This window comes from Panthera tigris, chromosome A2, assembly GCF_018350195.1.
Source record: "Panthera tigris isolate Pti1 chromosome A2, P.tigris_Pti1_mat1.1, whole genome shotgun sequence".
Classification (NCBI taxonomy): domain Eukaryota; kingdom Metazoa; phylum Chordata; class Mammalia; order Carnivora; family Felidae; genus Panthera; species Panthera tigris.
This window is the reverse complement of record NC_056661.1, coordinates 143,587,545-143,657,677: the sequence shown is the minus strand read 5'-3', so window position 1 is coordinate 143,657,677 and position 70,133 is coordinate 143,587,545. Positions and strand designations below refer to the sequence as shown.

Here is a 70,133-nt window from a genome sequence, read left to right as displayed (position 1 = left end):
GAGCCTGGCCCCATCTCACTAGGCTCCCGCCTCTGCTTGGGGGATGCCCACGGGAGAAAGCTCATGGTCTGGGAGTGGGAATGATTACTAAAACTAACTCTTCTCTGACTTTCAGGGCCTTCATCACTAAAGAACCTGCCCACATCAATAACAATGGCTGATAGACGATGTCTAACCTCTCATTCAATCCTCACACCCTTTGATGAAAGAATATTTTTCATTCCATTGTATAGATGGTGAAACTGAGGCTCAGAACAGCTAACTGATGTGCCCAAGTTTAGACCACGTTAAGTAGGAACTGGAACTCAGGTGTTCTGACCCTATTTCCATCCAGATCTCCTCCCTGTATCCTAGTTAACCTTGCTGAGACAGTAAGAAGGGTGGATGTGTCCTGTACATCCAGTATTTGGTTTTTTTTTTTTTCAATTGTAACACTCCATAATCCCATCTGACTTTCATACCCCTCGCCTTTTTGCGGGGGAAACCCCCTAAGTCTATAGTGACAATATAAAAGTAAATAAAAGGAAGCCAAGATCCTCAAAGACCAGGCTGAGACAGAGACCAGGGCTCTATCACTGCACCAAGCACAGTGTCTGGTATATCCAGATACGAAAGACATGTTTTTTAATGAATGAATTCTACATAGTTTATACACTATACATCATGTATACACATAGCTTATATACTGTCCTTTCTTTTTATCTAAAATCCAGCTGCAAAACAGTACGGTCATCCCACCCCTTCTGCAGCCTTTCTTTACCTGCTGAGGGTGACCACTGGGGCACAATCAGGTGAGCTCCAGGTGGAAAACTGACCCTGGGGCCAGGTGACGTTGGCCATCAGGAGGATGTTGGGGAGTGGCAAGGAGGGCACTGAGGAGGTCACCCCGAGGATCACAGTGGTAGAACCTTCATAGACATCCATCCAGCTCCCGGGCTTAGTGACCTGGAAATCAGCCCAGGTACATGGGTCAGGGAGAAAGAGGAAGGCAAGGGTGGGAGAATACAGGTGCTGGAAAGCAGCACTTTAACTTGGGGACATGCTCGGAGCAAGTGTGCGGCACACTGGCCTGGGCAATGACCAGCATCCATCCTTTTTGTGGGTCTCTCCAAATAGACCAGCTCATTGGCGACAGGAAACTGTGTTGCCCTCCTTTGCATCCTCTGCATTATCCAACGTTAAAGGGATGCGTTAGTAAGAAAAAGCTGAGAGGCATTGACATTTTATTCCCCCATCCTCGGGTAGAAGCAGCCAGCACAGGTTTCCAATGATCTGGAAGGGAGATTGTGTAAAGAAGGTTCCAGAAGGGGAGGAGAGTGAGGAAAGAGCTAGTGAATGGGGCAGACCCAGGCAGCCCAGCTTGAGGGATGATTGGGGAGCTTCCCGCAAGATGAGGGAGGGCCCGTTGCTAGATCTCGTGAGAACCTGTTCTCTTGCAGCATCAGAGGCAGCCCAGGGAGACTGGATGCTTTGCACTGGGCACAGTATTTCAGCTAAGACACGCCCACCTCACTGTCCAGGGCGGGCAGAGAAGCCTCCAAGGAACCACAAGGACCAAGGTAAGGTAAGGAACATTTGGGGAGTGACCGACCAGAGAGCCTTCTCCCAATGTTCTAGACTTTGTAGGACCATTGACACCATTTCACAGCCATGGTGGAGCTGGGGACAAGGGGAGAGCCCCAGGAATAACTGAAATTTCAGTTCCCATACACCTGAATAGATGGTGCTCCTAAGAAAAGTCCATTTTCGTTTTGAAGGAAAAAACAAAAACAAACATTTCTTGGAGCCCACATTGCGGAATGACATTCACATGTACAACGAAACACAGGGGCGGCACACACTGAGAGTAAGTGCTAAGTAAAGGTTTGTGAGTGATGTTTCTTACAGGTGATGGCAGAGAGGTGATACTGAGGAGGGGGGAGAAAGGGAGCCACCTAATTGTGTGGGGTGATTCCTTTCGGGTCAATTTTTCACTCTGCCACGGGGCAGCTCCAGCAGGCAGGCTTTGCCCTCCCCGGAACGGTCCGAGTTTCCTGCTGCATGAATCACTAAGTGTCCACCCAGAGAATCTACACAGTTTTAATAGCAGGTCAAAGAGAACAGAGTAAGAGAATAAGCCTCCTGCCCAAACCTCACACCCAAATAGAAATGACTGGAATTCGCTATCCCGAGTCTGGATCTGCCACGTCCCTGCTCTTCCTCCGCTGAGACTGTGTTAGGAAGGAGCACGCCCGCGGGCTGCCAGCTGATTGCCCCACTCTGCAGCCCCCTGGGAGCAGTGCAGGAACCGGGGAGCGCTCGGAGCGGCGAACCGGCTCTTTGAAATCTGGGGGGCTCCGTCAGGGAGTAGCTTGCTGCTCTGTGAACGCGTCTTCTGATTGAGCTCAAATGGTCTCCACTCTCTCCTGTGAGTCCTCACTGCTTTGTGACCCCCATCACATGGATTCCTGAGCACAGACCCTCCCTATGGGTTCTAGCCTCCCACTTTCACCCAGGTAACTGAAGTCCCTTGGCCTGCAGTGTCCTCCCTCTTCTCCTCCACTTACCAAAGTCTTAGGGATACCTCCAAGAAGGGCTTCACCTCCTCCTCTGGGGAGCCTTCTTCAACTGCCAAACTCCAAAAAGTGCTCTGAACTCCCCGGACACTAGCACCCTTCTCTCTGCTCATGCTTTAGGGATGAGCTGGTCCAAACCACCTGCCAGAGCTTTCTGAGCAGTGACCATGTTATAACATGCCCTTTAAATTGACAAATTCATGAGCTCCTTGGCCAGGGATATCATCTGATCTCTCTTTGCATCTCCTGCCCCGCACACAGCACACAGACCCTGAGAAGCTGGTCATGCGGCACCTGCAAAGGAGCACAGGTATGCAGATCCCAGCTAGAACTCTAGAGGGAGGTAGGTGGGCAGGCCCTCAGTAAGATGTCACACACACTTTTTTTTTTTTAAGGTAAACTCTACCCCCAACATGAGGCTTGAACTCATGACCCCAAGACAAAGGGTCATATGCTCTACCCACTGAGCCAGTCAGGTGCCCCAAGATGTCCTATGACTATCCCATACTCCCAGTGGCCTCATGCTTCCCAGACCAGAAATGCTAACTTCCAATGGCCATAGCACCGCCTTTTAGGGGATGTAGAATCTGGGCAAGGCCGATTCTAGGGGCTTGGCTCTCAAACAAGGCTATTTCTAAACCATCCCATGGAGAGGAGGTTGGATTTCAGAGCAGGGATTCTAAAAACAACCTTCATTCCCTCTAACCAACCATTCCTTCCCTAGTGGCCCACGGACCCTGCCTGGAGGGTGAGCCCTGAGGTCCCCTTTTGCAGTTTGTAGTTCTATTTCCTGAAAGCATATGACCTTCAAGGAGCCCCATCATGCTGTAGGCACAAACTGAGCTGAACTTGGGATCCAGACCACACCCTCTGGTTGTCCCTAGCCATAGCAGCCTCCTTCTCCTCCCCAGGGCTTTCGGAGGCCTTTTTGGACCAGCACTTTTGGACCAATCCTTAGGAACAAGTTCTGGAAAGCGAAAGAAAGTGGGTTCTGAGCTGCACACAGGTACCTGGATAAAGTTGCTTTCAAATACCACCGAGTCGGAGAACAAGTTGAATTCTGGAGAATGAATCAGTTGACAAAGAAGGCCATCTTCCACCCCCAGATCCACTCCAGGGCCTGGTTCCCTGACCTCAGGTGGGAGGCCCCTAATTTTACTCATTGGTTCTTGGGAAGAATGGGCTGGAGAACATCTCTGGGGCTCCACTCAGACCCAGCCCAATTCCAAGGTGTTGGTGTGACCACTGCTCCCCCCAACCTCCACAGCTCCCCCTCCCCTCCTGACTTACAAGCTGTCCACCAGGCCAGGGAGGGCCTGTCGGCTCACAATGGCAGGCATGACATCAAGGAATGTGATGGGTAACAACAGGAAAGGAAAAAAAGAAGAGGCAAGGGAGGATTGGGGATAAGCAGAGCTTCTCTCTCCCCTTTCCTACGCACTACAAATTAGCAGTAATAGTAGTCTATTCCATTGTTCACTCAGTTTCTCTGCATACATGAGGAAAATGCACTACGGTTATGGCAAGACAGTGGTGAGCTGGCCAGAACAGCAAGGCAGTTTCTCCAGAGACCCACAGCCTTCAATCCTCTCCCCAGGTGGCGAAGCCCCTCACAAAAACTTTATCGGTGTGAATTCCCTGAAGTCAGGCTCTCCCCGGGCCAGAGGAGCTCGGGGTGAAGACGAGTAATTCGCGCCAATCTTCCCTACCTCGTTTCATGGGAGAAAAATGAGAACTTTTTGGAAACACCGGGCTGCTAACAAGGCAAAGAGGCTTATTTCTTTGGGAGCAGTGGGCAGATGAGGAAGTGCAGCACAGTGGCGTGCTGGAGCCAGCCCAAAAGAGACCCGTGAAAACAATTCGATTTTCAGGCATTTTACGAGCCATTGTTAAACATAGCCAATAGTAAAAATTTAACTACGGAAACTTACACTTCAACAAATTATACAAAAGCAAAGGTAATGACCCAAACTCACCACTTCTTAATTGTTTTACTATATTTTACTACTCTCTATACCCTTGAGGTTATTTACGTGGATTGTATCTACAGGGTAGAAACACTGTGTGATGCTGCACTACCTCGTCCTATCTTCTCGGGGTGTGTTGGTCACTTCATGTTGGTCACTATCTTGAAACCAGCCATGTTGGGGGTTATTTACACCATGGAAACCAATTAAGCCTCGATTTATTGTTTTGTTGGCTGTCTAAAGGGATAAAGGGGTGCCTGGAATCCTCAGTCGGCTAAGCGTCTGACTTTGGCTCAGGTCATGATCGCACGGCTCGCGAGTTCAAGCCCCGCGTCAGGCTCTGCGCTGACAGCTCAGAGCCTGGAGCCTGCTTCGGATCCTGTGTCTCCCTCTCTCTCTGCCCCTCCCCTGCTCACATTCTGTCTTCTGTCTCTCTCTCTCTCTCAAAAATACACATTAAAAAAAAAAATAAAGGGATAGAAAAAATGTTGATGTAAATTGCGTGTGGCTGTTGCTGTCATATTGTAGGCACACAAAAAATCTGAGGAGTCTCAGTAGCTTTCAGTATTTGAAAGCTATTATCTGATTTAGCAAAGAAGTTGCTGAAGTCACTGATGAACGTGTAAAGTTCCAACATACAACTAGGTTAATTCACTTTCATCTTACTCGTTAATAGAAGTGGAAAAATCAGCCAACATTCAGGTTGGAACTGTACTTGTCAGTTGCGTTGGTTGGCTAGGAATACAAGAGTTTGACAAAAATCAGTGAAAGATTTCTGTGAGAATCAATTGGCTATATGAAACGTACAAGAGCACTGTGTATTTTATTGTTAGTTGTAAATTGGGTGCTATACGCACTTTACGTCAGTAAAACTGTAGAGAAAACATACATACTTATATGTATGCATATATGTACATATAGATATATACATACATACATATTATATAATTATAATGATATGATTATAATATATAATATGACTAATTATAATGTATATTAAATTGTAGTTATAATGCATATAACACTATACATATCGTATATGTATATATATGTAATAATAACATGTGTATGCATGTATGCTTATTATTTTACATATTGTATATATCCCCAATCAGACCTGGTGTGAAACATTTACTAGTGTACCATTTAGTGGCACCAACTCCTCCCCTCCCCTCGCAATCTCCCATCTTTGGTACCAGGAGAAGGTACCAGGAGAAGAAACTTCCACTTAAAGACTTCTTCAGGATGCATGAAGTTGAGGAGGAGTGAGTTATTAGGTATCCTCTCAGACTAGGACTGGATAGCTATCAGACATTCTCACTTTGGTGTTTGTGCAGGAGCGAGCCAAGGAGGTAAGTCGGTTCTCTCATGTCTTTTAAACCCTCAAGACACACAGGCACAATCCTCCTGTGACTAGAGTTAAATTTCCTGGTGCTTCTCTTAACATAGGGTGGGAGGCCTGCTTCTCATTGGTATTTTTCCAAACCTGTTACCTCAGAGGCAGAAGTTTGTATCGTAGTGGCTTATTTCTTCTTAAGACTTGCTCATCGTGGGGCACCTGGGTGGCTCAGTCGGTTGAGTGTCTGACTTCGGCTCAGGTCATGACCTCACAGCTCGTGAGTTCGAGCCCCGCGTCGGGCTCTGTGCTGACAGCTCAGAGCCTGGAGCCTGCTTCAGATTCTGTGTCTCCCTCTCTCTCTGCTCCTCCCCTGCTCACACGCTGTCTCTCTCTCTCCAAAATAAATAAAGATAAAAAAAAAAAAAAAGACTTGCTCATTGGAAGCGAAAACTAACTCTTACAATTTTTTATTGATGTAAAGATTAGAATAGTAGAAATTCAAATATTCAAACAACCTTCAAGGTCATTATTTTGGCTTTTTTTGCATTATTTTACTCTCTGTTCTTGACATTTTTTCTCCTTTCCTTATAAAAGGTAAATGTCCATCAATAGAGCACCAGTTAAATTATGATACTTCTATATTAATGTTTTGCAGCCATTAAGATAAGGCAACTTTACATATACTGATATGGAATGATTACTGAGACCTATACAGTTAGAAAAAGATGAAAAACAGTATATATAAAATGCTATCACTTGGGTAAAAGGATTTAAAAAAAGGATATGCTTGAACATGCCCAGATCATTTCTGGGAGGATAAAAATGTAGGGCATTGGTAATGGTGGTGAAAAAAGGACTTATTTTTCACACTTTATTTTTTGTACCGTTTGAACTATTTACCATAAGCAAGTGTTTCCTTATTAAGTAAATTTTAAAAAGTGGTAAAGAAATTTCTTGCACATGGCTCTACAAATATTTGCTGAGAAGCAACTATGTACATAGTATGCTACATACGGGAAGAATCATTATTAGCTCTAAAAGTAGTCTGACCAGAGTTGTGGACATGTGGTCAGGGCTGTATTGAACATAACTGTTTACTTCCTGAGATAAAGACATATATTTGAATAAATACGGGCTGGAAGACTTCAAATATATAAAAACCTATAAACCTACATCTACACAAAGAGTAAGCAACCACTAGAAATTCGAAATACATGAGTCAACATTTTAATATATATACACATATAATTTTTGAAGTTCTTTAAACAAAAATTGAATATTTAAAAATGGTAACAATGCAGGGGCATCTGGGTGCCCCTGCACCCAGCATCCAACTCTTGATTTTGACTCAGGTCATGATCTCACAATCATGAGCTGGAGACCCATGTCCGGCTCCATGCTGAGTGTGGGGCCTGCTTAGGATTCCCTCTCTCTCTCTGCCCACGCCCCACTCTCTCACTTGCTCTTTCAAAATAAGTAAACATTTAAAAATGTTTAAGTGATAACAATGTAGTATGAAACATTAGGTTTAGAACATACATAGAACTAAAATATAAGACAAAAAGGAACAGAGGATGAGAGGGGGAAATAAAGGTGTAGTATTGCAGGGCTTTGGTATTATACCTGAAGTGATAAAATACTATTTGAATTTTTTTTTCTTACATTTATCTATTTTTGAGAGACAGAGTGACGCAAAGCGTGAGCGGGGGAGGGGCAGAGAGTTAAGGAGACACAGAATCAGAATCAGGCTCTGGGCTCTGAGCAAGAGGTCAGCACAGAGCCTGATGCGGGGCTCGAACCCACAAACTGTGAGATCGTGACCTGAGCCGGAGTTGGACACTTAACTGCCTGAGCCACCCAGATGCCCCCGATAAAATACTATTTGAAGTCAGACTATAATAAGTTAAAGATGTTTGTTGTAAATCCTAGAATAGAGGAACCATTAAAAAAAATTAAACAGAGATCTATAGCTAATAAATCAATAGTGAAAATAAAATAGAACACTAAATAATTCACAATCCAAAAAAAAAGTAAGGAAAAATGGAACAAAGAACAGATGGGAAATAGAAAATAACAAGATAGAAGATTTAAACCCAACCTTATGGATAATTACACTAAATTTAAATGGCCTAAACATTCCAATTGAAAATCAGATATTACCAGTCTGTATAAAAAGGAGGGCACAACTAAATGCTATCTGCAAGAAATCCACACTATATAAAGACACATAAGTTATAAGGATAGAGTAAGATAAAACTTTGCAGCCACTAATCGTTAAGTTAGCTAAGGTGGCTATATTAATATCATATAAGGAAGACTTCATGACAAGGAATAATACACCTTGATAAAGAGGGACATTTAAAGAAGATAAGGGGGTCAATTTAGTAAGACATAACAATCCTAAAAGTATATGTATCCAATAGCAGAGTTTAAAAAAACATGAAACTAAAACAAATAGGAAATCAATAAGGATACAGAAGACTTAAATAACTATCAACCAACTTTAAAAAATTGTTTTAATGTTTATTTTTGAGAGAGAGACAGAGAGAGACAGAGAGCATGAGTGGGGGAGGGGCAGAGAGAAAGGGACACAGAATCCAAAGCAGGCTTCAGGCTCTGAGCTGTCAGCACAGAGCCCGATGCAGGGCTCGGACCCACAAACCGTGAGACCTGAGCCAAAGTCGGACACTTAACCGACTGAGCCACCCAGGCGCCCCACTATCAACGAACTTTATGTAATTTTGTAAAAAAATTGTTTTGTATTTTTTAATACTTTTGATAAAAAATATTTTGTACACTTTCTGTAAAACACAGCTCACTCAATAGCAGAATCGACATTCTTTTCAAGTGCACATTGAACATTCACCAAGATACACCATATATTGAGCCATAAAATAAGTCTCAATAAATTTTGACTAATTAAAATTATAAAGGTATGTTCTGTTAACATAATCAATGAAATTGGAATCAATGAAATCAATGAAAGAAAAAATATTTGGAAAATGTCAAGGTATTTGGAAATTAAACAACCTACTTCTAAAGCTAAATTTAAAAAAAAAATTTTAATGTTTATTTATTTTTGAAGGAGAGACAAAGCATGAGTAGGGGAGAGGCAGGGAGAGAGGGAGACACAGAATTCCAAATGGGCTCCAGGCTATGAGCTGTCAGCACAGAGGCCAACGCAGGGCTGAAACTCACGAACCGTGAGATCATGACCTGAGCCGAAGTCAGACGCTTAACCAACTGAGCCACCCAGGTCCCCCCCTGCCTTTTTTTTTTTAATTTTTAAAGTTACATTTTTTAAAAAGAGCAGTTGGGGTGCCTGGGTGGCTCAGTCGGTTAAGCGTCCGACTTCGGCTCAGGTCATAATCTCAGAGTTTGTGGGTTTGAGTCCCACATTGGACTCTGTGCTGACTGCTCAGAGCCTGGAACCTGCTTCGGATTCTGTGTCTCCCTCTCTCTCTGCCCCTCCCCCACTCACACTATGTCTCTCTAAAATATAAACAAACATTAAAAAATAATTAAAAAAATAAAAGAGCAGTTAAATTTCTAAAAATTGAAAAACGTATAGTTTGTGAGATCTAGAAAAAAAAAGAAAATACGTAAATTGCCAATCTGAAAAAAAAGGAGGGAACATCACTATAGATCTTGTGTATTTTAAAAGTATAATATGGAAATAGTTTTAACAACTTAATGCCAGTAAATTTGGCAACTTAAATGTTCTATACTAATGTCATCACACAGATATTACTAAAACTTAGGAAAAAAATGACTTAAAAAGAGATTTAGGAAAAATCAAATAAATATACATTCATAAAAGAAACTGAATTTGTAATTATCTTGCCACAAATAAAACTCTAAGCTCATATGTCTTCACTGGATGAGTCTATCAAACTTTTAAGGAAGAAAGAATATTAATCTTATATAAACTCAGGAAATGGAGTAGGAAACAGTTCCCAACTCATTTTATGAACCCAGCATTACCAAAATCAGATAAAGACAATGCAAGAAAAGAAAGTAACAGACCACAAACCAGCATTACTCATGAAGAGAGATACAAAATTCTTTATCAACAACAGAAGGAAAGATATACTATGTTTATGGACTGGAAGATTCAATATTAAGATGTCAATTTATCCCAAATTGATCTATAGGCTGGGGGCACCTAGGTGGCTCAGTTGAGCATCCAGCTCTTGATTTCCAGCTCAAGTCATGATCTCACAGTTTATGGGATCGAGCCCAGTATCAAGCTCCATGCTGATAGCACAGAGCCTGCTTGGGATTCTCTCTCTCCCTCTCCGCCCCTCTCTCAAAATAAATAAAAACTTAAAAAAAAAAAAAGAAAAGATCTGTAGGCTCAATAAAATCCCAATTAAAATTCCAGAAGGCTGTTACAATAGAAACTGTAGAAGATTGTAGGCATTTAAAAATTAAAATTGTGAACAAATAACACATTCATGAGGTACAAACATCATAAACTTTCAAATGGGAGAGTGAAGAGCTCCTTCCCACCCTCATCATTGGCTTAGTTCCCATCACACTTGCCCCAAAATGAAGCCACTGTTGTTATTTTTTCTATTCTTTTAGAGTTTACACATACTTATACCAGTATAATACATTTAACTTTTTCTATCCCTTCTTACATAAATATGAGTACACTATTCTAATAAGTCTTATGAACATATTTTCCAATTTAGAATTCCTCAGATTAAATAAAACTACCTACTTTTATCAATTATTTGTTTCTCCATTTCATAATGTTAAGCAACAGGGAAAAAAAGAGTCCAAATTACATTCATACTATTACAATATAGAAATGTCCAATGTGTATGAACAAGGTCTAGAAGGAAACACAATAATAAAAAGTTAATGTTTAAGTGATGAATTATGAGTTATTAAGTTGATATAGGTTTGCCATACAAAGCAAGTCAAGTCTGAGGCATTACTGACAGTCTATGGGCAAAGCAGCATGTAAACACTGCAAGTTACAGTCATTTCATAATTTTGATTTGTAACAATAGGTTTTCTTAGAGAAAAAAAAAAATCTCACATGTGCCCACACAAGAATTACCTTGGGGGTGAAAAAGCACATTGTTGACATATTTTGCTACACTGCATTTTGGAGAGTTCTTAAAAAAAAAAAAAAATCATGCTGTAGAAAAAAGAGCTGCATGCTAGGAAATTACCACCCATTAATTCAATGCTATTGTCTAACTTACTTAGCTTCCATTTCCTCTGCAGTCAAATGAAAAGATCTATGCTGTCCAATGTAGTGGCCACTAGCCATGTGTGACGACTGAGCACCTGAAATGTGGCTAATCCAAATGAAATATGTTCTAAGTGTAAAATACCAATATAAATACACAGTACCAAAATAAAATGCAAAATATGTATCTCATAGATCACTTTTTAAGTTGATTACATGTTGAAATAATGTTTTCTAATATATTGGGTTAAATGTGTTTACAATATCTTTTCCTGGGGCGCCTGGGTGGCTCAATTGGTTGAGCGTCCAACTCTTGATTTCAGCTCAGATCGGATCCTCTGGGATCGAGCCCCGTGTTGGGCTCCGCGCTGAGCATGGAGCCTGATTAAGATTCTCTCTAAAATAAAAAAATATTGTAACAAATGATATATATATATCTTTTCCTGTTTCTTTTTAATGTAACCACTAAACAAATTTTAATTACCTATGTGGCTTGCATTACATTTTTATTGGACAATATTAGACTAGATCATATCTTCCACCCCTTAATATTCTGATATCTATCATAAGCTGTAGAGGCACAGCCCTTCACATCCAGAAAGCATTCCACAGCATGGATTTAGTGTTTCCTTCTTCCTTAGACTCCACTAGATGGCACTAGTGCTAAGACTTCAACCTAATAACTGGGATTTAAAATCTGTGCTTACCAGTTTTCTAAACATGCTCTGTGTGCTTAAGCTCATCTCCATGTCCTTTGCTCATGGTTCCCTCTCGTGGGAAACTCTGAACTTGGGTACCTATTCATTTTTAAAAATTCAGATCCTCTAAGAAGCTTTCCCTTAATATCTGCCTCCTGCCAGTAAACAACTTTATGTACTCAAATCCTGTACGCGTATTTCTATCACAGAATCTTGAGAGGTTATGGGTTTGTTTACGTGTTCCCCCGCCCCCCGCGGTCTTATGCATGCTATCTGAAGTAGGTAGTAATGAAATCTTAGTCAATGCATGGTACCCAGTAGGTGCCAAAGGCAATGTATCAGTCAGGATGGGCCAAGTTATGCTGCAGTAGCTTAACACAACAGAGGTTTCTTTCTCATTTATACTACATGTTCACCAGAGATGAACCAGAGATAAAGGGCTCTGCTCCATGACTTCCTCACTCCAGGACCTACATTAATGGAACAGCTGCATTTGGAGCATTGATAGTCACTGTAGTGGAGGGAAAAAGAAGGTTAAAGGTTTTGGAGGTTTTTGAACCAGTGCTTAAGTGTTCCAGTTTAGAATTAACACACATCACTTCTACTCACAACTCATTGGCAAGAACTAATTCATGGCCCTGTCCGACCACAAAGGTGTCAGGGAGTACACTTCTATCATGTGCTTGAAAGGCAAGGGCAGAAATACTTGGAGAACATTAATGAGTACCACTACTGAACCTTCTAGTGAATAATCATTCAGCTCACTATCCCTCCTGCAGGTGGAATCCATTCACCATACCTCCCCGAAGGAGACAATCCAATAATTCCCTTCAGCCACAACATCAAGGCCAAACTGAAGAATCTCCAGGTGATGCACAATGGTTTCTATACCAGTTTTGGATGTGGCTTGAGATGGAGATCTATAAACTAAAAAGACAAGCCATGTGCTTCCACACATCTAATAAATATTGGTGGAGGGGCGCCGGGGTGGCTCAGTCGGTTGAACATCCGACTTCGGCTCAGGTCATGATCTCACAGTTTGTGGGTTCGAGCCCCGCATCAGGCTCTGTGCTGACAGCTTGCTCAGAGCCTGCAGCCTGCTTCAGATTCTGTGTCTCCTTCTCTCTCTCTGCCCCTCCCCTGCTCATGCTCTGTCTCTCTCTCTCAAAAATAAATGTCAAAAAAAAAAAATTAGTAAATATTGGTGGAATGGGGACAAGATGAATGCACTGAGGGGAAAGGGGGAGAATGGGAAACACAGCAGCCTCATGATTATGACGTGCCACTGAGCAGATGCAGTGAAGTCCCCTTACCCCGAGGAAGGGAATATTCCTTGATTAGGCCCCAATTCTGCTTCCTAGGAGTACTGCCTTGGGCAAATGTACTCTCTTTTAAGCTACTGAGAATTTAGGGTTGTTGCTGCCGCATAACCTAATCTAATGTGTCCTTGACTGATAAGGAGACAGGAATGTGTGTGTTGCGGGGGGCAGTGGCGGGGGGGGGGGGGATGTTGCATGTTAAAAAAAGAAAAAGCCTTAGTATGTGTGACATTAACTTACTTGGAGGGCAGCAAAGAGATCTTATTGAAAGAAAGAGGACAACTCATGTTATACAGTAGAAGAGTATCTGGTAAAACTGTTGTCTACAGTAACTTAGAAGACACACATTATTTAATCTATCTAGTAAGAGAAAGTCAGAGAACAGAATTTTAGCAGCCTGAATTGGATACTGTTGGTCACCATCAACAAAGTACAGAATTAGCTCAGACAAGACCTGAACTGGCCAGTTTGCAAGCAGCACAAGGGACGTAGAGAGACTACAGAAATCAACCGGCTTGCAGGGTTCACAGAAGCAACTGTTTCTCATCCCTAACAGGTTAACAGATAAAGCTGAGAAATGTTTGGAATGACAGACGCCATTTTGAACTCATGTTTTTCAGGTAGAATAACCGATTGGCCATCTTACCCATCTAATTGCCTTGACCAGGTTTACCTATACCTGTCCCAGTTTTAGCTCTGATAAGTACTACACCCCAGAAAACCCCTCTGCCAAGCAAGTGGGGACAGCAGGTGACCCTACTCGTAGGAAAGACTGTAACAGCGGTATGACCATCATATCTGTTGTTAAAACCTAAAACCTCCAAGTAGATCCAACTGTCTTAGAGCAAAGACCTCAAAGGTTGTGGCACCCTATAAACCATTGCAGTTAAACTGCTTGGGGAAGAGACTTAAAATGCAACTCTCCCACTTAAAATTTGAAACATACCAAATGAGTCGGAGAGATGTGAGAATAAGAAAATATATCAAATTTAAGAAATATGTCTAGGAAAACTACTGGCACATGAAAGTGCCTGAAATCAGAGATAAAAAACCAACTATAGTTTTGATTGTACTATGCTGCTGAAACACAAGTTCACATAACCCCAGCCATCCACAAAGGATCAGGGAGCCCAATCGTGCTATGTGCCCAGAAGGTGGGAAGCTGGAAATACTTGGTAAATAGCACCAGTGACCACCACCGTGCAATAAATAGAAGTGATGTCCAGGGGCACCCAGGTGGCTCAGTCGGTTGAGTGTCCGGCTTCGGCTCAGGTCATGATCTCACGGTTCATGAGTTCGAGCCCCACAGTGGGCTCTGTGCTGACAGCTCAGAGCCCGGAGCCTGCTTCAGATTCTGTCTCCCTCTCTCTCTGCCCCATCCCCACTCATGCTCTGTCTCTCTCTGTCTTAAAAAGAAGTAAAACATTTAAAAAATAATTTGAAAAATAATAATAAAAAAAGAAGTGATGCCCAAACCACTAGAAGCTAGTGTTTCTGTTACAGTTTCAGCTAGTGGCACTTAGGCTTCAGAACAACCCAGGAAGCAAAAGTAGTTCAGCAGAGAAGACCATATTCCAGTCTTACCCTTGGGCAAAAGTAAATCAAACTCACCTTACATAAAATAACACAAACCAAGAGACTGTGAATGGATCTATATTACGAGGGACAGAGGAGTGAATGCACCTGAACATGGACGAGTGGTGGATACAAGTAGAAAAAAAATAGCCCTCCATTTCTGTCTAAAAGCCACGCTGCAGAGATCTGGGAGTAAACAGAAACAACTGTTGTGAGATGTGGGCATTTTGCCAAATGACTTGGAGAACAGAGTTGAGCCCTCCTTACTTCAGCAGTGCAGAAGGAAAAAACCAAGGCCTACTGGACTGACAGTCTCCTTCTCCCAGAGACAGAAGGCGAGGGTGCTAGAATAATCATTTTTCTTTAGAAATGGAGAGTCAAGAGAATACTGGAATATTCTTGGCCCAGGATCAGAAGACTTGTTGATATGAGGCAGACACAACTGCCCTGGCCTCCAAATCCAGGTGTATTTACCTGATGTTTTAAACAAAGTGTTTTAAGTACTTTTCTGCTTCTAAGTTTTTAAGATGTCAAACCCCAGATCTAGGAATTAAGACCCTTCCCTACCACTAATTTCAAGGGCAGAGGTCAACAGGACACAAAGTAGAAATATATACTCAACTTTTATTTCATTAGAAATCCATTTAAGCCACATGGTGGCCATAATGCCATGTCCTGAGCAGGCTTTGTCATCCCAGTGTCCCCTTCAGACTGATATTCACAAGTTCACTGTATGTTGGAGAAAGGGCATTTAACATGTGAAACAATGAGAATTGGACACTATTTCATCATTCCCCCTCCCATACACCAACCCATACATCACTCCCACACAGACAAGCTCTCACCGAAGAGAGGCTGAACATCAAACTGACTGACTATAAGACGCGCAAGTCCGAAGGAACTCTTGGCAGATGTTGAGGAAGCAGGGACGAAAACGACACCATCTCCCAACGGCTGAACATGAAGCACAAGGCCCTAGCTAAGAGATGTCAGAGAACTATTGTCAAGGACACCAGAGGGTACAGCAGACCCCGGGAAGAGTGACATCATTCCATCAGTCATGGGCAACCCGTTCACATGGGACAGGCTCTTTTTCCAGAACAGGAGCATCCAGACGGAGAGGCCCTTCAAGGGCCTGGTAACAGTTCTGATAATACTGATGTTCGGAGCCTGCCTGCGCAGTTCCTGCCCGGACCCTGCCTGGTGTTCCAAGGTTATAGCCGGTGGAGTGAGGTCTTATCGCACCCCTCTGGATGGATGGTCTGGAAGGCCCTAGGGGGCTCTGTGCTGGCTGGTTGACTTCTGGTGGTCCAGGAGCTCCCAGGTAACGGGCTCTCCAGTAAGCCTCCCAGGGACTCCATCAGTCTAACGAAAATGGAGAGCAGGGTCAACACCACACCTAAGAGATAGAGGTTCAACAGAGGCTTCATGGCTGAAAGGACCCCACACTCCTCTGTAGAGCAGTAAAGCTTTCTTCCACTTCTGGAAGGCCTCTGGATGCTGAGGAAAGAGAGGTGTGGTTAACCTATAGCCTTCTGGGATATGCATGCATCTGGCCCTGACTTCTGTCTTCCTAGGGAGCTAAGACAGGGAGATAGGGACCAGCGCATGTTCTTCCGCAACAGAATCTCCCAGCATATTTACACTATAAACTCCATGGCCCCAGAGCTAGACTTACTTCTTGGGCTAACTCAAAAGCACTCCTCAAAACTTTTACATCTTCTAGGGCACCTGGGTGGCTCAGGGGTAAGCTTCTCCCCCCCCACCCTTGATTTAGGTTCAGGTCATGATCCCACGGTTTGTGGGTTCCAGCCCAACATCGGGCTCCGACAGCACAGACCCTGCTTGGGATTCTCTCCCTGTCTCTCTGCCCCTCCCCCACATGTATGGGTGCCCTCTCTCTTTAAAGTTTAAATAAACTTTAAAAAAAAAAACAAACAACTTTCACTTCTTCTAAAGCAAAACCTTTTTACTCCTCCCGCCTGGTGCAATGCACAATCCCTGTGCCACAGCTCAGGGCACAGAGGGACCAAAAATCTTCCAGAACCGAGTCTGTTTCTGAGGGAGGAGTTGTAAGAACATGCCCTTGAGAAAGCAACCTGTCTAGAGGTCTCCCTCACATCTCAGTCAGGTTCCTGTTAATCATAAATTTTTTGATAAGTAAAAATAATTCTAAGACAGTCAAATCTATCTAGTTCACTTAACTACGCCCTGAATAGTATAGTGTGTTAGGCGCTCTGCAAGGTACTACGGCCACACGGGGTCCGGCAGACATGAACCCTGTCCTCATCGGGCGGACAATCTAAGCAAGAAGACAGGCAGTTACCACCCACCCACCGCGCCAAGTGCTGTGACAAGAAGGGTTCTTCGGGAGGGCAGGACTGGGACACCTAATCCAGCACTAGCGAGCATGGGGAGGGCGTCATGTAACACAGGGTCATCCCAGAAAACACAGCTGGAGCGGCTGACTCCCGGACCCGAGTGGAGGAGGAGCAAGGAGCACCCGCTCCAGGCAGCGCGGCCCCAGGCCAGGAACCCGAGGCGGCCCGAGGGGCACGCAGCCCGGGGAATAGGGGCGGGAAGGCGGGGAAGCCCACAGGGTCGCTCACCTCCAGGAGGAAGGGCCAGGAGCCGTCCACTCGCGGTAACAGCGGGTCGTGCAGGAGTCGAGAAAGTCAGCCCCGGGACAGAGCTGAATCGCAACCAAGAAGATTCTCGGAGCACAAAAGCGCAGCCCTCCGCAGGCAACGCCGGGAGGCCGCCCACACCGCCCGCTTATAGCCAAGTCCCAGCCCCGGAGCCCGCGCATGCGCACTGGGGCCGCACGCACTCGCCCGGACGCACGTCCGCGGCCCCGCCCCCAAGCGGGGCGGTCCGAGGTCGGGGTCTCGGAGCAGGGCTCTCAGTCCGACCTGTTTTGGAAAGAACGCAACTTGGGGTTCTGAGTCACTGAGATCGGCAGTAAGGCCAGCGTGTGTGTTAACTCGGACTGCTTTTTCTTGCTGCAGGAAACTTTGGAAGGAATCGGCACATTTACCCCCCTACTAAGTGGATTGGAAGACACACCTGAGGTGCCCCAATCCAAGGGACCCTCAGGTCCGATGAAGACCGGTCTGCGGAGGAGGGCTTCTTCACCAGACATTCCAACAAAGCACAGATTGTCAGAAGGCATCAGACCCCCACCCCCTGCCCCCAGTGTTTAAATTCCAGGGACTGAAGAGCTGACTTTCACTTTCTAGAAGTGTCAGCATTCCGGGCACCACCCCCGCTCTCCAGTCCAAGGCCTGAGGTTTAATTTACCACTGATATCATTGGAATGGTGAGGCGTTTTCGCATCGTATTAAGTTCTGCTTTCTACGAAAGTTTGTCATGTGTCAGAAAATGTGAAACACTCAGCTGGCCCTGGTGCCTGTTCTGACGTCACAAAGACGTCACTTTGTACTCACTGGGCCTCAGTTTTCTCACCTAAAATGTGGACACAAGATGATTTTATTTTATTATTTTTTTAACGTTTACTTATTATTGAGAGAGCATGAACATGGGAGGGGCAGAGAGAGGGGGAGCCACAATCCGAAGCAGGCTCCAGGCTCCGAGCTGTCAGCACAGAGCCCGAAGCGGGGCTTGAACCCAGGAACTGTGAGATCATGAACTGTGAGATCATGAACTGTGAGATCATGACCTGACCCCAAGTAGGACGCTTAACCGACTGAGCCACCGGGCGCCCCTACAAGATGATTTTTAAAGACACTTTCAGATTGAACCAAAGAGCTAGGAGGTGACAGTTCAGTCTCATACTCAGATTTGGGGGCTGGGAAGCTTTGCTAATCCCACCCCCACCCCGCCACCCCCGCAAAACCAGAGAAATGTAACCGTTCTACTGTGAGAGCACCCAAAGGCGGGTCTCGGAAAATAGAGAGTCCTGGGAAGACACCAGGAGTCAGCGGGCCCCTGGGAAGGAACCTTCAGGCAAGAAGGCTGCCAGGGGTTTCCTTGCTTTCCTCCTGGGGAGGAGGAGGAGGGCAGTGGGCCAAAGCGCCGGGGCAGGTGAGTCCAGGCTGGTCCACGGAGCTGTAGGACTGGTGGTTCCACGTGCCAGGATCATGTGCCGAGGCTGGATGGGGGAGAACCCGGGAGCTCTGCCGTGCTCTGCCTTTTAGTGAAAAAGCAGGAAGGGAGGAGCCAAATCCCAGCTGCGACCTTTCCCCTACTTTCTGGGTTCACAGTCTTCTTTTTCCAGGAGGAGTGGGTGGAGAAAGGAGAAAGTGGGGGATGAAGACGTGCTGGCAGGCAGGCAGGCAGGCACTTAGAAACTAAATTTTCTGTTTAGCCGGCAAGAATTTTTGGTTTTTCCTTAGAGTTTTGTCTGCTTTTGTGCTGGACCCAGTGACTCTTGCTCTGTTGTTAGGAGACGCTAGAGCGCCAAAATCACACTGCCAGATGTCCCAAAAGCCATCACTTGCTAGTTGGGGGCTTTGGGCAAATCCTTTAATCTTGTTGTGCTTCAGTTTCCTCACATGTTATGTGGAATGATAATAGCCCTTACCTGGAAAGTCAATGAATTCATCCTTGTATAGCACAAAGAACGGTGCCCGGCACATAGAAAGCATTCCATGGCGGGCACCTGGGTGGCTCAGTCCCTTAAGTGCTGGACTCTTGGTTTCAGCTCAGCTCATGACCTCGGAGTTTGTGAGTTGGAGCCCCACCTGGGGGGTTCCATGCTGACAGTGTAGAACCTGCTTGGGATTCTATGTCTCCCTCGCTCTCGCTGCCCCTCCCCTGCTCACACTCTCTCTCTTTCTCTCAAAATAAATAAATAAATAAACTTAAAAAAAAAATTAGAAAACATTCCATGAGTGTTAACATCATCTGTATCATTGACCACAAAAGTCCCAAAGAGGGACTTTGTTCATAGTAGCCTACGTTTGGTGCTCGAACCCCGAAGTTCCACAATAACCCTTTGGGGTCTGCATATTGTGAGCCTTAAATTTTTATTTTCACACAGCTGGAAGGAAGAGATGGGCACCTCTCGAACAATTCCCTCTCCCCCATATTCACTGTCATTGCTTGAATGTCATGCCAGCTGAAGATAACCAGGGTTTGAGTGAATGTAGGTAGCCCTTTGCTTCCCAACTATCAGCTACAAATATTATTGGCTGTCATCTTTGGGTAGGTACTGGGATGTCTAAGTCAGGATTCTTGTCCTGTTTCCAACACTGGCCAAATTAATCAATCTATTTGAGCCTTGGTTTCCTAATCTGTAAATTAGGGAAAATCATAAATAAATAGGAGATGCTCAGTAAGTAGTGACTATTGTTTTATTAAGCCATTTAGAAGCAGGTTCTTTTTTCTTTTTAAAGAAACATGTTTATTTTAAGTGTTTATTTATTTTGAGAGAGGGGTAGGGACAGAGAGAGAGAGAGAGAGAGAGAGAGAGAATGAGCAGGGGAGGGGCAGAGAGAGAGGGAGAGAGAATCTCAAGCAGTCTCCATGCTCAGCATGAGCCGGACTTGAGGCTGGATTCCATGAACAGTGGGATCATGACCTGAGCCCAAATCAGGCATCAGATGCTTAACCGAGGGAGCCACCCAGGGATCCTGCAGCAAATTCTTTTTTTAAAAGTTATCTCTGTGCCCAACATGGGGCTTAAATTTACAACCCTGAGGTCAAGAGTCATTTGCTCCACTGACTGAGCCAGCCCCTAGAGGCAAATTCTTATCCTAAGCAAGCTGTCATCTAGTTGGATAGATAAGACCTAAAATATCTAACTACCAGCCCCAGGTACTGTAGGAGTATTGGTTAGAAATTAGTCACACTGGAGCGTGAATCCTGCTCCACAATTTGTTAGTTGTTGCCCTCGGGCTCTGCTGGCCTCAGTTTCTTCATTTATATAATGGAAGCAATAATAGTTCTAACCTAATAAGACTGTTACGAAGATTAAACTAAAGAATGGGTGTAAAATACTTAGCATAGACTAAGGGCAAAATAAATGGTGGTTATTAATCTAATTAGCTCCCAAAGCACACTATCATGAATGTACTGCGGTTCTTGGGAGCCCAGAAATAGAGGAAGAGAGAGAACTGGGTGGTAGGCAAATATGAAGTAAGAGCATAACTAGGGTGGAGATGCCTTGCTTGGGGATCTGGAATTGTAACATTCACCATGAGTAAATGGAAGCCTGGAAACGAAGTAAGCATTTTTTATTGGAGAAATACAGGAAAAGATGACTATCTTACCCAGCATCTTTGGCCCCACTGTTCCACCAAAGGAGGGTAGATAGGGTCCCAAGAGAGTTTGTCTTCTCTTTGCGTTCTACCTCCTCATTGGGGACTGCTTATCAGGAAAAGCTCCTTATGTGGAGGTTCCTCGGAAAATTAAAAACAGAGCTGCCCTATGACCCAGCAATAGCACTGCTAGGAATTTACCCAAAGGATACATGAGTGCTGATGCATAGGGCACATGTACCCCAATGTTTATAGCAGCACTCTCAACAATAGCCAAATTATGGAAAGAGCCTAAATGTCCATCAACTGGTGAATGGATAAAGAAGATGTGGTTTATATATACAATGGAATAATACTACTTGGCAATGAGAAAGAATGAAATCTTGCCATTTGCAGCAACATGGATGGAACTGGAGGGTATTACGCTAAGTGAAATTAGTCAGAGAACGATACCATATGTTTTCACTTATATGTGGATCTTGAGAAACCTAACAGAAGACCATGGGGGAGGGGAAGGGGGAAAAAGTTACAGAGAGGGAGGGAGGCAAAGCATAAGAGGCTCTTAAATACAGAGAACAAACTGAGGGTTGATGGGGAGTGGGGGAGAGGGGAAAGTGGGTCATGGGCATTGAGGGGGCACTTGTTGGGGTGAGCACTGGGTGTTGTATGGAAGCCAATTTGACAATAAATTATATTTAAAAAAAAAAGAAAAGAAAAGCTCCTTATGAACCCTATCTTTATCTCACACCCCTTATGGAGTCATAGTCAGCCCACGTGGGAGTACTGTGTGACGAATACACTACCTTCGCAAATTTAATCTTATGATCCTGGGTCCGGTTAAAGAACATGTCTTGCATTGCTGGTGAGTACAAATGGGTACCCTGTATGGAAATCAATTCGGTAATGGCTGTAAAAACGAAAGAATGTGTACGCCCCTTAACCTAGAACTTCACTTGTCATTGCAGGCAAACTCCTGCATGTGGAGAATGGCGTATTCAGAGGCAATCGTTGCAGCACTGTTTACCATACAGAAGATTGGGAAGAAGCACAGCAGCCTATCAGGAGAAACTGGTTAAGTAAATGACCGGGATTGCACTTTCATACAGGGGGTCACCGTAAAGTCAGCAAAAAGAATAAGCAGTTTTGTACATACGGACGTGATCTCCACAATACATTAAGTGGAAGAAGCCAAGTATATAGTGTGTGTGTAGTATGCTACAGTTTATGTTAAAACAGACCCGCAAGACAGGATGTACAAAATGAGATACCACCTCCTACCTACTAGGATGGCCATATATATATATATATATATATATATATATATATATATAACGTTTATTTAGTTTTGAGAGAGAGCACACAAGGGAGGGGCAGAGGGAGAGGGAGACAGAGGATCCAAAGCAGGGTCCGTGCTGACAGCAGAGAGCCCGATGTGGGGCTTGAACTCACAAACCGTGAGATCATGACCTGAGCCGAAGTTGGGCGCTTAACCAACTGAGCCAGCCAGGTGCCCCTATATATCCATTTTTAAAAAATTATTATTATTTTTTTAACGTTTATTTACTTTTGAGACAGAGAGAGACAGAGCATGAACGGGGGAGGGTCAGAGAGAGGGAGACACAGAATCGGAAACAGGCTCCAGGCTCTGAGCTGTCAGCACAGAGCCCGACGCGGGGCTCGAACTCACGAGCCGTGAGATCATGACCTGAGCCGAAGTCGGACGCTTAACTGACTGAGCCAGCCAGGCGCCCCCCTATATATCCATTTTTAAAGAAAATAAAATAAGCATGGGTGAGGATATGGAACCCTTACGCATTGCTGTTGGGAATGTAAAGTGGTCAGCTGTTGTGGAAAACAGTTTGGCAGTTCCTGAAAAAGTTAAACATAGAGTTACCATTAACTTATACGCAAATGTTCATAGCAGCATTACACCTAATAGTCAAATAGGTGGAAACAACCCAACTGTACATCAGCTGATGAACAGGTCAGCAAAATGTGATACAATAGAATACTATTTAGCCGTAAAAAAAGGAAGTTCTAATACATGCTTACACTATGGGTGAGCCTTGAAAACATTATGCTGAGTGAAAGAAGCCGGACACAAAAGGACACGTATGATTCCATTGACATGAAATGTCCAGAATGGGGAAATCTCTAAAGACAGAAAGTAGGTTAGTGGTTGCCAGGGGCTGGAGGGAGAAGGGGATAAAGAATGACAGCTAATGGGTACAGGGTTTCTTCTTGGGATGATGAAACTGTTCTAAAATTAGACAGTGGAGCTGGTTGCACAACTCTGTAAATACACTCTACACCACTGAATTTCACACTTTAACGGGGTGAATTTGGGCATGTGAATTGGATCTTAATACAGCTGTTACTCTTTAAAAAGGAAGGCAAATTGAAGACATCTTCAAATGACAAACAAAAACCAGAATGAACCACCCTAGACCCTTATTAAGGAAACTTGCAAGCATGTACCTGAAAAGAAAACTGAACCTAGGGGAAAAAATTGTGAGATTCAAGAAGAAAGAGTGAGTAAACACTGGGAAAATGAAATAAAACCGAACAAATTATGACTACTCAAAACTACCTTTCCAGACCAGAAGAAGGTAGGACACACGGCCACAGAGTGCAGCATGTGAGATCGGAGAGGTCCTTGCCCAGGACAGACGGCAGCAGAACCACGGACGAAACCGCGAAGAAACCCGTCAGGGTTAGTGGATACAGCTGCCATCTGTGTGAACCCGCTGGCTGGACCATCACAACGGGAACAGCCAAGATACGAAGGCTGGGGAAGTGCATGGAAAGTGTTTCTACTGCTTTGCAACTTTTAAGTCCAAAGTCAATTCAAAACAAAACAAAACAAAAAAAAACTTTTAAAGGTTAAGAAAAACAAGCACAAAACTGTTTTCGATAATACCACTTTTTTTTAAATGGTAAACATTTAAGCTGGGAACGTTCTGCTTATTTTTTTCTTCATAGTACTCAATACCATCAAACGTGTTTTATATTTATGTACGGATCAACTATCTGTCCTCACTAGCAGGTAGCTCCCTGAGGACAAGGATTTGGGCTGTTTTGTCAATTACTATGCTAAACCCAGAGCGCTGCCTGGCATGTCGTAGGTGCTCCGCAAATATTTGTTGAGTGAATAAGGAACAGCTGCTCACTGATTGGTTTCATTTATTTGTATCTGTTGTGCAACATTTTAATAATGAGCATTACCGGGTGATACAGCTACGAGATATCCCCCCCCAGACTATTCTCGGGTGCACATGAGTTACTTTTACAATTGGAGAAAAAACACATTTTGTAAAATTAATTGCTTGTGCAACATTGTGACAACAGCAGATATGCAACGACAGCCAAGGGAGTTTGGATGGGGAAATTGGGTCAAGAGCAGTGGCAGCTGTGGAGGTGGGGTGTTTGGGCGGGCTGGGGCAGTGCAGGGCACCAGAGGAAGGTGGAGCCATGGAAGGTAGAGCCAGTCCCCAAAGATGGGCCAAGAGCACCCAAGGCAAACAGAGGCTTCTTCGCCCCCTACCTGGGCCAGGGGCCTCAATTCTGAGTGTGGTTCTGATGCTGACTACTCACTGACCTGGGACAAGTTACTCTCCCTGTGAAATGCAGGGAGGAGGCAAATGAACTGTCTTCTAAGCGTTTCTGCCTCAGGGGTGTGTGGTTCCAGAAGCTGCGGCATGGGTGGGAGTGGGTCTGGAAGACACTGGAGACCTCTGTCCACAAGCCCCATTTGGGAATTGCTCGATGAACAATGCAGAGTAGAAAAGAATAGTTTTCAAAACTATATGGACCATATACTTTAACTATACATATATACACACACATAAATATGTACATATTATATATGTATATATACACATATATATGTATATACATACATATATACACATATATATGTACACATATTATATATGTATATATATTATACATGCACATTATATATGTATATATATTATACATGTATACATATATATTATATATGTATATATACACATATATATGTATATACATATATACACATATATATGTATATATATATGGGAGAGACTGACAGGGTGCATTCTGAAATATTAACATTGACATTATTTTTCATTAGGCGGGCCCTTTAATTCATTAATCACAATAAGCTCAGTGCCAGGGACCTATAGACTTTTCAAGGACTCTTAAAAATATTTGAGATATGGAAAAGAGAAGAAGTTGCTTCAAGATTTTTTATTTTATTTATTTATTTTTAATATATATATTTTACGTTTATTTTTTATTATTGAGAGAGCAAGACAGAGCATGAGCATGGGAGGGGCAGAAAGAGGAGAAGACACAGAATGTGAACGAGGCTACAGGCTCTGAGCTGTCAGCACAGAGCCTGACGTGGGGCTCGAACCCACCAACTGGGAGATCATGACCTGAGCCGAAGTCGGATGCCCAACCGACTGAGCCACCCAGGCGCCCCTTCAAGATTTTTTAAAAGGCAAAATTAAAATGAATAAACACTTAATCAAAGGTTCTCCAAATATGACATCATGTCAACTGGACAATTTCAGTTCAACCTGATAACTTTAAATGTGGGATATGGGTGTATTTTAATGTGCTGGAGGCATCCAGCTTACGTAGGCATGTGTAGGAATCGTGCAAGTTTCTTAAAATGAGTAAGTGGTAGATTATGAATTAGTTTTATAGTTTCCTGTAGTTTCCAATTTTCTATTCTAAGCATATATGGTAAGAAGAAAAAGAGGGATGCCTGGGTGGCTCAGTCGGATAAGCCTCTGACTCTTAATTTTGACCCAGGTCGTGATCTCACGGTTCATGAGTTCGAGCCCCACATGGGGCTTGGTGCTGACAGTGAGGAGCCTGCATGGAATTCTCTCTCTCCCTATCTCTCTGCCTTTCCCCCCGCTTAAAATAAATACATATTTTTTTGAAGTTAAAAAAAATAAAAAGAAGAAAACTTCGATGAACTTTGGGAAAGCACGTGCGTGAAAAAGCCGAGGAAAATATAGGGTGAAGAAGCACTATTTCCTCATCTCCACAAAGGCCGAGGACTACCTAGTCCTTTGATTTCTGTAGGTAATAATAATCAGAAGGGAAACTCGCTCAAAACATGTATTTTAAACAGCTTTCTGTTTCTGGGCTGTCAACTAAGTTATGTCCACCCAACAATTAGAGTAAATCTGTGTGTTGATATTTTGCTCCCTCTTTCCTTCATGGAATCATAACGTTATTAAATGTTAAGACCTAGAGGAAGTCTTCCTTCCTCCTGGTCCTTGTCTTGGCGACCACAGTGGGCGGAGAGGAGGGAGCCCGGGTCAGCTGTGACCGAGCCAGGCACGGGGCAGAGTGGGCTTTGTGCTGCTTGGCCAGTGGCTGCAGGAGTTTCAGAAGGAGGCAGGTGTTTTGCTGTTGCACTAGGGGGACGGACATCGGGGTGGGGGGCTCGGGAGGCATGGGGTCGTCCCGATGTCTGTGCTGTTTTCATTCATAATTACAACACCTACCTCCGTCTCTTCTGCGTGTGGCTACACACACACATGCCCTGTGTTTACACATATGTGCCCACATGGGCACATTCTCTCTTCTTGTCAGGCTGGCACCTTTTCCCCAGACACAGATGCCCAGACATTTCTGCTGCCAGCTGACTGACTGCGTGGCTCTGTTCCAAGTTGGCTAGTGGAGGGCAGGGGGGCCGCCCTGCTGCCTCTTATCCCAGCCAAGAAGGGCAGAAGCTGCTGCCGGCAAAGACTGTCCAGCCAGAATTCTCCCCCTCCCTTCCCTTCAATGGTGATAGTGATGGTCCGGGCCCGCCTGAGCCCTACCCAGCCCCAACACCAACCTCCCAATCCACCCCACCCCCCCCCATGCTTCCCCCAACACCCCGATGGATCCTGAAAGGCAGCTAAATTCACTCAGTATGCCAGGCTCCCAGCTCTCTCACTTGGCCTTGGGAACCTCTCCAGTCCCTCACCTCTGGTTCTTTTGCATACTCAAGTATCACTTCCTGATATCATAGCATTCAATGTTTTGTCTTTCAATCGATAAAGGTGTTCTGTCTAGAAAACCTCCTGTTCCCCTAGAACAAATGTTTTACTTATTTATTTATTTCTACTGTTAGGTTGTCATCACTTTGAGAGGAAGGATTACTTTAAAAATTAAAAATATAGCGTCTTTTTTTTTAACGTTTATTTATTTTTGACAGAGAGAGAGACAGAGCATGAGCAGGGGAGGGGCAGAGAGAGAGGGAGACACAGAATCGAAAGCAGGCTCCAGGCTCTGAGCTGCCAGCACAGAGCCCGATGCGGGGCTCGAACTCACAGACCGCGAGATCATGACCTGAGCCGAAGTCGGACGCTCAACCGACTGAGCCACCCAGGTGCCCCAAAAATATAGCGTCTTTTTAATCTGTGCCTTGTACAGACTAGATACTCAGTGGTGATCTGGTGATCAATCTCTTATCACACACATGCAGTAAATATCAGTGAGCCCCCTGAGGTCACTAAACCCTTTAGCTAGACTGAACTTGTACCCTCCCTGCCCATGTCACCCACATCACCAAACTCAGGCTTGGCCACTGCCCAGCCTGAAGCAATGGGGCACATCCCTTCCTCGGTGCAGCCTCAGGGTCCTCTGTTAAAACACAGGGACCGAGCTACATAATGCTCTAAAGCTCCTTCTAGTGGATTAGATTCTATAACTCAGTGCTTTTATGGCATCCTGGCAGCTTCTTGTCCTCCGGCTTCTGGAATAAACTCATAGTTGTCCCCTGCCTCTTCTGTCTCTGCAGGAGAGGGAGGAATCAAGGGAAAAGAAAAAGTGGTAGATGTGGAAAATCTCCTTCCACAGTGAAGAAAACCACCAGCTTAGGGACTCATGCAAAATGAGAGCCACCCAGAAGAAGGAGCAGGTATATAATGGGACATGTAGAGCCCAGGGGGCTCTGAGTGTGTACATCGGGGCAGGTGTGTGCACACTTTGGAACCTTGACACTGTGAGTGGCTCTCAGCCTGTTGATGTTCTCATTGTCGATGTGATTCCTACTGCCCCAGAGTGCCTGGGCAGGTGACTTTCAAAGCCTCCTGGTACAGGTCACTTGGTCAACGGGCATGTGACTGTTGCTGTTTTTGTGTACCTGAAACTGTGTGCTGGGCTCAGTCACTGCAGGAAGTTCAAGCTCTCCGGTTGGATTAGTGAGTCACCCAGTAAATAGTGGACACGGGCTGCCTACAGCTCCCTTACTTCTTCCAAGCCAGGAAAGGAGGGGAATCCTTCCCCTCCATGCTCCCAGAGGCCAGCACACCTGAACAGCCCCTTCCCACAGAGGGGATGCATTGTGAAACTCTCTCCTGAGGATGAGACATCATTCATGAGGCCCCTAGTGGGAAGGGCATAAAGTCAAAGTTATTCCACAGTCTGGAGGCCAGACAATGGCCTGGAAACAAGCTCAGTAACCAATCTTGCATTACTAACTTCCCAAGTCTCATTACCTGGTTGACCAAGGAAAGGACATTTTCCCATGCCGGACAAAAATGAGAAGCTGCTGCTCTCAGCAGAGCCCAGATTTCAACAAACCCTATTCCCAAGCCTGGGCTCCCCTGACCTGCCAGGGCAAGACAGAGCTGGCTCAAGCTCCAGGGAGGATGTTACCCTTCTCCCCCGGGGGTGATGTCCACTGCCAGAGCTGGATTGCCTCCCCAAAGGATGGGTTCACCCTCTAAGTCCTTCCCAGGAAAGTCACATTCCTGCTCCCAAAGCAGGAAGCTCATCAGTGTATCCCTCTGCTTTTTCTGGCTGCTATCCCCAACCTCAGATCATCAGATCTGAGATCAACATCAGATCATCCTGTCAGAACGCAGAGTAATTCCCCTCCTGCCCTTTTGCTCATCTGAAAAAGGTCCAACCCAGATCTGCTGCTAGCCTCCTTGCATTTTCTGATTGAGTCCCCCTTCTTACATACCCAAGGTCCACTTATCCTCATGTGGTCCCCTATATTCTCGTACAAAATTAATATGCTAAGTTCCAGGAGAGGCGTTTATCTGGCATTGCCATTTTTGTATTAAAAATTTCTTGTTTTTCTTATCAACTTTCCAAGTTCTGGACATATTAAGAAGCTGAGCCCTTTCCTGTTGCATTTATGAAAAAATATTTCCCTACTTGCTTTTAATTTTGTTTATGATTGTCTTCCTCTCTTTTGCACTCATTTATTCAACAATGATTTACTAAGCGTCACTATGAATAAGCACTGGGCAGGGTGTTTTAGAGCCTACACTACTTGCCTTTAGGTCACTTCCTCCCTCTTATCCTCTGATTATTCAACGTACGGGTCTGGAAGCTTAATAGTATATTCATACTTTTGGTTGATAAGGCTCTGGGCCTTATCACTTAAATTTATATATAACTCACTTACATGAGTAATAAAAAAGTAAACTTTAACTTAAAATGCACAATATATGGTTAATATAATAATTCACTATTAAGAGGGTCTTAAGCAGGCTCCATGCTAAGTGTGGAGCCCAATGCAGTGTTCGATCCCATGACGCTGGGATCATGACCTGAGCCAAAAATCAAGAGTCCAAAACTCAACTGACTGAGGTGCCCGGAGAAAGTCACTTTAAATCAAGGAAAATCTCAGACTAGAAGTCCTCTGAGGGCAAAAAATTAACTTATTTCTTGTTCTACCAAATAGCATGATACATGTTTGGAAAATGACTGGTATCCTTCTAACGAAGTGGAAAATTTGGACACAGACAGAGGGAAGATGGCCGTGTGAAGACAGGGGCAGATTGAAGATATGCTGCCACAAGTCAAGGAGTGCTTGGGTTACCAGAAGCTGGAAGCAGCAAGGAAGGATTCTACCCCAGAACCTTCAGAGGGAGCATGGCCCTGCCACCCCACCTTTGGACTTCTGGTCTCAAGAGCTGTGAGAGAATACACACTGTTGTTTTAGTGCGCTTTGTTATGGCTGCCCTAGGGAAATCATACAGATTTCTAACACAAACTGACATCATTTACACATCTGCAGGAATGTCAGATTAACTCATTTTAGGACACCAGTGGGGGTGGGGAAAGGAGCAAGGCAGTGGGGGGGGGGGAGATGGATTGTGCTGTGGGACACTAGGCATCTAGGGGATGGGCATATCTGGGGCCAGATCAGGAGTCAGCTGGGAGCAGAGGTCCAAGGGAAGGCAAAGGCCTTAGAAGGAGAGCGGTCCCATCAGTCTTCACCAAGGAGTAACTCTGGGGACAGGTCACACTTCTGGATTTTCCAGAGGCAAAGTTCCCATTCTTCTGACACTAAGGACTCTTTAGCCTCATCCATTAATCCACATTTCGATTCTGTCTCCCCCAACGATTTGCCAATCAGAGATCCTGATTAACAAGTGAGAACTAATAATGATTTATTCATTCACTTCAACATTTACTATATGCCAGGTTTGTGCTTTTTGGCGGTGAAACAGCCTGAAGGAAGTGCATTCTCTTTTCTTCCTCAGCTAAAATAATTCTAGTCAAAATTAAATCACTTGACATTTCAGTTAGCCTGAGAACCCTATCGTGGGTTATATCAGGATTTTTGCAATATTGGAAATAATCCTGGGACGCTCTTTAGCGTGGATAAGGCTGATTTCCTAATTCTGAAGGGTGTATAGAGAGTAGAGTCTTTTGTTTTCCAACTCTATAAACCCTACACAAAGATCACAGAGCCTACAATACAAATACAATGAAAGCAAGATTGAATGCCACTCCCACAGACCTTCAGCTGCAGAGGCAATAACAAAACAAAATAAAACAATAAAACAGAGGGTAACAAGTGTTGAAAAGGATGTGGAGAAACTGGAACCTTCAGGAACTGCAGCAGGGGATATAATGACGTTGCTGTTTTGGAAAAACATGCCCTAGTTCCTCAGGAAGTTACACATGGAGTTACTATATGTCTCGGCAACTGTATACTTTGAACGGGTGGATTTCACCGTGTATGAACTGTACCTCCACAAAAAAAAAAAAAGTCTAAGCTCTAATGACTAATGATGTTGAGCATCTTTTCTCATGCATACTGGTTATTTGTTTATCTTCTTTGGAGAAAAGTCCTTCCACTCCTTTACCCATCTTTTAATTGGACTATCTTTTTGTTGTTAAGTTGCAAGAGCTCTTACATGTTTTGGATACAAGTCCCTTATCAGATACATGATTTGCAAATATTTTCTCCCATTCCACGGGTGCTCTCACTTTTATTTTTATTGATTTATTTTTAATGTTTGTTTATTTTTTGAGTGAGAGAGACAGAGCGCGAGTGAGGGAGGGGCAGAGAGAAAGGGAGTCACAGAATCCGAAGGAAGCTCCAGGCTCCAGCTCTCAGCACAGAGCATGGGGCTCCACAGGGGCTCGAACTGACGGACCCGTGAGATCATGAACTGAACCGAATCGGTCTGACGCTCAACCGACCGAGCCCCCCAGGCGACCCTGTCACTTTTATTTTTTTAAGTTTATTTATTTTGAAAGAGAGTGCCTATGCATGTGTGGGATGGGAAAGGGCAGAGAGAGAGAGATCCCAAGTAGGCTCTGTGCTGTCTGTGCAGAGCCCCATGATCTCATGAACCCTGAGATCATGACCTGAGCCCAAACCAAGAGTCGGACGCTTAACTGACCGAGCTGCCCAGGCACCCTGGTGGTGTCACTTTTAAGTGCTGGTTTGGCAAAGTATAAATTGTAGTTTGCTAGTTATTTGCTCTTAGACATTTAAAATATTATTCCTTTGTCATCTAGCTTCCATTAATGATGGAAGGGGAACACTCTTGTCATTCGTTGCTTCCGGACAATTATCAGCGACTATTTCTTAGAATAGTTCCTCTCTTTATTCTATTTTCCCTTACAGAATGCCAGTTCCATGAATGTCAGTCCTGATGTTTGTCATTCTGGTCATTGTGTCTCTTAGTTTTTCCTTCATATCCTCCTTTCTGTCCATCTCCGCTGCATGCTGTGTAATTTCTTAGATTTATTGTTAGTTTACTAATTTTGTCTTCCATTCTATCTAATCTGCTGTTTAACTTGCCTAAATAGTTCTAAATTTGGATCAATATGGCTTTCATTTCCCCATGACTAATTTGACTTGTTTATCAAAACTCTTTTGCCTTTTTTGATAGCATGTAGTGCTTTTCTCATGTTTTCAGTTTCTTCTCGTTTTCCTTCAACATTTTTAAAAAGTCTTATTTTTTTTTTTAATGCTGTACCTAATAATTCCATTAGCAGGAGATGGAAGGGGTCTTACACAGCAGTTTGCTAGGTATGCTGATATTTGCTCACGGAGGCTTTTTTCCTCTGTTTTGTTTTGTATTTGAGCGTTACTTGTCCAAACTTGTTTTTGAGGGAATCCTATGGAATCTGGGGGAGGGGTAGCTCCTCCAGAGAAGCTTTGTGCAAAGTTCTTTTTTTTTTTTTTATGTTTATTCATTTATTTTGAGAGAGAAAGGGAGATCCGAGAGTGAGCAGAGGAGGGGCAGAGAGAGAGAGAAAGAGAATTCCAAGCAGGCTCTGCCCTGTCAGCATGGAGCCCGATGTGGGGCTCAAACCCACAAGCTGTGAGATCATGACCTGAGCTAAAATCAAGACTTAGACGCTTAACTGACTGAGCCACCCAGGTGGCCCAGGTGCAAAGTTCTTTAAAGAGCCACCAGTCATTGTGAATTTTTGTTAATGTTTCCTCTAGTGTTTTACCAGACCAGGTATAGTATACATTGTAGTCTCAAATGCACCTGAAGGGCATGATAGCAAATTCTCATGGGAAATTTTTTTTCAGGTCTGGAATGCACACAGAGACAGGCACATATTTCTGACCCCTCCCTTTGCTGATGGTTAGATTTCTCCTGGCCCACCCTTCCTTGAGAGCACAGCCCTGAGGGCTCCAGCTCTTTGCCAGGTTCTGGTTATTGAGATGAGCCAACACCCACAGGACAGCCCTGGCTGGCTTCAGGTCCGCTTGCTTTGCTTTGTATTCGTCTTCTGACTCTGTAGATTTCCCTTTCTTTTTTTTCTTCAAGCTCTGCTATGCATTTAAAAGAACGTTTGTCATGTTTTTGGTGTTTTGTATTTGGAAGGCTGTCCTATTATCTAGTTCCTATATTGCCTGTAATAGGACTCCCCAGGGGGAAAAATGCGCAAATAAACACCTGATTTCTAGTCCTCGCAGCCCCACTGAAGCCTTTAGGGATCCGCATGCTCCAGAAGATGAGTTAATCAGACAATGGAGTTCCTACCCGTGCTAGGTATTAGATGTGTGACCTCACTGAGTACCGTAGAACAGTGACCCAACCAGAATGCAGCACCCTTAAGAGGGGTTTGAAAAAGTGAAATCAGTCCTGAATATTTCAAGTAGTCACGAAGAGAGATATTAGAGACAAAGGCTGGTCTTTCTGAGACCCTTAAATCAATCCCTCTCCACCTAACTCTCCTATTTGGGGCTCTAGAGGAAGGTGTGTGAAACATAATACCTGGCACCTAGTGAGTGCTCCATAAATCCTTGCCGACTAACGTTGATTGTGTAACTGGCTCATTGTGTCACAAGACAGCTCCTTGATTTTCTGCAACAAACTCCTCGATTTTTTTTAATGTTTATTTTTGAGAGAGAGAGAGAGAGAGAGAATGAGTGTGCAAGCATGGGAGCGGTGGAAGGAGGACAGAGAGAGAGGGAGACAGAGGATCCAAAGTGGGCTCTGTGCTGACAGCAGAGAGCCCAATGCAGGGCTCGAACTCACACACCGTGAGATCCTGGCCTGAGCTGGAGGTGGACACTTAACCAAATGAGCCACCCAGGGGCTCCTGTAAATTCCTCTACTCATCTGCCCAACCCCCAGGCCAGCGTTGAAGAATATGTTGGTGAAGACATTAATACAGAGAAATAAAGTGCATTTGGGTGGTTTGCATTTCGGATTAATCAAAATACAGGGTGGGGGCGCCTGGGTGGCTCAGCCAGTTAAACTCAAGCGTCTGACTTCAGCTCAGGTCGTGATCTTGAGGTTCGTGTGTTCGAGGCCCCCCCCCCCCATCGTTGGGCTCTGTGCCGACAGCTCAGAGCCTGGAGCCTGCTTTGGATTCTGTCTCCCTCTCTCTTTGCCCCTTCCCCACTCGCTTTCTGCTTCACTCTCTCTCTCAAAAATAAATAAACATCAAAAATAAATAAATAAAAATACAGGGTGTACTTGGGGTTTTGAATGAAGAAAAAAAAAAAAAAAAACGGGCCACTCCAAAGCTTACATATGAATTGCAAAGGGTAATATCTAACATGCAGGGAACGCTTGTTATGTGTAATCATTGTTCTCAGTTCTCTTCCACGTATCAATTTGTTTAACCCTCCCAACAGCCTTCGGAGCTGGGTATTGTTATAGCAAATCCTATTTTATGGATGAGGAACTGAGGCACAGAGAAATTAAGTAATTTGCTGATGAAGGTGGGAGCTGGAATTCCAACCCAGACAGGGCAGCCCACGAGTTGGTGTGCGAAGCCATTAGGCCACGGTGCCTCAGCTGGGACCTCGCTTCCTCTGCACAGAGCTGTTCCATAGAACACGTCTGGCGAAGCCGCTGAGACTTGCCTCTGCTCTTCTCAATACTTGACCTGTTCTGTCTTTCTCTGGGGAACTTGTATTCACCGTTTCAGACTCAGCTGAGATTTCTGGTGCCTCCAGAAACTGACTCTACTTCGGACAAGGGCAACAAGGACAAAGGGAAAGGGAAGAATCTATATAATTAAAAAAAATAAAAATCAATAGATATTGATTATGTGAGGCCAACAGGGAGACATCCGTGTTTGCCTCCTGGCCTGCGGCTCTGGGGGGCTGGGCTGAAATCTTGTGTGTGTGGGTGTGGGGGGGAGGTGGGTACAGATGGGAGAATTGATGAAGTCATGTTTGAAGGGTTTTAGGAAGCACTTTTTGCATCCAGCTCGCCTTTCTTTAGGACTGCTTTATCCAGAAGGAAACTGAAGTGCTTGGTGAGAAACAAGCTGTCATCTGTTCCATACGATTTGGGTGGTGATCCAAAACCCGTCTGCCCAAACGTATTTTCCTTTTTGTGTGAAATCACCACCTTTTGGGGTACGGTGTTTTCCTGTGAAAGGCACACTTGAAAACCATGTGCTGAGTTCAAACTTTGTGCCAGGCAGGGAGCTAAGCGATCTGAATTCTGTCTCATTTAATCTTCTCAGCAATCCTCAGAAACAGGTGCAATAGTAATTATTACACACTTTACATGTGAGGAAGCTGGTGTCTGAGGAACCACAGGAACTCACCTAGGGTAACACAGCTCAAAAATGACAAGATCACTGGGCACCCAGGGGGCTCAGTCTGTTAAGCGTTGGGCTTCAGCTCAGGTCATGATCTCACGGTGCCCCACTTGGGGCTCTGTGCTGACAGCTCAGAGCCTGGAGCCTGCTTCGGATTCTGAATCTCCCTCTCTCTCTGCTCCTTCCTCCTCCCTCAAAAATAAATAAACATGAAAAAAAAATTTTTAGCGGTGCCTGGGTGGCTCAGTTGGTTAAGCATCAGTGTTCAACTCAGGTCATGATCCCACAGTTGTGGGTTCGAGCCCTGCATTGGGCTCTGTGCTGACAGCTCAGAGCCTGGAGCCTGCTTCAGATTCTGTTGTCTCCCCCTCTCTCTGCCCCTCCCCTGCTTGCACTCTGTCTCTCAAAAATAAACATTAAAAAAAATTTTTTTTTTTAATGACAAGATCAGGATTCACCCAAGTTGGAATCCATGCTCTTAACTAATTCTCCACATCGCCTCTCTTGTACGCCTCATGTGTGTTTCCTGAGAGTGGAAGGGGCGGTGGGGAGACCCTTCCTTCCTCCCAGCGGCAGAAGTTACTTCCCCGGGGAAGTCCTGGGTGCGGAAAGTACCAGTCTCTGATGCAAGGTCCTGGATGGTACTAAGTTTGTCCCAGGAGGGAAGGGAAATCTAAGCAAGCCCCACCCCCACACCCCCACACCCCCGCCCCCGACTTGCTGCGGTCAAGTGCTTTCTCTGGCTGGACAGCACTGGCGTCCGACGACCCGAGGGGCCCAGGACCCCCCGCGCCTCCCTCTGCTCCCGGCTCTGCTCCCTGCTGGAGCTCGCTCTAACTCACTCACGGCCGCCCCTCCGTCGGTCTGTCTGCGCGTCTGCCGGTCTGCGCTGCCGCGGTGGCTGCCCAGCTGCCCCGCGTGCTGGGAGGAAGGGAGCGGGCAAGTCCCTGCGGCCACCCAGCTCTGAGCTGGCCGAGCGGTGCTCTCCCCGGGAGGCTGACTCAATCGGAAACTGCCCTGGGCCGCTCTTAACGGGAAGGAGTCCCTGCTCACCTCTCCCCTGGAACAGACTGACATCCAGGCTGGGAGAGGCAGCAAACCCGGGGGAGGGGGGGGGGGGAGGCTGAGCAGGCGGTCTTGGAGGTGCTTTGAGATACCAAGGACTCCCGGTCACCTTCACCTCGGGAGCCACCTCTTCTTGGGGGGGGGGGGGGGCTGCCAGTGCCTGTCCTAGACTGTCCTGTGTGGAGGGGCCTCCAGAAGGCGGTGGTCCCCGAACTCAGTGAGGCAGCCGCTCTACCTTCCTGAGGATGGCCACACAGCGACCCGGAGGAGAAGCCCTGGGGAGCCCCCAAAGCCTGGGCCAGATGTAAACGCCCCCCCCCCCCGCCCCGCCGCGCCCCGCAGCGTGGCAGAGTCTAGTCCCCTTCCCCCAACGAGAGGAATCAGTGTGACAGGTGTCCGCCTGCACTCTGTAGGGAGGTTGCTGTGGCAGGGAAGTGAGTGGGCAGGAAGGAGGTGAAAGGTGCCAGTTGAGCTAAGCCTCCATCAGCACTCACAAAGTCAGCACACCTGGGCTAGGCGGGCAGGGCCAGAGTGACTGAGTCTTTCCCCGGAGGTGGGCAGGTCCTGCCCCAGTCACAAGCAGGTAGGTCAAGAGCTGAGCAGCCCTCTGGAAGCTGATGGCTTCTCAGCAGCAGTGTCTCCTTAGGGGCGACTTCTGTCCTGACTGATTTCACTTACAACCTTTTAATTTAATTTATTGATTTTCAAAGATGGTGAGGGTCCCAGGGTGGGGATGGGGGATGGGCATCAGGACTGGCCCTGGGGACATCATGCCCAGAAGCCACTCCGTGGACATTAGATAGCAAGCATGTTGAACTGGCTGTCCTGGCACCCACCCATCCCAACCCCCTGTCTTGCACAACCCCGGGAGCTCCAATGGTTTAAATGGAATAGGCCAAATCCTCTCCCTTAGTTATCTCCAGAATTCTGGTGCGTAACCCTCAGCTAAAAAGTAAATATCATCTTTGCCACCTTTCCCTATGCTTAAGTTTCTGACGCAGCAACGGGGTGGCTCCAGGCCCCTCAAACTCAGAATGGATGCAGTACCACCTTGCTGTCACCTCACTTCTGAGCCCCTGCTCCTGGAGGCTGAAGGGTTAATACAAGCCCTGCCTAACTCTGGAACAGTTCTCATTAGGGCTGCTGGAATCCAAAGCAAGACCTTAGCGAGGACTTATGAGAACCAAGACTCAAATGAGGCCTGCCATCCAGGTAGGACACTGGCCCGTGATCATGAGAGTCTTAAAGAAGGTAGTGAGTGGGCACAGCAAGAGAGGAAAGGTTAATGTGGGGCTCACACTGGTGTGGTGTGTGGGTTTCCTCACACACACGGACCCCACGCAGCAAACAGTCCTTACTCGTGGTAGGAGCTCAGTAAATAGTTGTTAAATGAAAACTTTGGGCAAAGCTTTAGACTCAAAAAAGACTCAAAAGTGGTCGTAACCATGTCCCAATCCTTTGCACAATTGTGAGGTGCACCTAGTTCTCATCCACTCTGTTTTTCCATCCCTGGACCTTACCCGTGCTGCTGTTTTCTCTCCCGGAATGCTCCTGACCTTCTCCGCGTGCCTCACTCCTTCTCAACATTAAAAAAAAAAAATTTTTTTTAATGTTTATTATTTTTGAGAGAGAGATAGAGAGAGAGAGAGAGAGAGAGAGAGAAAGAGAACAGGCCGGAAAGGGGCAGAGAGAGAGGGAGACACAGAATCTGAAGCAGGATCCAGGTTCTGAGCTGTCAGCGCAGAGCCCGATGCTGGGCTGGAACTCACAGGCCATGAGATCATGACCTGAGCTGTGGCCGCCCAACTGACTGAGCCACCCAGGCACGCCTCCTTCTCAACCTTTAAGTGTCAGTCTACACGTCCCTTCTTCCAGGAAGTCTTTGCTGACCCTCTGAGTGTGGATTCTGTGCCCTTCTTCTGTGCCCCATATGCCTATGCCTCCTTCCTGTGTTAGCATATGTCACATGCGATTTGTAATCGCCTGTTTCCCAGCCTGTGCCCTTTATTAGACCATAAGCCTTGAGGTCGGTGATTACATCTTATTCATGTCCGTGCCCCTGTGCCTAGCACATAGTAAATACTCACTAGATATTTATGAGATGAATGTATTAAGCATACTGTTTCTTCATCCACTTCCTCCCTAGAAGCTGACCCGAAGTTGAACCACCTGCCAGGTGAGACATAAGATTTGCCTCTCACAGAGGTCTACCTATAAAAGACTTTAAGCCCAGAGAAACGATATCTAAAGTTGAAAGCTCAGGTACCCTCTTGTGTAGAGGGTTCCTCCTGCAAATAACACCTGGGAGAGGTGGTCATCCAATCTGCGACAGATGCTGCTAAGAACCAATGGTGGGAGTGTTTTTGTGTGTGGAGACGAAGTGGAAGACACTTTTGGGTCCTGAGCATCCCCTTGGGCCAGTGGGGTCATGTACAGTGATGTGGTGGGCAACTGGAAAGGGAGAGGGTTTGGATCTCTAGAGTCTGCACAATACTGCGGGGCTGGCAGAGGGTCTCTATATAGCAGTGGCCATCCATGAAGGTTATGTGGGAAAAGGAGAGTTAGTTCAAAAAACTTCTCTGCTTCATCATTCTCTCAGGGGTTTTTTTGTGTGTTGATTTCATCAGCTGAGATGCTGTGATTACATGTATGTATGTATGTATGTATGTATGTATAAATAATGTGCTTGAGGTTGAGGATTGGGCATAAACAGATGGTTTAGAGTGTATGTGTGTGTGTGTGTGTGTGTGTGCGTGTGTGTGCTTCATACCTCTGTGGACATGGTGTATCCCTATGCCTTCAGTTCAGTCATGGAAGTGAGGAGGGAAGAGAGGTAAAAAAAAAAAAAACAACAAAAAACCCCATTTATTGAGTACATTGAGTACCTGTCCTATACCAGATACTTTACGATTTTTACCTTTAAAATTTTTTTAATGTTTATTTTTGAGAGTGTGCACGAGCAGGGGAGGGGCAGGGGATCTGAAGTGGGCTTTGCACTGACAGTAGTGAGCCCACTGAAACCCACACACGGTGAGATCATGACCTGAGCTGAACGCTCAGCCTACTGAGCCACCCAGGCACCTCATGATTTGAACATTGTTTCAGCCTGTAACTCTCTAGCGTAGATTTCACCATCCCCATTTTGCAGATGAGGAAACTGAGACTCAAGGACGTTAGGTAGCTTGTCAAAGGACATCGAAATGATTTGTGGCCTTAATAGTAATGTTCAATTTATGTCTGCTCCATCTTTTCCGGGTTGACTCCTAACCCAATGGTTTGGCATCTAGGACAGGACAGAGAAGTGAAGTACTTCTTGAGGCCAATTAAGAAGGAAGGGTAGGTTTTCAGGCTCTGGGGTCAGATTGAACGCATTGAAATCCTCCCTCTGCACGTTTACTGGGTGGCCTTGGCATTAGGGTGGAGACCTTAGTGCATCAGTGCCTTTTTTTTTTTTTAATGCCATAAATTTCCCTTTATTAACTAGTCAAGACCAAACCACTTAGCAAATATATATATCCTAACAACATAATCATTTGAAAACATAGTACACATAAATTCAAAGAAAAAATATTTTGATTAATTCTTAAATGACCACAGTTACTAATGGGATATTGTGACTGTTGGGTGTTGTGTTACTTCCCAAACCTTAGAATCAGATTGAACACCACCCGCTGACTACCGGGAGAAATTTTCAGTTTTGCCAAAATAGGTCATTGAAAGGAATTTAGCGCCGCCTATTGTAGAAATGGTGCACTGCCTTGAGCTAATTAGTTCACATGGGTGTTGACAGACATAGGTGTTACCCCCTCCTGAAAACCCCCCTACGGCAATGTGGAGAACCTTAGGGCATTAGGGACTATCCAGGATCAGTTGGGCAATTTGCTTTTTTTTTTTTTTCTGTGCTTTGTTTTCCTCACCTGTAACATGTGGATAATAATACGTAGCTGAGGGGTTTGTGATAAGGTTGAACCGAAGTGTTTGTAAAGCACCTATACGATGGCCCTTGATGCTTTATGTTAGAATCACCTGGGAAGGTTAATAAAACTCATGGATGCTAGGAACCCTACCCACAGATTCTGATGTAATTGGCTGGGGTGAGGCACAGGCATAGGAATTACTTTTTTAAGGTACCCCAAGAGATTTTCATGTGTGGCCAGGGCTGAGATTCATTGACCTAGTACACAGTGAGTAGGCTATTTTAAAAATAAAAGTAATGTTGTCAGGCAGAGAAAATACATAGCTAGGTATGTGAAGGCCTGGGTTCGAGAACTTTCTTCCCATTCAGGGGCTGTGTGGTCTTGGGCAATCACTTGCTGTTTCTTTAACCTCTATTCTTCCGTTAAAGTGAGAATAATAACTGTGTTCAGTCTTAAATCATAGGGTTTTCATGAGCTTAAATCATAGGGTTTTCATGAGCTGCTCTTTAGACTGTGTGGCTGGTGCTATACTGATGGAGGGGCATTATTGGGAACTAGAAGATGTGATCCCAAAGAGTAAAACCCCACAACACTTGAGGGCCACTGCCCTCTGCCGGTCTGTGCACCATGCAGAGACCCGCAGACCCACAGCTGAGAAGAATGAAACAGAAGGTGGGGTTCACCAGGACCCCTTCTCAGCTGCGTGAGGCCAACAGCCTAACCAGTTTATGGAGTCACTGCGGTAGTGAAAAGTACCAGAAGGGGGCACCCTTGTCTCAGACGGAGACTTGGGTTTGAGTATGGCCATCCAAACCAATTTGTTTTGAAAAAGTTTAAGTGAATAAAAGTTTAAAAGTTTAAACTTCTAGAGTTTATTTCTCTTTATTAGCCATTGTACAATAATACATAAAGTAATTACAAACTCAAGAATTAAAACAAGAACGAAATGTAAAAACTGTAAAAGAAAAGAAAGCTATTTTTTCCTTGCTTAAGGCTCTCTGGCAGTAGACCTTCGCAAGAAGTTTCTCTAGATTTCTTTTTCAACGCCATTTGGAGTTTTAATAATTACATCTTATTCACAGGGCATATATGTCAGCCACGCAAAATAGGTGTGCCAATCTAATGAAAACAATAACAATGGAAGAGTTATTTCAATAGTCAGGAGACAAAGGACTAGTTTTAACCAATCAACAATAACACCTTCATTCCCAAGGTCAAGGGAAAAATCACACCTCAGAACTCACCCTCTGCAGATTTTTTACTCTCTGTGTATGAAAATACACAGGGCTGGCTGGGCGCCCGGGTGGCTCAGTCCGTTAAGGGTCAGACTCTTGATTTTGGCTCAGGTCATGATCTCACGGTTCGTGAGATCGAACCCCGCGTGGGTCTCTGTGCTGGCAGTGTGGAGCCTGCTTGGGATTCTCTCTCTCCGTCTCTCTACCCCCCACCGCCCACATGTGTGTACTTTCCCTCTCTCTCTTTCTCTCTCTCTCAAAATAAATAAACATTAAAAAAAAGAAAAAGAAAATGCACAGGGCTTCCATTTAGCTCCAGGTGTCATGATAATAATAGCTATTGTTTATTAAGCAACCGCTATGTGCCAGGTGCTTCCTTTATAAACTGCTACTTCTCATAGCTTAACAGAGGTCATGATCATCCTTATTTTCCAGATGAAGAAACAACACTGAGAATTTCTGGCCACAGTCACACAGCTGATATGAGGACAACTGAGGGAGGCCCTCTATTGGCCAAGCTCATGAACTCACTAGAATCCAGCTGTTCTAGTCGATGTAGCTTTGGCCTGGAGACTTTCCCACGTCTAGTCCAAGGTCTCAGGCAGGACTGTGTAGAGAAGGTGTCTTTGCCTACATCTCCCTGGTCTATCTAGCATGAGCTGCCCTATAGCTTTAAGACCCTGAGGCTCAGAGGGTGCCTGGTACCTCCCCCCCTGAAGAAAGAGCCTTGCCTGCAATCACAAATCAAAGGGAATTAGGGCATGGCTAGAACAGCAATATGAACCTGGGGAATGGAATAAGGGACAGGAGGGTTGGATTTTCAGTCCATTGCCAAACCTTAATGGAACATATGTTTGTAAGCCATGCGGGCTCTTCCTGAATCCAGGAAAAAAGGGCTGCCTGTCTGTTGTCTAGGCTTTCTGTGACAACTGTGAAGAGGGTGTTGAAAATCCTGGATGGGACTGATCTTTAAAATTATGCAATGTTTTACAAGAACCCCTTTCATTTAGTGTTACATGCACCTTCTAAGTAATCAACAATTATCTATAAAATATATGGTATATATTAAAGCCACTCACCCAATGTTTCCTCCTCTCGGCTTTCTGGCCCACGGTAGGATTGCACTGCTGGGTCCCTGGTCCCTGCTGACGGGTGTGGCCACAGACCGGTTATGGCCAATAAGATATAAGTGGAAATAATGGTATTGCTGTCAGGCTCTAGTCCTTAAATGCCTTTTTAAGCCCTTCAGAGCTCTCTTCTCTGCCACAGCAAGAGGATAATACTCCATCAGCCTGAGTTTAGAATGAGGAGTTGTTGCTGTTCTTTTTTTTTTTTTTCTTTTAATTTTTAGGTTTATTTGCTTTGAGAGAGAGACAGAGAAAGTGAGTGGGGGTGGGGAAGAGAGAGGGAGCGAGAGAGAGAATCCAAAGCAGGCTCTGCACTGTTGGCTAGGAGCCCAACGTGGGGCTCAGACTCACCCATGGCGAGACCATGACCTGAGCTGAAACCAAGAGTCGGACGCTTAACCAACTGAGCCACCTAGCCACCCCTCGTTGTTGCTGTTCTTACTGCAACATAACCTAGGTTATTCTGGCTGGTAGAGGGTATTCGCCGGCCCCCCATCACTGCACGCTGAGTCAAGGTGGGGTAAATGAAGTGTTCGAGGATGTGTATGCGTAGAAGAAAGGGAATGGATTTAGGAGACATATAGATTACAGTTAAATATCAGCTCTGCCGCTCACTGTATGTATAATTTGAGGCAAATTTAAAAACTTTTTCGGGGCGCCTCGGTGGCTCAGTCGGTTAAGCGTCCGACTTTGGCTCAGGTCATGATCTTGCGGTTCGTGAGTTCAAGCCCCGCGTTGGGCTCTGTGCTGACAGCTCAGAGCCTGGAGCCTGTTTCAGATTCTGTGTCTCCCTCTCTCTCTCTGACCCTCCCCCGTTCATGCTCTGTCTCTCTCTGTCTCAAAAATAAATAAACGTTAAAAAAAAATTTTTTTTTTAAAACCTTTTTCATACATACTCATTAAAATGGCAAAAAAGACAAACAAAACCCTGACCCTACCAAATGCTGGCAAGAACTGAGGACGCAAAATGGAACAGCCATTTGGAAGTTGATTTAGCAGTTTCTTATGAGGTTACCTACACGTTTACTCTATGTCCTGCCACTCCCAGTCCCGTGGTACCCAAGAGAAATGAAACCAACGTTCACACAAAAGCCTGTGTGTGAATGTTTACAGAGGCTTCGTTCATAATTGCCAAATGGTGTTCAGTTGTGGGTGGGTGACTACCCGTGGCACAGCCACACAATGGAAGGCCACTGAGCAATAGAAAAGAGGAGACCACCGACATAGGCAACAATGTGGGTGACTCTCAAATGCATCGTGCTAAGTGAAAGAAGTCAGACTTGGAAAGCTAGGATTCCACTTACAGGGCACTCCAGGAAAGGCAAAAGGATAGGGACAGACGACAGATTTGGGGATGCAAGGGACTAGGCGTGGCGGTGGGGAGGGGGACAGCTGGCTCCAAAGGGGCGCATGAAGTGATGGGAACTGTTTCGCATCTGGATCCTGTTGGTGGTTCCATGACCCCATACATTGTCAAAACTCAGAACTGCGAATCAAAAAGAGTGAATTTTACCGTAGGTAAATGAAAATTTTCAAGTGAGTGAAAAGCCAGATATAAAAGGCCACATATTCTTGTCTGATTCTGTTTATATGAAAAGTTTAGAATAGGCACATTTATAGAGACAGAAAGTAATTTTATGGTTGCCAGGGGCTGGGGAGGGATGGGGGGAGAATGGGGAGTGACCGCAAAAAGGTGGGGGGTGTGTCCTCTTTGGGGTGACAAAACTGGTCTGAAATTAGACAGTGTGGTAAGAGTTGCAGAATCTTGCGAATACACTAAAAACACGGAACTGTACATTTTTAAATGAGTTTTATGCTATGTGAATTATATCTCAGTTTGGAAGAGTGAACTAAAAAGAACCTTTCTCGCTAGAGTGCCTGGATGGCTCAGTCGGACAACGGCTCAGATCACGCGATCTCACGGTTGATGGGTTTGAGTCCGGCCTCAGGCTCTGTGCTGACAGCTCAGAGCCTGGAGCCTGCTTCAGATTCTGGGTCTCCCTCTCTCTCTGCCCCTCCCCCGCTTGCACTCTGTCTCTCGAAACTAAATAAACGTTTAAAAATTTTTTTTAAAAAAGAACTTTTTCTGGGGCGCCTGGGTGGCTCGGTCAGTTAAGCGTCCGACTTCGGCTCAGGTCATGATCTCACCGTCCGTGAGTTCGAGCCCCGCGTCGGGCTCTGTGCTGACAGCTCAGAGCCTGGAGCCTGTTTCAGATTCTGTGTCTCCCTCTCTCTCTGCCCCTCCCCTGTTCATGCTCTGTCTCTTTCTGTCTCAAAAATAAATAAACGTTTAAAAAAAAAAAAAGAACTTTTCGCAACCAGTTTCCTCATCTATAAAATTAATATTCCTACTTGACAGGCTGTTGTGTGGCATGGGTTTGATGTACGCAAAGGGCCCCATTTTGGGGGTCACACAGCAGTGTCCCACCTTGGATGCTCCGTGACAGCTGCTTTCCAGGACTCCAGTTCTGGCTTAACCACTCCGTCCTGCCCTGGGAGACCCAGTTCGCTTCACCAAGTCTCACATTTCCCGTTTGCAAAATGAAAAGAGCTGGATTAGGTGAACCTCACCTCCAACCCCCACTCCACCCCTGCCCCTGTGGGGCGAGGACCCTCTACCGGGCTCTTTGTTTGACGAAACCACTGAGAACAAGAATTTGTGTCGGTACAGTGCTCAACACGTCTCAAGGCACTTTCACGGAACTTACCGCATTTGTCACCTCCCTAAGCATGTAACGTACTCCCTCGCAATGACAATCAGGCCTCAGAAGAACCAAGGGTGGACCGCAGGAAGCAGAGACTTCGTGCTGGCCAGGAGTGGACGCGTACTTGGGCCACGTGCTTCAGAGTGGCTGCGGAAGCCCCTACCTACTCACGCTGTTATGAGCACAGCCCGGGGGGGGGGGGGGGGGCCAAGTGCCAGGGTCTCACGCCTCTTCCCCTGCCCGCCTCCTCCTGCCGCCCCCCATCCTGGGGCCAGAGCACTCAAGGGGGCTTGTCAGGAATGCCCCACACCAGAACCCTACCCCCGGAGGCTCGGGTTTCCAGGGGCCACAGAAACCCACGCTGGGACGGGTCGCTGGCGTTGATGTAAACTTTCCAAACCGCTTCCTAAATCTGTTCTCAGTCTCGAGAGAGTTCTTGGTTTCATTGGCTAGAAACAGGACAGCATCTCGCAGCGTTTGGGGACTACAGGCAGATAAGATGCCCTTTTTCCTTTCTGCAGTGTATGTAGAGAGAAGGAGCCCCAGGTCATGCTCTTCTCTCTCTCTCTCTCTCTCTCTCCAACCCCCCCCCCCCCCCCAACCACCACACACACACACACACTCACTGGCAGGCCTGCCTGGAAAGTGGGTAGGATTGTGTCAAGGGTTCCACAGCTCTGGTAGGGGATAGTGAGACAGTATAGGACTATAATGAGGGTGACAAGGAGAAAGAAGGGTACGCAGTATCCCAACGAGATCTCCCTCTGACCTGGGGTCATCAGGCCCACCTCTGTACCTTCAAGGGGGCAGAGGTATTGCCTCCTCAGTCTTGCCCCCAAGATTGCCCTTTCTGATAATTTGGTGCCCTAGCCTTCCCCAGCGGCTCTGGGCCGAGGCGCAGATACACCTAAGGGAGGGGAAGGCGGTGCTGTGGATACAGGGCCTGACTGTAGGTAACCAGGTGCGTCTGGAGGCCTGCTTGGGGCCCTGGGGATCCGCCAAGAGGCCCAAGTCTCCATCAGGAAACCCCCGGGGCAGTCCTCACACCCACCCTGAGGGCTGAGCTGGGGGCTGAGCTGGAATACTTGGGGGAGGGGGTGGAAACAGGAAAACAGGTAATTCCTCTGAGCGTGGCAGGGGAGTGAGCAGATGGGGCAGGAGAGAGAACAGAGGAGTGTGGGAGCCCCCAGGGAGCAGGGTGGAGAGGTAACACTCCCAGATGTACCCTTGGCCGGATTAGGGGAGTGGGAGGCAATGGCTGGGGGTGGAGGGAGGCTTGGGGGGATGAGGTGGTCCTGAGGCTGCCCTCTTTCCCCCTAACAGCCCGGCCTTCACCCCAAGGCAGAGGCCCCCATTCACCACTCTCCCCTCTGCCCTCTGTCCTGCTTGTCCACTGTGACCTGGCACGAGGCTTAGGCAGACAAGGAAAGAGGGTGTGGCTCTTCCGGAACTTAGGGCCTAATTGCCCTCCCGACCTGGATGGGAACATCTTGACCTTCCTGTCCTCACAGCACCCTGGGAACCCAAAGCACCCACAGTAGCCCCTCCGCAGGCCAGCGGATGCAGCGACCAGGGTGGGGGCCCGCCCTGGTGCCTTGGGCCCACACTGGCCCCACCATCACCCTACATCCCTCTGCTTTCCAGCCTTGGGCAAGAGGCAGGAGTGGGTTGGGGTGAAGGCCGCGGTTTGTTGTGGCTGTGATAATGTCAGGGCCTCCCAGGCAAGAGAAAAGTGTGCTTTGCACATTGCTTACATTTTTCTCATGAGGCAAGGCTGAGAAATGATTGGAAACAGAAGCAAGAGAGGGTGGGCAGACTGCCTTCAAAGACAGGCTCGTGTGCCACCTGCACCCTTGGGAGTGAAGGGAAGGGCGTCTCGGTGGGGACCCAAGGTGGAGGGTGCTGTGGGAATGGGCACAAGGAGTTGCTGTGGTCTTGGCATAGCTCTTTTCCTGGACTGGTGACCTCCACCCACCACCCCTCTCCACTCTCACCCCTGTACCAACCCTGCCGGACTCCAACCTCATCCCCACTGGAGATGAAAAACATGATTTTCATCATGTTTTTGGGGCCTGAGTGATATGGGGCCAAGTTGTCAGGCTGTTTACGCCCGGGAGGCCAGGACTAGGACAAGGAAGGGTATGGGAGAAGAGTCCTGAGGCCAGCACCTGGGTCCTGCTTCCTCCCATCTACCCCCATCACTTGGCTAGGGCTGGCTGGCTGGCAGGGGTGGGGCTCCACCTCCTGTAGCACCCCCAATTGCTATTCTCCCTGGGCGGCTCCTTCTCACCTAACCTCATCCATGTCCTCAGTGTCTGGGGGCACAGGTGGATGACTCTTTGAGGAGCCTGCGGACAGCGCCTGGCAATCCACTCGGTGCTTTCCCCAAATCCCAGGCTCCGCATCCTCTCCTCTGACCTAAAGCACCTGCCCTTTGTTCTCCTTTCCACCCTGTTCTGACCCTGCTCCTGGATGCCTCGCCTCCACTGTCCCCTAAATGTAAACTGGAGAGGAGAGAGTCACTAACGAGTCAGGACAGCCTCTGCCCCTCGGGCACCTTTGCCCTGTGCCTCCTCTGATTGTCTAAGTGGGAAACTCCCGGTCTCCCTTCCCCTCCACCAGGTGAGATTTTCCCCCCATTTCACCAGCTCTGACAACCCTGAGGACCTGCCCATCCAGGCCTCCTCCTTCTCCCCCCTGTCCCGTGCCTACTGGCTTCTTCGTTCGCGCCACAGCCAGCCAGAAGCTATTCTGTTTCTATTGATCTGCTGGCTTCTCTTCCCTCAGTTAGTCTGTTGACTATTAATTGTGCGTTTGGTGCTCTTTAGAATGTGATTCTATTTCTACCAGCCTCCTCTTCTTATTTGATAAGCGTATGAGTGTGTGTGTTGAGGTTTCTATAGGATGTCATTTCAGGTAAAGAGATGGTAATGTTCCAGAGTAGACGAGCTGGATTCAGGACAGAGGGAAGCTTTGGTTTGGGTGATGCCTCCCCCCCAAATTCCTTTTGGCTCCTGGTAAAAGACATCAGTACAAGGTGGGGTGGTGGCTCGGGTGAGCTGGACTACAGTGGGGAAAGCCCAGGGCCCAGGGGACAGGAGGACTGGCTTCTCACCCCAGCTCAGAGACCATCACAGGGTCCTCTCTTAAGCTTTCTGTGCTTCGGCTTCCTCACAGGTCAACACCTGCCTGATGCCACCCTCAGTCTGTGGAGTGGAGATAGTGCTCCCTCCAGGATAGCCTGCTCACTGTCCCAGAAACCCCCTACCTCACTCTACCTCAGCAGTTCTGCCCGTGCTATATTCCCCCCTTGGAATGTACCCCCCAGTTCCCCTCTTTTCCTAAATCATAACTTCTTCGGGCGGGGCCTGGGTGGCTTAGTCAGTCGAGAGTTCGATCCTGCTCATTGCTATCAGCATGGAGCCCACTTCAGATCTGCTGTCTCTCTCTCTCTCTCTCTCTGCCCCTCACCCGCTCGTTCTCTCTCTCTCTCTCTCTCTCTCTCAAAAACACACATTAAGGGGCGCCTGGGTGGCTCAGTCGGTTAAGCGGCCGACTTCAGCTCAGGTCATGGTCTCGCGGTCCGTGAGGGCTGTGAGTTCGAGCCCCGCGTCGGGCTCTGTGCTGACAGCTCAGAGCCTGGAGCCTGTTTCAGATTCTGTGTCTCCCTCTCTCTGACCCTCCCCTGTTCATGCTCTGTCTCTCTCTGTCTCAAAAAGAAATCAATGTTAAAAAAAAATTTTTTTTTTAAAATACGCATTAAAAAAAAGGAAAAAAAGTAACTTCTTCCAAAACCCAGATTCGTCCTTTTCCTTCATGAAATCTTTTCTGATTACTCCAGCTGATAGCATTGGGTCTCCTCTTACAATTTCTACACGCTTAGTTTGCACTACCAATGAGCACGTGCGTGCTTCATATCAGGGATTCCCCACCTCAGGTCTATTGACATTTTGAATTGGATAATCGTTTGTTGTGAGGGATTATCCTGTGCATTTTAAGACGTTCAGCAGCATCCCTGGCCCCCACCCAGTGTAGGCCAGCAGCGCCCCTCCAGATGTGACCACCAAATATGCCTCCAGTCATTGCCAAATGCACCCTGGGAGGCAAAATCGCCCCCAGCTGAGAGCCATTACCTGATATCGTTATTTAGCTTTTGCTATTTCATTTTCCCAGCTAGATTCCTTTATATATCCTAACGTGCCTCGCACACTGTTATACCCGTCATGTGTTCCATAACTATCTGTTGAACAAATCAAACACGCTTTTTCAATTGTAAGAAGTGCAGGTGGAAGTGATCATTACAACTTCCTTTAGGCCTAGGTACACTTTTGTGGGGTAGAGATGTTCACGCTTGTCCCTAAAAAGCCAGTCCACTTTCTTCCCACAATCGGGGGAACAATTGTTAACAAGGAACTTTGTGATGTCTGCTACGAAATTTTACAATAAGTGGGACCCATAAAGAAAATATTTCCTTACAGAAAAATTTTAAATGTTTATTTTTGAGAGAGAGAGACAGACAGAGCGCAAGTGGGGCAGGGGCAGAGAGAGAGGGAGACCCAGAATCGGAAGCAGGCTCCAGGCTCTGAGCTGTCAGCACAGAGCCCTAGGCGGGGCTGAAATTCACAGTTCGAGATTATGACCTGAGGTGAAGTGAGAGGTTTAATTGAGCCACCCAGGCGCCCCTCTTTTTTTTTTTTTTTTTTTTTTTAAGTTTATTTACTTTGAGAAAGGCGGGCAAGTGGGGACTTGGCGGGGGTGGGGTGGGAAGGGCAGAGAGAAAATCCCAAGCAGGCTCCGTGCTATCAGCTATCAGCGCCGGAGCCTCATGCAGGCCCTGATCACACGAACCTGAACCCATGAGATCATGACCTGAGCTGAAATCAAGAGTTGGACACTTCACTGGCTGAACCACCCAGCTGTCCCATAACGAAAATATTTCCGAGCTAAACTCCACTTCTTTCAAGAAAAACTTGTTCAGATCAAAATCTGAATCACAAAAGAATCTGAACCATCCTTTGAAGTTCATTGCGAGAGGCCGTACCTCGTATTAGATTCTCTGCCGAAGGTGTCCAGTTCTGTACAGGATAGAGCAGATGAGAGTTACTAGGACGACATTTGAGGGCTCAGGTGTTGGAGTAAACAAGCCGTGGGGCTCCACCAATCACTACTTTCTGACGGTGGACAAACTGCTTAACCTTCCTGAGCCTCAGTTTCCTCGCCTGAGAAATAGACATAAGTCATGAGAAGCAGGTTTGCTGAGAAAAGGATAAGCAAATTGCCCAGCCTGGTGTCTGATGCGTATATACTTAGTGTAAACTAAGTATAAACTCGCCATTAGTTTCCCTCTCATATTGCAGTTATCCTTGCCTTTTCCACCTTCCTACAGTGTGGGTAACTCAAGGACAAGAGATGTATCTAATTCTTCTGTGTACCCCTCTAACACCTAAGCACACAGCACCTTGCCCATAGGAGTACTCGATACATTTTTTTTAAATTTTTTTTTTAACGTTTATTTATTTTGGAGACAGAGAGAGACAGAGCATGAACGGGGGAGGGTCAGAGAGAGAGGGAGACACAGAATCGGAAACAGGCTCCAGGCTCTGAGCTGTCAGCACAGAGCCCGACGCGGGGCTTGAACTCACGGACCCCGAGATCATGACCTGAGCCGAAGTCAGCCGCTTAACCGACTGAGCCACCCAGGCGCCCCATACATTTTTGACGAATAGATGGTGCACCTAACTTCAGGAAGTCTGGAAGATGAGGGAGTACAGACAGACAGACTAGCACCTGGACTGACCATCACCCCTTAATCTTACAGCCCCATGTTAGTTGCCTCTTAATCCTTTAAGTATTTGGCTCATATACTTTGTTGCAAGCTGGAGAGGGCTTTCTACAAGATCTAATCCGACAACACTCTCATTTCTCAGATGAGGAAACAGGCCCAATGAGGATACATAGATCTTTCATAGACAAATGACTGAAACATCCATTGTCCTGCTGGCTTAGGAAGATTAAGTAGTTTTGCTTTAGTTCCGGCTTCTTCAAACAGTTCCTCTAGACCAGTGTTTCTCTCAATAACGGCACTATTGACCTTGGGACTTGATAACTCTGTCCTGTGCACTGCAGGATGTTTCACGGCATCTCTGGCCTCTACCCTCTAGATGCCAGCAATACACCCTTTTCTCCCTTAGTCATAACAATCCAAAATGTCCCTACACATTGCCAAACATCTCAGTGAGAACCACTGGTCTAGACATTACTGCAGGTAAAACCCCTTCATATGAAATGCTGATGCCCTCGGGTTATCCTATCAAAAGTGATTGTTTTAATGAATAGTTTGCTAGAAAATCTCATTGTAGCCAGCAGCTCTGGAGAAAAGACAGAACTACCCTGTAGTGAGAGGCCAGATCTCGATCACTGCTCCGGGCTACTTATTCTGTATATGCGTGTCATTTATTTATCATACTGCCTACTTCCAGTGGCCTTTGAAGTGAAGCCTGACTCATTTCCTTCTCAGAACAACTGGCTATGTTCTGTGTGCTGCCAGAAGTCTGGCTGTGTAGAAGGGTCTCCTCCCTGTCAGAGCCCCTCTCACAACATTAGTCTCCTTGCCCGTTTGTCTGTCTGTCCCAGTGGCCTCTAAGGCTCACAAGAGCGGAGACAATGACCATGTGATTTGGTACAGGGGAAGTGCCCAGTAAACATTTGTTGAATGAATATGCAATAGAAATTATAATATATTGCATTGAGCTGTGAGTCAAGAGTTCAGAACTTAGCCACAGCTTAGTTTACACTAACCATTGTTCCTGCATATTATTAAACAACAAATGCTTATTTCTCACAGTCTGGAAGCTGGGAAGTCCAAGATCAAGGCAAAGGTAGATTTGATGTCTGGTGAGAGCTTGTTTCTTGGTTCATAGATGCTGTGTCCTCTCAGGGCAGAAGGGGTGGGGGAGCTTTCTGGGGTCTCTTTTATTTTATTTTATGTTATTTAAAAAAATTTTTTTAACCTTTATTCATTTTATGAGAGAGAGGGGGGAGGGGCAGAGAGCGAGGGAGACACGGAATCTGAAGCAGGCTCCAGGCTCTGAGCTGCCAGCACAGAGTCCTACATGGGGCTCAAACCCATGAACCAGGAGATCATGACCTGGCTGAAGTTGGGCGCTTAAGAGACTGAGCCACCCAGGCACCCCTGGGGGTCTCTTTTACAAAGGCATTAATCCTGTGATCTAATCACCTCCCAAAGGTACCAGCTCCAAATACCATCACAATGGGGATTAGGTTTCAAGATAGGACTTGTGAGGGGACACAAACAGTCAATAGCAAAAATATTGTCTGTAATGGCATTTATGGTAACAGGATTTCGTGTGTGGCCAAGCATCAGAGAAACTGTGTTTTAATCCTAAATCTGGGGAGTCGATCTGTGTACATGTATAGGAAAAGATACCAGGCAGGATAAAATGAAATATCCTACCACAGCGTAAATTCAATTTCCTTTGTGAAATAGTTGCTGAAAAGCCTGATCCATAACTCTGCCTTCTTGAAATACATTTTAAACACCCCCAGTCATTCAGTATTTACCATTTGCTCCCTCGGATTGTCAGATTTTTTTAAAAGTATATGGTATAAGAATTGTCAAGTGTTTATTTTCTATCTACTCTGTCTCCTCAAAGAAATTGCCTGAGGGCAAGGGCTCTTTGCCGTCTTTGCTAGATGCTTGATCACTGTCGACAAGAATAATAACAATGGTGAAAGAGGAAAAGTTATGTTTTCTAGTCAGGAAATGAACAAGTTTGAACACCTGTGTGGTCAGCCCCACTCCCTGGTTATGGGATACCCCAAACGAGGGCAGACAAGGCCCTTTTCCTTAAGGAGATTGAAGCCTCATCTGTTCCTTCCTCCGGCAGTGGCAGTTAAGAGTTGAGGAAAACCTATTTTCTTCCAGTGTTAGGGAGTCTGTTGAATAGGTAAAGGGGGCAGTAGGCAAACGGAGCCGGATAATCTCCCCCATTTATCTTGTCCTAGCTGAGGTAGGTCTGCGGATGGCCGGTAGGAGGCGCCCCAAAGGATCATTCCATTGGTCCTTGGAGACGCTCGGCTCCTTTCCTCTTCTGGTTTCTCTTAGAAGGAGCCGGGAGAACCTTGACGGTCCAGACGGCGGGAAAAGTGATAGTGGGGGCGGGTTCCTTTGCAGTTCCACGGTCATCTCCCGGTATCCCCTCACTGATCCCAGGACGGGAGAGACAGGCTGAGTCCGAACACCTTGCCAGGGCCGCACCTCCCTCTCCCTAGATGCCCCACCCCCGGCACTCAAGCACCGCCCCCGACTCTCAGGCCCCACCCCCTGAGGCCCAGTCCCCTCCCCGGCACCCGCCTGGGCGGCGCTCACTCCCCAGCGGGGGCCCGGGGAGCCTCCAGGCGGAGAGGCTCCCGCCCGCCCGGAGCAGCGGCCTCCGCATGGAGGGGCCGCTGGCTCCTCTAGCGGGGTCGGGGCTACTCCCGCTGCCGCTGCAGGGAGGGGGAGCCGCCGCTGTTCCGGAGCCCGGAGCCCGGCAACACCCCGGACATGAGACGGCGGCGCAGCGGTACAGCGCCCGTCTGCTGCAGGCCGGCTACGAGCCCGAGAGGTGACGCCCAGGGCAGAGCGCGCGGGGCGCGTCCGGGGCGGGCGCGGCGGCTCCGGGAACCGGGCGACGCTGCCGGGGAGGGGAAGGGCAGGCCCCAGCACCCTTGCCCTCTAACCTCCTCAACGCCTAACTTCCTGAAACCGGGTTCCGACGCCACGCACCTGGCTTTGGTTGGGGGATGAGGGCAGGCGCAGGGCAAAGGGTGCCGCGCTGCATATGGGAGCAGGTCAGGAAAGCGCTCCGTAAAATCTCAGCTCTGTATCGGACCTCCACTACACCACCCGACGATACCTGGTCCAAGTGGCTCCAACTCCTGGGGTTCAAACAGTGCTTGTTGGAGTCCCTGTCCAAAACTGTTTACTCCTCCTTTAGTTTCCTCCCAGAGCTATCTCGAGTCTTACTGGCAGGTGTAGGTGTCCAGATGGATGCATCCTCAGAGCCGGGTGAGGACACTGTCCCCTCCTCACCATTCGCTGAGGTCTGACGAGGCTGCCAGTGCAGCTCACCTCAGGGTTTCTTCTAAAATTCAGGACCCCCTCCTGCCCTTAGCCTGCTGGGGTCTGTAAGAGTCACTGGAGGAAGAGTGGGGGTGTTGAGCTGGGCCCCGGGGAGACCGGCAGAAAAGGAGACAGTGGTTAATCTCTGGATTGTATCACAGCTTGAAAGGCAATCCCACTGTCCTTCCGGTCCAGAGGATTTGGACTTCTTTCTCTGCCCCATCTGTTGGTGCTCAGCAGCTTGGGGAGGTGACCTGGAAGCTCGGTTTGGGGGGGGGGGTCTGGGGGAATTAGCCCTGCAGCTCGGCACAGGGGCTGGCAGCTTATGTAAGAACTTTTAAAGGCTTAAGGGGCTGCTGGGTGAAGCCTGGCCCCTCCTGCCCTCACAGGCTGCCTCTCTAGAGTTGACTCAGGTTCAGGCAGCCTTATCCTTCCTCGCATCCAGGAAATCCAGCTTCTGGGGTGCAGGGTCCAGGGTGATAGATAGGGAGAGGCCAGACAAGGTTGAGGGAACAGGCTGGGGCACTTGGGCACTTGATGGAGGCAGTGCCTTGGTTAGAACAGGTATTGCAAAAGTATCATTTCAGAGCTCAGACTGGGGCCACGAAGTAGCATTCCTTCTCCAGATTGTACTTGTGCACAAAGAGGCCATCCCCCACCCCACACCCCCGCCAGTCTCCGAAGAACCTGTGTAAAACCTGAGCCCCAGCCGGGTGGTGTAATGAGATTCCAAACCTGCTGCCTAGACCTCCATCTGCTATCACTAGCTTAGAGCTGTGGGAAGAGGACAGGATTGGGTAAGAAATCCTGGGTCCTGAGTTTGAGGCCAGTGGTACTGTTCCCTGGCTTGAACTTGGCCAAGCCATGTCCCCTGTCCCAGCTCAACAGTGCTGTAACATTGTTGTTGTTACCTCTTCTCCTCATCTCCACCCTTCCCTCAAAATTGTTTTGAATTCTTGTCCCTTCAAACAGCCCTAGACAGAGATCTCCAGGCTCCCAGCCTGGGCACTGTTTCCCCACTGCCCCGAAGAAGGGGCTTAGGCCTGCTCCTCTGCCCTCCTGGCCTCACAGCTGCTAGGTGGGGAGCCTCCGGGGACCAAAAGCCCTTCCTCAGGCTGACAAGGCCCACTGGTTGCCTCGGTGTCTCCTCCCCATGGAGGAAGCAGCTGGGGAAGATCAGGAAGAGGGAGGAGGAAAGCCACGGGGATGGATTAACAGTCTCTGGAAAAGGACAGCCTAACCCAGGGCTGAGCCCAGCAGCTTAGAGTAATGAGGAGCCCTGACACAGGTCAAAGCAGGAGGGGGTGTGAGGCAGCAGAAGGGGAGTAGAACCATAAGGTCTGTCATCACTGGGAAAATGACCCTCCCCATAACTCAGCCTGGCAGCCTCCTCCCCTGGGTCCAAGTTCTGGGCTGGGGCCGATGTCACATTAAGGTCATCTGAGATGGCAGAATCCACCTGCTGTCCTGGGCCCCAGCTCTGGTGGAATCCTGAATAGTACCGTATCCATTCCTGATCCTTGCTGTAGAGCATAGTGCCCCAGAGCAGGTCCCTTAGAGATCTAGAAAGACCACAGGAGAAGCTGTGTTCTGTGCTTGCAATGGCCTTTCTGCAGCTAGAAAAATGCCCCAGAGGAGCTTTGAATGGCTAGGGTCCTTTCTCTGGCTTGTCTCACTGCTCTGCCTCCAGATGGCCAATGAGAGGTCCTAGTGCTGTGCCCCTCAGGTGCCCCCATAGGGCATGGGCCCTCAGGCTGAGTCCATGAGTGCTGAGAAGCCAGAAGAGGCAAGCTGGCCCCAACCCCTACTCAGCAGAGAACTCTGGCAGGCCCACTCCCTCCCTTCCAGTGCCGGAGCGCCTTCAGAAATCCCCATCAGGAGCCCTCCTCAGGGCTCCACTGGTGGGCAGGGAAGCTTGGGGGAGGGGGGTCTGTGATGTTTTCATCCCTCACAGTAAGAGGAAAGAGGACACTGGAATCTGTGTGTCTCCTCCAGCACTAGCCTCATGGGCCTCATCGCCCTAGCTCTGTGGGAAGGTCCCCCTCCCCTCTGCATACAGATGGAACAGTCTGTATTTTCCTGGCAGGGTCCCGGGGTGTCACTGGGGGAGGCTGGGCGTCCTAGGGAGCCTCCCCTGGGCCCGGCTGCCACCAAACTGCGGAGAGGTAAACAAATCCAGCCTCCCAGGGCTGGGGAGAGAGGGAGGGAGCACCACAGACAGCCACCTTGCCAGGGGGAGGACTGTGTCCCTGCCCTGCCTTTCTCTTCCCTTACCTAGAAGTAAGCTGTGGGGACCACAGGAGGAGGAGGGAGGGTACCCTGGAATTTGGGTTGGGGGTCTGCTCTCTAGCTTTTAGTCAGGGAGTAGTGTGAGCAGTTCCGGTCACACAGAGGGAAGGGTCTGCCCCCCTGCCACCCCTCCTCTCCCCATGTGAATCAATTTGCTACCGAATCTTAGTGCCCCCATGTAGAAATCTGGGTCTTGCTGGGCCCACAGGGCCACCAAACTTCTGCTTTGGGAAATCCTCAAAACCTCCATAGCCTCTGTCCTAATTTGTGTGCATACTTGCCTAAGCCAGGCCTATGATCCTCCCTCGCCATCCCATCACACTACGCTCCCAAATAAAAACAAACTTTCTTCTATGGGCTTAAAACCCTGATATACACACCACTTTCTGAGCTGGGGATAGGGATGGCAGACGGAGGCATTGGATCAGGAATCAGAGGCAGTACTCATCCTTCCTTGCTTTCTGAACTGAAGGTTTTGCATCTGTAAAGTGGGAATACCTAATAATTGTCAGTTAATGGATTGTAGAGTAAATGTGATCATTTATGAAAAATGCCTTATAAACGGCAGAGGGCTTCAAGGCCTCCTAAAGGTCAGGGAGTGTCATTGTTAAGAATACCCACCCCCTAGGAATGATGCTGGGGGAGATGGGAACCCACACTGCTGGGAGGGCACAACCACAAACTCCTGTGTGTTGGGGAGCTGTGAGCCCAAACCAGTTTCTCAGGGCTCCAAGTCCTGATCAGAGCCTGGCCCTTAGTATTGGGTAAAGGCAAACCGTGTTAGAGGTACCCTGGGGGTGGGGAGTAGGACAAGGAGAGACTCAGGTCTGCGGGGGCCAGAAGGCTCGGGGGGGGGGGGGGCGGGGGCGCCAGGTATGGGCCACCCAGGTAGGGAGCGAATGGGGGGGGGGGGGCAAAGGGGGCGCTGCGGGGGGCCTAGGAGGCGGGACGAAAACTGGTGGAGGGGGCGTGTCCCGGCCTGGTTCAGTCCCCTCCCCCGCTGGATCCACACTCCCTCCCCCGCCCGGTACGCGGGGCCGCTGTGCCACTGCGGGCGGCGGCGGCGTCTGGGCCGGGCTCCGCCGGGCCTTTGTGCGGTGCGGGGCGGAGGCGGCGGTCTCCCGGGGGGAGGGGCGGGAGGAGAGGGCGGCGCCCCGGGCCCGCCTTGCCGCTGCCGCAGCCCCCGCCCCCGGCCCGCCTGGCCCGCGGCGGCAGCGTGGCCGCGGCGCGGCGTCAGCAGCAGCGGCGGCGGCGGCGGCGGCGGCGGCGACAGCAGCGAAAGCAGCCACAGCAGCGGGGCGGCCCGCGCGGGTGTTTATGTCGGGTCGCGGTGTCTCCCAGCAGCATGGCGGACTACCTGATCAGCGGCGGCACCGGCTACGTGCCCGAGGATGGACTCACCGCGCAGCAGCTCTTTGCCAACGCCGACGGCCTCACCTACAAGTAAGCCCCGGGGGCCTCGGCCCCACATCGGTGCACTCACCAACGCGCCGCGATCCCCCGGCCCTGGCGCCACACGTGCACGGTTCCCCCCCTCGGTGACGCCCGATTCAAGTGACTGGAGGGGGGGGGGTGAGGGGGCTGGGCAAGGGAAGGAAGGAGGCCCGCGCTGAGAGCAGACGGACGTGGCACAGCGACATCACGGGCCCTCGGTGCTTTGCCCCGTTTATGGCCAGATCCGGGTCCGGCTTGCCCCCTTCCTCCTCTCTTGGGCATCTTGGCCCCGTGGAGGGGACTTGGGGTGTGTAGGAACTGGAGATGTGGGAGTTACGGAGAGACTTTTTCCAGACCTTGGTCCAGGACACCCTCTGGCTCCCAGCGTCACATGAGAGCAGAAGGGACGGACCCTGGAGTGCACTTAAGGCAGCTGCTTGGGTGTTGCCTCCAGGAGAGGCCCAGCTGGGCAGTTGGGATGGCTCCTTGTTCCCAGGGACCCATCCAGCCTTCCACTTGTACCCCTGCTTGCCCACAGGTTAGCACTAGTGCCCCCGGGGACATTAGTGTTATGTGACTACCACCCTAAGCCCACCCCATATGGGATTTTGGAGGAGGGTGCGACCTATCTGTTTGCCCCTGGCTTAGTTTGCTTTTCCGTGGGCTCTGGGCCAGTTGTCCTGCGGGCTGCGGGCCTGGCACTAGCTCTCCTCCTGGCTGCAGGACTGTGTCCATGCCAGGAAAGAGCATCAGAACCTGGGACCAGGAGGAGGAGGGATGCTGGCGACCCGAAAGCATCTCTGCCCTGTCTCCTGCCAGTCCCTGCCTTTGCCTATAAGTGTTCCTGCTTGACAGGCCGTTTCCCTAGACACCAGGATTCCCAGTCACTCCTCAGTGGCTCCTCTTGCCTGGGCTAAGGCATGGGCCAGGTGAGGGATGGGTATAATACTTAGAAAATGTCAAGGGGCCTTGACTCCTGCGTTTCTTGTCCTGCCTCTCAGTGAGCCACAGAGGCCTCTTCACTCGACAGAAAGGCTGCCAAGGGCAGGGGCAGTTAGGGGTTTTTATTCGTTTGGTGGTCTTTGATGAAGGAGGAGAAAGTATCTCTTTGCTATATCATTCACTGGAGTCTTCTAGGAAGACTCCCTAGAGAAATTCCTAGGAATTTCTCTAGGTCTGGGGCAGGTTAAAGACCCCACCCCTCCCGTCCACCCTGTAGCTTTTCGTTCCTGCATTTGGGGTGCCGTTTCTTTGCTTAGTCCAGTTAGGAGCGTTCCTAAAGTGTGGAGCATTTGCTTTTGGGTGAGTCCGTGAAGGCCCTGTGATTTCAGGCCAACTGAGCCCATAGGGCCTATGGCACGGCACCTTACCATACCCGTGCAGGCCTGTTTTCCCCTTCTGGGGTTTGCTGTGACCGTGGCCCACCCTAGGGTTGGCAGCTGTCATACTTTGGCAAGGGCCCCAGCATCCTGGTCCTAACAACTGTAAGCCCCCTCCTTCCCTTCCGCATCCCGGGCCGTGTCTGTAGGTCGCTCCAGTTCAACCGGCGTGGAGTGCCTGCTCTGTCAGAACCTGCCTCACGCTCAGCCCCCTGGGGTCCCTCCACACTGTTCTGAACCCTGTGTGACTCAGCAGCCCTGGCACCGGGCTGTGCAGCGTGTCCCGTGCTCTGTGGTGTCCATGCCATGCTGCACCAGTAAATTGTTTTCGGGTTCATTCTATGTTTACTTACTGTCTCCCCCTATGAAGATTGAGAAGTTTTCAAGGGCAGGCCCTGTATCTGCTACGTGTGTCGTTACAGGAACTTCTGTGCCCCTCGATGAACTCTTAGCCCTGAGGGCAATAGACATTTGGGGCCAACTGCCTTGGTGGCACCCCAGGTCCACAGACGTTCTGCTGGCTTTGGCTCTGGGTCTCTGGGCCGGAGTCAGCAAGATGCTGGAGGTGGGGGTGGGGGGGGCATGAGGGTGCTTCAGCCCTGACCAGGGAACAGCAGGGATCGGAGGGCTCCAGTCTCTGCCCCTCTTCCCACCTCCATGCTGCCTCCCCTGGCATGGCAGGCCCTGGCCCTTTCGGGTACCCCTCCCCACCCGATAACACTCACTCTTCTGTCTTCACAGCGACTTCCTGATTCTCCCAGGATTCATAGACTTCATAGCTGATGAGGTGGTGAGTATCTCTTCTGCTGACCTGGGGGAGAGGGACTATGTGTGTGGCAGAAGAGGCTGATTTCATGCTCAGGGGCGGGGTGTGGGGAGACTTTTCTTGGGAATGTAGCCTTTATTTCTGCCAGAGAAACTGGCACAGTGCAGTGGGTTATGTCTAATGGGGCAGAGGCAGCTGTGGGGATTCAGGGGTACACTGAGTGGTGGGCCAGGCACAGAGCGGGAGGGCTGTCCCTGACAGCGCCCGCGGTGAGGTTCCAAAAGGCCCAAAAGAAGATGGGCGTGGGTGTGGCGGCCTTATTACCTTAGACAGAAAGGATTGGATTTTGTCTGAAATGCTGAGCAAGGACATGACAGAAGCCAGTAAAATTATGGCGACTTTGGATGAGGCGGACAGACTTGTTTGTGGATCCATAATGCACAGGAATTGGCGAGAGGATTTGAAAGAATTAGATTTTGGACAAATACAAGGAAACACAGTGCCTCGCTTTATTGGAGGGGCCAAGTGATGAGTGATGAGCCAAGTGAATGAACAATGTCCTTTACACAGTTAATATGTGACAAAATCACAGAAGCCAAGGGTTAAGTGCTGATGAGTAGAAGTCATTTCATGGAAAAGTTAGCTTATTCTATGACGAACTTGTGCACATTGAGAAAATAGTTTCCTTTGTTGCTGTTATCGATATTTATTTAGGTCTGATTCTCATGAAAGACCAAAGGGCCTGAGTGTACCTGGATTGCTTTTATGTTGGGGAAACTCATGTCCAGCCTGCTTGCCAGGGCTGAAGCAGACAGATTTTTAGGGGGAAATTCGGGCTATTCTGGATATGTCTTTTTTTTTTTTTTTTAATTTTTTTTAACGTTTATTTATTTTTGAGACAGAGAGAGACAGAGCATGAACAGGGGAGGGGCAGAGAGAGAGGGAGACACAGAATCTGAAATAGGCTCCAGGCTCTGAGCTGTCGGCACAGAGCCCGACGCGGGGCTCGAACTCACGGACCGTGAGATCGTGACCTGAGCCGAAGTCGGACGCTTAACCGACCGAGCCACCCAGGCGCCCCGAGGATATGTCTTTTTTGACAGCATCCAGGAAATCTTGGTTCAGCTGTTCAGTTTAACAAAGTTTACCAAGCTCTCTGGCTTTGTGCCAGACCTGAGTGGGGTGCGAGGAAGAAAGGGATGGAAAAGTCCCCCCACTGGCCATTCAGGATGTCCCCATCCTACAGCCTGTGTCAGGAAGGCTGTGGCTCTTGCCCTGTGGTACAGTGGGGGAAGGAGGGGATGGGGGAGTTTTCTAGACTGCAGGGCCATGGTTCTGAACCAGGATCTGTGGATGGGCTTCAAGGGCCTGTGGGTCTCCAAAAATTATATGCCAAAGTCTGTGAGTGCATTGGGGGCTAGGATCCACAAGCTGTTGGCCTGAATCTCAGAGGCAGATTCTTCCCAAATGTGTATTTGCAGCCCTGACCTCTCTCCGAGTGGCAAACCCTTAGTCACTTACTTTCCTGGATGCCTGATAGACTTCCCGTACCTTCTCCTCCTGGCCCTGTCCTGGCCCCACCTGGCCCTGTCCAGAGGCCTTCTCGGTGGCCTCCCTGCCTCAGGCCTCGTCACGTAGAGTCCATTCTCCACATTGGAGCCTTAAGTGACCTCTTTAAAACATAGATCATGTCTCTCTTCTGCCTGAGACCCTAACCGCCCCCCCAGTGGCTTCTCATCTCAGAGCCAAATCTAAGCTCCACTCTGTGGCCTTCAAGGCGACACATCCTCACCCCTTAGCTCCCGCCCCTCCCTTTTCTCCCTACCGCACTAGCCTTTTTCTTTCTTAAATACGCCTCAGAAAGACTTGGAACCAGAGGCAGGTGTCACACACAGCTCCCTCTGCCTGCAACGACAGCCCCTCAGACTTTGACTTGATTGGTTCTCACTTTCACATCCCAAGAAAGAGGCTTTGACCACCACATCCTTCTTCCGGTGGCCACTTTTCTTTGTTGTCTTTCTTTGGAGCCTTTATCCTGACTGAAATAATCTCCTGTGTGTTTTTCGTGTTTGTCACCTTTCTTTCCAAGTAGAATGTAACCTCCAGGAGGGACAGCAGGGACCTCACCTGCCTTGTTCAGTTCTATAGCCGCAGGCCTGTCCTGGTGCTGGGTGCCCATAGGGGCTCAATAAATGTTTGTTGAGTGAATGGTAAAACTCTTCACCTAGACCCTGCCTCTATTCTCAGGACCTGACTTCAGCCCTGACTCGGAAGATCACCCTGAAGACACCGCTGATCTCCTCCCCAATGGACACTGTGACAGAAGCTGACATGGCCATTGCGATGGCTGTGAGTCAGACACCTGGGTGGGGACCCAGAGTTGGGGAACCGAACAGGGTGGGCTGGATTCAGAAAGGAGGTTTGCAGCGTGAGAGTGTGGGCCCCTGGCTCTGATCTTGCTTCCCTTCCACCCCCAGCTGATGGGCGGTATTGGTTTCATTCACCACAACTGCACCCCGGAGTTCCAGGCCAATGAAGTGCGGAAGGTCAAGGCAAGTACCAGGCCTGTTCCCAGAAAGAAGATGCGACCCGGCCGCCGCCTCCGTAGAGATCCTCTTACCCTCCCACGCCAGCCCTGCAGGCTGGTGCATCCCCTGGCCGACGGCCGTGGGGTCTTGTCTGCTCGTCTCCACGGTGGGGACACGGGGCCCAGCCCTCATCTTCCCACCACCCTCTCTCCCCATTAAGGGCCCTGGCTTCTCGGTGGTGTGGCTGTATACCACCTCGACGACTTCTAGCCTTTTCCTTCCCCTGTCTTTACCCACAGAAATTTGAACAGGGATTCATCACAGACCCCGTAGTGCTAAGCCCCTCACACACTGTGGGCGACGTGTTGGAGGCCAAGATCCGGCATGGCTTTTCGGGCATCCCTATCACTGAGACAGGCACCATGGGCAGCAAGCTGGTGGGCATCGTAACCTCCCGAGACATTGACTTTCTTGCCGAGAAGGACCACACCACCCTCCTTAGCGAGGTACCTCCAGGGCAGGGAGGAGTGTGGCTGGGGCATGGCCGACATCTTGGGGCCTCACGCTGGTTCCTGTGACCAGGGACCAGAGGGAGGCCTGGCTCCCTTCTCTCTCACCTGCCAACCCGCAGGCAAATGTTCCTGGCTCCACAGGTGATGACTACGCGGAATGAGCTGGTGGTGGCTCCGGCGGGTGTGACATTGAAAGAGGCAAATGAGATCCTGCAACGCAGCAAGAAAGGTACCTGGGAGTAAGCGGAAAGCTCAAGACCCCCCAGACTTGCTCCCTGTACCCCAGGCCCCCTGTCTCCTTAGAGCTTTGCAGGTTGTCCCAGCAACCAGGCTGGGCCTTGGGAAGGTTCAGACAATCCCAGCCTGGAGCATGAATCCTGAGGTCCTTATTCAGCATCTCCGCAGTATGTCTCCCCAAATAGCCAGTCCTGTGAAATGCTCATCACGCACACAAAAAAAGTCTGAAACATGCTGCTTTCTAACCCCCTTATTCCATAAGAAATTGTGTGTCAGCTTATTGAAGGCCCTGAGAAGTCCTGTAATTAAATTTATTTGACATTGGGGCTGCTGACATAATATTCATCAGGTCCCCGTGGGAGACACTGGGAAATGCTTCCGTGGCTCATACTGGATTGTTTCTTAGGGGCGGTATTGGGGAGGGCACATGTTCCTCCTTGCAGGACAGCCTCACATTTGTGCCCTGGTTAGGAGTTTTTGACCACTGTGGCCTGTGGCCTAGCAGGTGAAAGGCTGCCAGTGCTCAGGGGCCACCCACCCAGCCTGGTTAGGCCACAGGGCAGGAAGAGCTCCGGCACCTACTTGGCTGCGAGGTTTCTTTGCTTCCTGTTCCTTGGGAAGAGGTCCAGGTCCCTAGGAGCATTTCCTGGGCGGGTGCTGTCCCCTAGTGGCTGGTTTGGATACTTCAGTGGGATCTCTAGCCTGGTCTGTTTTGACCTCACTGTCCCCTACTCCCACCCCCCCCCACCCCCCACCCCCCCCCCCCCCCCCGCCCTGAGAGGCCTGCTCCTTCACCTAACCTCTGCATTCCTCACCAGGGAAGCTGCCCATTGTCAATGATCGTGATGAGCTCGTGGCCATCATTGCCCGCACTGACCTGAAGAAGAACAGGGATTACCCTCTGGCCTCCAAGGATTCCCACAAGCAGCTGCTGTGCGGGGCGGCCGTGGGCACGCGTGAGGATGACAAGTACCGCTTGGACCTGCTCACCCAGGCAGGCGCCGATGTCATTGTGCTGGTACGGGCACTGCCCTGGAGCAGGGTGGTTTCGTAGAGTAGAAGCTTATGAAGACTCAGGTTTGCCTCTCAGCTTGGAATCGGAATTAGGAGGGTCACTGGTACTCCGACGGCTCAGAACAAACTGTTAGTCCCCTCTGAGGGCCCCCTGCACTCGTAAGCTGACCCTAATACCTCTAGCTCACGTTCTTCGAGAGCCTCCCGCTTGCCAGATCCTGCAAGACCTTTATGTAGATGAACTCATTTAACCTTACAACTGCTCCCCGAGGTACGATACCAGGTCTCGTTGTCAGACGAAGAAGCCAGGGTTGAAGAAATTCAGTAATTTCGTCTGGTAGTGAGTGGTGGGAACGGGATGTAGCCCCAGGCAACATCTCCTTGCTGTGAGGACCAGTCCACACAGTGGGTACGATGGGGCCTTGCTCTGAGACTATGAACCAGTGGTGCTCAACCTTTTGGGGAAGGCAGGCCTCTTTGAGACTCAGTCTGCTGAGAGTCGTCAAGTGTTTTCCCCGGTGGGGGCAGGGGAAGAGCTTTCTCATGACATTTTTCATACAATTTCAGGAGTTTTTCATTCGTGATCCCCGCCTCCCCCCGCGAGGACTATTAGCCATCGAAGCCTAAGCTTTCCCGTCCCCCTTCTCACAGGACTCCTCCCAAGGGAACTCTGTGTATCAGATCGCCATGGTACACTACATCAAGCAGAAGTACCCCCAGCTCCAGGTGATTGGGGGGAATGGTGAGTGCAGGGTCCCCTGTCAGCCCCCAGCCCTCGCCCCCTCGCTGTGTAACTTCTCTGTCCTTCAGCATCCCTAGGTGACAGCATCGCTCCTGCGCGGGCACAGGGGGCTGAATGAATGGGCTTGGTCACTCTGGGTTGGGGGGCTGGACTGGGGTCCCAGGCAGCCCCAGGGCAAGCCAGGGGCATCCCATCCTCACACTGTTCCTCTTTTCCCCGCTCCTCCAAACCGTTCCCTCCACCCCCAGTGGTGACAGCAGCTCAGGCCAAGAACTTGATCGATGCTGGTGTGGACGGGCTGCGTGTGGGGATGGGCTGTGGCTCCATCTGCATCACCCAAGAAGGTAGGTGTCAGGAGAGTGATGCCAATCAGAACACCCCACTGGCCCTCCACAGGCGCTGGGGCCCCCCTCTCGTCGCACAGATGCGTGGTAAATGCCTGCTGTGCCAGGCCCCTTCCCAGGATGGTGGGTTCGGGGCTGACCTGGGCTCGGACTCTGCCCGTCTGGCCCACTGACTCGGGGGAGGCTGGTGGAAGATAAGGTTGCCACGAGTTTCGGGTGTGTGCCGGCCTGCTTCTCAGATTCTGGTCAGGAAGGCCCAATCTGGAGGTCCGAGGCTGGTGTGAATACTTCTCTGAGGTGCTTGTTGGAAGCCAGCTCAGAGTTTGGACCAGCTTTGTGACGGGCAGATGCTTAAGGCATGGAGACAGCACGTCCCTGCCTGTGAAAAGACATACACGCCCTTATGGCCACGTGGCAACAGTGGGAGAGGGGGATCCATTCAGTCACAAAGCCCTTTTGCGGGGTGCGCTCCTGAACATGAAGTGGGGCAGTGTGAGACCCTGACGCGTGTCCCTGTGTGGTTGAGGGGTGCTCCCTGGAGCCTGGTGTCTGACTTGTGGGTCCTGGCTTGACCTGAGGGGATGTATCCGGCCCCTGTAGTGAGAGTCATTTCTCTAGAACACTGAGTGACCCATTTGGTCTTTAGGGCCTCTGCTTTTAAGCTTCCACCCTTCACCTTAGCTGACCGCCGTGGTAAAACATGAGCCATTCCTCAGTAACTTAAATATTAATTGAGCACCTACTATGTGTCAGGCACTGTTCTAAATCTTGGGATGCAACAGGGTCAAGACAAACAACGGGTACTTGGAGAGAAGGCCTCTTTTCTATCTCCAGCCCTCAATAAATCCTAGTTCCTTAGAATTCCCACGCAAAACCTTGTACTTGAAGGCTTTGGACAACTAAACTCAAAGAAATGCAACCCAGTATCCCCAAGGAGGCTGTGAGCACCCAACCCCGGTATCAGGCTTTGTAAATGAGAGAGGTTGATGCTGGGGACGCACCAGTCTGGGGTGGGGGCGCTATACTCGGAAGGCCAGTACTGGCACACCCCCATCAGAATCCCGCACAGTGCTGTGATGGGTGGAGGGGTCCCTGGAGTGACAGTCACCCTGTGTTATTTGCTGCCACCCGTCTTGTGCCTCAGACATACCATCCAGCCCTGTCCCTTTTCCCAGAGGTCAGGCACAAGGAGAAAGGGGCCCACCCCTGGCTCCTGTGTTGCCGCTGGCACCTCTGACTTGTGTACCCTCCCGCAGTGATGGCCTGCGGTCGGCCCCAGGGCACTGCTGTGTACAAGGTGGCCGAGTATGCCCGGCGCTTTGGGGTGCCGGTCATCGCTGATGGTGGCATCCAGACCGTGGGTCATGTGGTCAAAGCCCTGGCCCTTGGAGCCTCCACAGGTGAGGGGGTCTGCTGGGGATTGGGCGGGCTGGTGGGGGGGCTGGGAGCCGGGCGAGGGCAGTAGGAGATCTATGGGGCCAGAGGCACTAACCCTCGACCACCACAGTGATGATGGGCTCCCTGCTCGCCGCCACCACGGAGGCCCCTGGCGAGTACTTCTTCTCGGATGGGGTGAGGCTCAAGAAATACCGGGGCATGGGCTCGTTGGATGCCATGGAGAAGAGCAGCAGCAGCCAGAAACGATACTTCAGGTGCCCTGCTTCTGAACCCCGCCCCCAGGCAGATCGGCCCGTAACCCTTCAGCCTCCACCACCGCCTTTGACTTCCCAAGATGGTGCCCAGTCCCCCCTATTATAGTTCTGGAAACCGAGGCACAGGGGAGTGGCTACTTTCGGGGTCGGTTGGGGGGGGGGGCTTCTGCTGGGTGGCATCCCCTCTGTTGGTACCCCCGAGAGGGGGGGGGTGGGCTCCCCTGAATCATGGGCGGCTTGGCTCAGTCTCTTTGCCCTCCATGCAGCGAGGGGGACAAGGTGAAGATCGCACAGGGGGTCTCGGGCTCCATCCAGGACAAAGGCTCCATTCAGAAGTTCGTGCCCTACCTCATAGCAGGTATCCAGCACGGCTGCCAGGATATCGGTGCCCGTAGCCTGTCAGTCCTGCGGTGAGTAGGACTTGGAGTGGGCGGGACGGGGCACTGGTGGGGGAATACCTGGGAGGCTCCTGGCTCCTCCCTGCTTCCTCTCTCTTTCTTCCTGTGGTGTCCCTGACCTGCTCCACCTACCCGCCCTCAGGTCCATGATGTATTCAGGGGAGCTCAAGTTTGAGAAGCGGACCATGTCGGCTCAGATCGAGGGTGGTGTCCATGGCCTGCACTCGTAAGTGTGGTGGCCTCCTTGCCCCATCTGGCTGGCACTGGGTCGGGCAGGTGGGGCCGTGGTTCAGAGGCCAAGCTGAGGTTTCAGGGATCCCGTGGGCCATCTGCTCCAGGGATGGATGCTGCTGCAGGATGACCCCATCACCCTGTCCTGCAGGGCCTAGCCCACCCTTGAACCCTGTCCTTTAGCCCCTATGCAGACAAGGCCCCTCCCCTCCCCTCGGGCATCTCCCCGAGCAGGGCATGGGAGACGCGGCTGCTAGCCCCTCCCGGGCTCCCAGTCCCTTGCTTGCTCAGAAGCTTGGTGGCTGGTGGCAGGGGCTGGTGGTGCTGGGCTCTTGCTGGTGGCAGCATCGAGCAGGCTGGTGGAGGCTGGGGGCACGAGCCCTCTGGCGGGAAGGGCAGAGAGACAGATGCCAGGGCCGGTGCTGGGGCCACCGTGGGCGGGAGCAGTGCTAGTTGGCAGCATTAGTTGCAGGCATGCATCCCCGCCCTGGTCGAGAGGGCCTGGCCCCCCAGGCATAGGCGGGCATCTAACCTGTGTCTCTTTCTGCCCCATCCTCCCGTAGCTATACCTTTCTGCCGTGTAAGTAACCGCGCTGCCCGGGGCCAAGTGTAGAGTAGAGCAGGGGCAGTGTGGGTGGGACCTGGGCAGTGGGGGGTGGGGGGCACTGGGTTGAGGGGGGCACTGGGGTGTAATCGTGGGGCAGGGACCCTAGGGCTAGCACCGTGCTGGGGGCAGCCGACAGTAGCCCCTCCTCCGGCGGAGGTGCAGAGAGATGTCCCTGACCGCAGGCCTGAGGCTTCCCCGTCTTGGATTGGACCCAATGCGCGCAAGGGGCCTAGGCCACGGTGTGTGCAGGGGTGGGGCAGAGACACGGGCAGCAGAGGTTCGGCTTGCTCTGAGCTTGCTCCAGGAGACTGGGCTGTGCCTTCTTGAGCTCTGTCTCCACCCCCAGCATTGAGGACAGTCTACTCATCTGTAGCTGTGGCCAGAAGGAGCATGGCTGTCTCTGGACCTGGCATGGTTCTTTGAGGAGCCTTGGCCTGGGGAAGACAGAGGCACAGGGCCTGCTCTTTCCCCCTCCGGCCCCCCATGTGGGGCCACCCTGGCAGCCCAAGGCCTAATGGCAAGGGAATCTGGGAAGAGGGCAGGGTCCAGACACCCACTCTTGGCTCCCCTCTTGCCTTGTCCCCACAGTTACGAGAAGCGGCTGTACTGAGGACGGTGGTGGAAGCCGGGGCAGTGGAGGGGGTGCACCCCAGGGTGCCCCTTTGAGCACAGCCTCCCTCCATAACTGAGTGGTCCATAGATTTGCACTACGGATTCCCCAGCTCCTTTCCAGGGAGAGAGGAGGGGAGCCCCTGAGGGTCTGCGGCCCCTCCTGGCCCTCCCCTGCAGAGTCAGGACTGTTCCTGGGGCTCAGATGCCCTGGGAGCCCCCCAGGCCCCCCCTCCTCCAGTCCCCCTGAGCCTAGCCAGCCTGGGCTCTCAGGCCCTGTGCCTGCCTCAGGTCTTTCTCGCTGCAGCCTGCTCCGGCCTGGCTCCCACCCCTGGGGCAGGTGGCCCCTCCTGGCTTCTGTAGGGCACCTCCCTCCCCAATCCCCACCCCAGAAATGGTGCTCTCCTGGCCCTGCCTCTGGCCCCTTCCTGGGCTGCTGCCCGCTCAGCCATGTGGCACTTCTGGGCTCCTGACCTAGGCCAGAGGGAGGTCTCTGCCCCCTTCCCCTGGCCCTAGGCTCCCCAGGCCCTCCTCCTCAGGCCACTCCCCCTGTTCCTGGCCCTGGGGAGGAGGCTGCCCATCATTCCTGGCTCCCCGCCATCCCCAGGTGTACCATTCCTGCCCTCTCCTCTCAGCTGCAGTCGGAGGCTTTAACTTTGCACACTTTGGGGTCACAGTTGCGTCATTGTATATTAAATAACCTGAATAAATCAAGAGGTCTCAATACCTCTGCCATCCTGTTTCTGCCCCTCGTCCACTGGGCAGTTGGCCCCTATCCTGGTGGTGAGCTGCAGCCCCGAGCCCCCATCAGAGCTGGGCCGGGGGGGCAGGGGCACCAGGCCCAGCCTCCCCAGGAAGGTGAGGAGGGCGTTGCGGTGCTCCAGGGGGTACTGGCGCAGGTGGGCCGCGTGACGGGAGGTCTCCCCGGCCTGTGCCTACACCGGCACGCTCACTGCTACCCGTGGACAGCAGCTCACGCAGGCAGCGTGGCAGAGGGGTGGTCGTGGTTGTAGAAGACGGGCATCAGGAGCCTTGCTGTGGCTGCCCGAAAGTACCCG

General features: G+C 49.1%; 3 protein-coding genes and 1 long non-coding RNA gene across 6 annotated transcripts in view; 2 read left to right on the top strand and 2 right to left on the bottom strand.

The window, feature by feature from the left end:
* Positions 1-3,823, bottom strand: part of FAM71F2 (family with sequence similarity 71 member F2) — a 12,847-nt gene extending 9,024 nt beyond the window's left edge. The window contains exons 1-3 of one of the 2 annotated variants that reach the window (XM_042971648.1): positions 3,566-3,653; positions 2,547-2,849; positions 761-945 (exon numbers count right to left, since the gene is read on the bottom strand). In XM_042971648.1, the coding sequence (XP_042827582.1) occupies positions 761-924 (164 nt within the window). In that variant the 5' untranslated portion in view covers positions 925-945; positions 2,547-2,849; positions 3,566-3,653. Of the gene's footprint in view, positions 1-760; positions 946-2,546; positions 2,850-3,565 lie in introns of both variants that reach the window. The other variant, XM_007078051.3, reaches the window with a different exon arrangement.
* An 11,440-nt stretch (positions 3,824-15,263) lies between these two features.
* Positions 15,264-17,455, bottom strand: HILPDA (hypoxia inducible lipid droplet associated). The gene is given in 3 exon segments (XM_007078055.3): positions 15,264-15,933; positions 15,936-16,159; positions 17,269-17,455. Coding segments are annotated over 2 exon segments (192 nt in total). The 5' UTR covers positions 16,090-16,159; positions 17,269-17,455; the 3' UTR covers positions 15,264-15,895.
* Positions 17,456-18,379: 924 nt separating this feature from the next.
* On the top strand, positions 18,380-23,789 carry LOC122234593. Its single transcript, XR_006212430.1, has 4 exons — positions 18,380-18,703; positions 21,646-21,742; positions 21,846-21,951; positions 23,479-23,789. It is a non-coding gene; the product is annotated as an uncharacterized LOC122234593 (long non-coding RNA).
* A 29,811-nt stretch (positions 23,790-53,600) lies between these two features.
* Positions 53,601-69,801, top strand: IMPDH1 (inosine monophosphate dehydrogenase 1). Of its 2 annotated transcripts, none has more exons than XM_042971621.1 (15): positions 53,601-53,836; positions 57,967-58,065; positions 60,177-60,225; positions 62,449-62,550; positions 62,679-62,753; positions 63,029-63,235; positions 63,383-63,470; positions 64,297-64,496; positions 65,144-65,234; positions 65,483-65,578; positions 66,835-66,978; positions 67,086-67,230; positions 67,497-67,640; positions 67,771-67,854; positions 69,055-69,801. In XM_042971621.1, the coding sequence occupies exons 1-15, from the start codon at positions 53,667-53,669 to the stop codon at positions 69,074-69,076; spliced, it is 1,716 nt and encodes a 571-aa protein (XP_042827555.1). In that variant the 5' UTR covers positions 53,601-53,666; the 3' UTR covers positions 69,077-69,801. The 2 variants fall into 2 exon arrangements, with proteins under 2 accessions (XP_042827555.1, XP_042827547.1); XM_042971613.1 differs by having other exon boundaries at positions 57,964-58,065.
* Positions 69,802-70,133: the final 332 nt, after the last annotated feature.

What these genes read in the sequence shown, in the direction of transcription:
- IMPDH1 (XM_042971613.1), top strand. Translation starts at nt 53,667, where the DNA reads ATGGAGGGGCCGCTGGCTCCTCTAGCGGGGTCGGGGCTACTCCCGCTG. An exon ending in ACATGGCCATTGCGATGGCT is followed by an intron (nt 62,551 to 62,678) that starts GTGAGTCAGACA and finishes TTCCACCCCCAG; the next exon opens with CTGATGGGCGGTATTGGTTT. An exon ending in CGTAGCCTGTCAGTCCTGCG is followed by an intron (nt 67,641 to 67,770) that starts GTGAGTAGGACT and finishes ACCCGCCCTCAG; the next exon opens with GTCCATGATGTATTCAGGGG.